The sequence below is a fragment of the Lontra canadensis genome, unplaced genomic scaffold, assembly GCF_010015895.1.
Source record: "Lontra canadensis isolate GAN:19392208 unplaced genomic scaffold, GSC_riverotter_1.0 scaffold1, whole genome shotgun sequence".
In the NCBI taxonomy this organism is placed as follows: Eukaryota; Metazoa; Chordata; class Mammalia; order Carnivora; family Mustelidae; genus Lontra; species Lontra canadensis.
This window is the reverse complement of record NW_022630995.1, coordinates 61734550-61805717: the sequence shown is the minus strand read 5'-3', so window position 1 is coordinate 61805717 and position 71168 is coordinate 61734550. Positions and strand designations below refer to the sequence as shown.

General features: G+C 50.6%; 1 protein-coding gene across 1 annotated transcript; it reads right to left on the bottom strand.

Moving 5' to 3' along the window:
* Positions 1 to 39965: 39965 nt before the first annotated feature.
* On the bottom strand, positions 39966 to 43923 carry MSX1 (msh homeobox 1). Its single transcript, XM_032855224.1, has 2 exons — positions 43237 to 43923; positions 39966 to 40932 (listed from the first exon to the last, which is right to left on the bottom strand). The coding sequence occupies exons 1-2, from the start codon at positions 43703 to 43705 to the stop codon at positions 40490 to 40492; spliced, it is 912 nt and encodes a 303-aa protein (XP_032711115.1). The 5' UTR covers positions 43706 to 43923; the 3' UTR covers positions 39966 to 40489.
* Positions 43924 to 71168: the final 27245 nt, after the last annotated feature.

The window sequence follows — 71168 nt, the reverse complement described above, 5'->3', positions numbered from 1 at the left end:
GCCAAACAGAAATGCAAGTCCAGTGGTACCAAATCTTCCTGTCTATTTTTCTTAGGGGAGGAGGAGGGACAGAGGAAGAGGGAGAGAATCTTAAGCAGGCTTCACACCCAGCCTGTGAGCCTGATGTGGCATCTGATCTCACAACCCTGAGATCATGACCTGAGCAGAAATCAAAATTCAGACACTCAAAAGACTGAGCCAACCAGGTGCCCCTTCCTGCTTTTTCAAAGGAAACCTAAGATTCAGATTTTTATGTGATAGCTCCAACTTTTAAATATTAGCAGCTTAAGTCTGTGGTTTTAGTGGTTTTTTTGTTTTGTTTTGTTTTGTTTTGTTGCAGAAAACACTATATGCTTCAAGCCAGACCTATCTTTGGGGGTTGACCCATAGGCTACAATCCTGCAGGGTCCTGTGAGTCCCGCCTCCCAGGCAGGGTCTTACAGTAGGGGTTTATGGCAGGTATTGGGGGAAAGAGGAAGGATGAGAGAAGCAGATTTGTTTTTCTGATGACCAGGTTGCAAACTCAAACACATCCAAGTGCCAAGCAAATTCCAACAGTGAATGGATTCTTGTTTTACTAGTTCTGGGAGTCCCCACATCCCTGACGCTCTCCCTCCCACCCTGCCCACCACTCTAGACTGGGCCCTTTGCAGGGGAATTTGCTCCCTGCATGACGTTCGTAATGTTGTATGCTGAAAACATTCTCAGGTGCCTGGATGAGAGAAGGATTAGTCTGGAGCTAAGTCCCAGCTCTTCCTCTTACTGGCTATGTCACACGATCCTTCTGTACCTCAGTCTCCTCATCTGTAACTTCAGAGAGCTGATGGACAGGATGACTCATGATAATGTCAAAGGTATCCATCCAAGGCGGCTCTGCAAACTGGCTACTCTGATCCTGAATTTCAATAACAGTAGGATCCATGAAACAATGGCATTTTCTGGAAAGGAATGGCAGGCAATCTTTAGATGGTGACTTGCTGATTTCTGAGCAATGCCTTGGCATGCTGCACCCCACCCCCCTGCTCAGCCTGCATTCTCCACCCCAGGCCCACCCTTCCATTTGGCAGGTGGACACAAGAGCCTGAGAGATGAGGACAGGTTTTCCTGGGACTGAGAGTGAGAGGTATGGAGAGAAGGAGTGTCAATGCAGCCACTCTGCCATCACAGGTAAGTTGCTCTCCATCCATCCCTGGGCAAATGTTTTCACACTACATGAGAGGGTCTGTCCTGAGGCCTCCATGGTTCCTACCAGCTTCTCCAGGCCAGGGGTCCACAGTGACCCCTACCTTTGTGGGCCAAAGGCAAGTTCTTCTGCACACTCTCTACAACACTTTATCTTAATTAAGCATAAAAATTAGGAAATTCCAAGCTAAGCTTTCCTGAATCGTGTGGGTAGAAGAAATGTTTAAATCTCCTTTTTTTGGCTGAGTCTTTGCAAGGCAAGCGTTTCCAAATGTTTGGCCCAGTCCCTCTGCCTGAACCTCCCCCTCACTGCCTGTCCTCAGGAGGAAGGCTCCAAAGATAAGGGGGGAGGACCAGACTTCAACCAACCAGGAAGCTGCCCAGATGACCACAGATGACCCATTGGCTGGGTCTCCCCAACACCTGGATGACTGACTGTTATTCTGGACTTCCTTTGTGCCAGATGTGTTTGGCAGCTGCCCACAGTCAATCAGGGGGTTTGGGTTTGGAAAACTGGAGATTAGCAAACAAAGGCAAAGAGTGAGAAGGGTGAGGCCTGGTTAGAAAATATTGAAATTCACCCTGGTTTCCTTCCAGCCCAAAGAACAGGCTGTTCCAGGGGTTCCAGGGACTATACAGGAGTGAAAGAGTAGGCCCTGATAGCTGGACGAAAACCGCTTGGCCAACATTTTGTAAGATGGAAGTTGCTTGGCCGCCATTTCATAAGATTAGTAAAAACCCATCAGCTCTCCTTTTCCCAGGCCTGTTCACCTGGAGAAGCAGAAGCTGAGGTGGACTGTGTAGGGGGAAAACCACAGCTTTGAGATCAGACCACTTGTTTTTGGAATCCAACTTTGTCACTTACTAGTTGGGTGATGTGAACAAGTCATTTAGTCCACCTGACTCCCACTGAAAATGGAGACAGTGACATTTGCCTCACAGGGTTGGTGTGAGGGTTAAAAAGATCAGCTTGGATGACTATATGAATGGACAGGTGAGCAATACCTCATTGACACATAAAACAGAGCTCTGAAGACTATCGCCCAAGAGTATCAGAATCTCAGTTGAAAGAAAAACAAAGCCTTGGTGGAGGAGCTCCTGGAGAAAATGCCTAACTATTCTCTCTAAATTTGATCCCACCCTGCCCCATCGTAAAATGTGCTACTGATTTTTCATGCTGGTGCCACACCATTTGTCTGCACCAGAGAGCCATAAGGAATAGCCCACTGTAGTTACTGTGAGGACATAGTTGAGGACATTGCTCACTGCTTCATACTTTGTCATCCTTCTGAGGCCCCATGGGAGATGTTTCTTTCCACTTCAGAACCAGAAATAGTTGTGTTACTCAGCCCTGTACCAGCTTCCGAGCTGCCCGTCTAGTTCTATCTCAGGGATACCAAGCCTTGTGTGCTCTGAACTGGCCGAGGGGTCAGAACTGAATCTTCAACCTGCTGCCAGGTCTGAACCTCACAGCCCACGTTCTGTGGACCAACTTCACCCTGGCTGCCTTTGATTTTTATTTACTCTTACTTCCTCTTTGAGGTGAAATTTTCTTTCCCAGCTTTCTATTAACCGAGTTGGATTTTGTGTGTTTCTAAGTCACTCTAGATATTCTGATGACAAAGTTGGAGTTGGGTTGTTATTTCATAAATCCACAGGGAGACTGAGAAATCAACATGGACCATGGCACGTGGTAGGTGGTACCTAACACGTGCTACAACAAGCTTTGCTCCCTGTCTCCTTCTCTTCTACAACAAAAGCCACACTGACTGGCAGATGAGCTCTAGAAATGGTTTTCCTTCCATAGATTGAGGATCTCATAGGACTTTAAGGATGTAGTGTTAACCTCCACTGACTCACATATCCCTGGTTTCACACGGTGAACTTCCCCAGATGTTGTGGTGGATGTAGTGTTAACTTAGGCATCGTCTTCTTCATGCATGGCTTCTCTAGATGACACTTTGTCCATCAGAAAGCATCTGCAAATAGCCATGTGGCTGGTCATCTGCATCTGGTTTTACTCTCTGCACAGAGTGGTGGCCAACAGGGTCCCCCACTGGAAGAAGAAGGTCTTCAGTCAGCTGAGGCAGGAACTGACATGAATCATGAAGCCCCACTTTCATGACATTCTGAGGAGATTGTGATGGGGTACCCTGTGAAATTCTGGGAAAGTCATCTACTGGCCCAGCCTGTCTCCTCGCCTGTCACACAGCCCACCTCCCAGTGAGGGGTTTGGGGGAATGGAAGGATCGGGGATACAACAGGTGCCCATCAGTAAATATTTATTGAACTCCTACTATGTGCTGGGGCACTAGGGATCCATCAGTGAACAAGATAGGTCCAGTTATTGCCCTATAAGTTCTCGCAGAACTTATCTCTAAAAGGGGGTGGAGAGAGTAGGACTTAGAAAAATACATAACCTAGAAAAATAATGGTCATGAGAACAATGCAGAGAATTAAGATGGGTTGTTCAGATAGTGACTGATTGGATGGATACTCAAAGTTTCAGAGTTGTAAGCGTCGACAAGAGATGGTTTGGGGAGATAGCTAGAAAGGAACTTCAAGACATGGCCCAGATTGTGAAGAGGTCACAAGAGTGGAAGGATTACGCAGCCAGGGTGGGAGGAAGGGCCGCTGGCCTGGATGCTGGAGTCTGTCGTTTTCTATCATCTGGAGAGGGGGAAAAACAGTTACGGCCCAGTTTCAAGGGTGGAAAATGTCAGTGACATACTGTAGTGATTTGCAGCTGCACATAATGCAATGACTGTGAGACAGTTTCTTGGACAACCCGCCTGCCCAGCTCCAACCTGAGAACCCAGAAAAACCTGCCTACTGTGTGCGAAGCCCATCATCGCCCCTGCTGCTGCCAAACAGCTGTCAGCTGGTAACAGAACCAAATGTTTCCCTAGTCAGAACATCCGGCCTTTGCCTCAAATGGAGGGAAAAGCAAATCTTGATTTCAGCCCAGAAAGGGATGGACACATTGGAGGCCAGAGATGCAGACGGTTGTTTGACTACCTGGCCATCGTCTGTTTACAGAGAGAGAAATCTACTTGGGATGTTAACTTTAAAAGTTGAATATATTCATACAGGTAACTCTAAAACATGAGCTTACAGTTCAAGAAAATCATACGGCCCACTTGCTTGTATTTTCCTCTGAGTGAAGGAAAACGCATGCCCTTAAGGTCAAGGGATAGCCCCAAAATGAACATACAGAAGTCAACAGAGTTAGGTCATCAGCCTCTCTCTCTCTCCGGCTCTGCTACTCACTAGCTTTGTGACGCTAGAATAGTCACTTCACTCCTCTGGGAACAATGAGGCCCCTCCTTCCCCCCACCCACTGCAAGGTTGCTTTGCGGATCATTCAAGTCAAACAGATTTGAGTATGTTTTGCAAACTGAAGTGTCAAGGAATAAAAGTGATTTTTAGTTAACAGCTAGAAACAAATTTCGAGTCAAAGCATTTTCACCGGCCAAGTTCAATCCATCTTGCAGCTTCTGTCCTGTTTTCCAGCCATCATTTCATTAGTTTCACTTCATTTTAGGATTTCTGGGACAAAAAAAAAATTGAAGGTGTTTATGAAGATGCTGGTTTGAAAAGATAAAAGAACCAAATAATACCTATTCAGAGATAAACCATAGTAGAGGCTATTGGTGTCTGGCCAGACCCCATGCACCAGGGCGGGTGTCTGTCCATCTCACTGCTATAATGGTGGTTGCTAATGACTCTCAGCCGCCCCTTCTCTGGACAACTGCCCTCTGAATTTTGGATTATTTTTGAGGAGTTACACCCTGTCCCCATGCTGGCCAGGGTCTGCCTGCAGCCAATTTCTGACTAATGTGTGTAAACAAAGTCTTATCCACCTTGTCTCAAAATGAGACACCCCAGAGCTCCCATGGGATCAAGTTAAGGATAGACTTTAGCTGAACCCACTTCCTTGCCAAGCGGCATCCCTGCCCTGTCTTCTCTCACACTTTCGGACTTCATCTGAAAGCATTCCCTCAATATATCAATTGTACAAGCATCCCCTTCTCGTGAACTGATCCTGGGGAACCCAGGCCAACACATTTGATACAGAATTTATCCTAGAAGACAGAGCCTCAGGACAGAATCTGGAGTTGGGTCCCTTGCCTGCCAGATGGTGATGAGAACCCCATCACAGGTAGTAGGGGCATTCTTTGGCATGTTGTAGCAGTGTAGCTCAGAATTTTATCTGTGTTCATTGGGACAATACACAGGTCAGAAGGCAATGCTTTAGTCTGGGCCATGTCTCTAACATTTAGGAGGTAAAGGAGAAACAGTAACTTTAACATCTGAGCAAGTGAATGACTATGGCTAAATACTGATGATGAGCTGTAGGGAGAAAATGACAGGCTCAAATTGATTAATCATCAATTAAAAGCCAAATGTGTGAGTCAGAGAATTCCCTTGGCAGTGTTTCAGAGACTTTCATCTCTGCAGTGGGAGGGCAGACTGCGTTGAACACTGCTCACAAGACTTAATTATCAGGTGGCAGAACATCAGGGAAGGTTGAATCCTTGGGCTGAGTGAGTCTCCTATGCCAATGTTAGGGCAAAGAAAATGCCGAGTCTTGACACTTGGACTGAAGACACCTGAATAGGTGCAACCAAGATCTTTGAAGTTCCCTTGAGTCCTCTGACCCTGCATGGCCCATCCCCCTCATTAGAAGGTCATGGGCATCCCTTGTTGGAGAACTATGTAGGAGCCCTCAGGAGGATTACTCCTCTGGAATCTTCCCCACTTCCTCTTCCAGCCATCAGATCAATAGTTAGGGTTAATCTCTGCAAGACCCAGCTGGGGAAGTGCTAAGTCTTCTAAGGGACAAGAGGGGCAATACATCCAAAAAAGTTTCAGGACTGGCTAACAACAGTAGCAGGAAGTTGAAGTCTCATTGGGAGTAGTCCTGAAGGTACTGGATCAGAGATGTGGAATATAAAGCTGGGTAAGGAGGATTTTGTTGACATGGGAGCACGCTTCTATTACACAGGATTTAATGTCTTGACAAGAGACCCAATAAATGATTCTAATGTGCTGTTCTTAAAAGCTTGACCTCATTGTATGAAGTAGAGATTAAAAGACTGTGATGGAAGATTCTGGAAGAAGAAATCAAAAGATTAACATAAATAAGCATACTATAATGGATCTATATATCAAACTAGAAAGCTCAGTGCCTGATTGTGCTCTTTGAAAAGGCTCAGAGGACGCTGAGATGACCAATGACTTGGTATGAGAGGCAGATGCATCACTGAGAAGTTCTACAGTTGTGGTCCTCTGTAATCTAGAGCTCATGGTAGGACATGCTTGTATAATTCAGTCTACTTAGTTTCAAGGGGGATGATAGAATCTCCAAATAGCAGGAGAAAGGTGGCAGCATTTAACTGTCAAAAACAAGGGGGGGATAATTACTTTAAACAGGCAACTGAAGGTTCCTAACACACAAATACCTGTGGATACATCTAATAAGACACGGCATTCCTAAGGCAAGATAGGAAGCCCCAAAAAGACATCAGTTAATAATTAATGTATTATCAAAAGAGATCAAGCAGAAAGATGAGCAGAAGGCTGACGTCAGCCACTATGACTTATAAAAATTCACAATCCCTGGCTCATTTTTAAGAATGGATTCTCAAGAATCCACTTCTTAAAAAAGAGCTTGAGTCCCCACAAGGAAAGACCATGTAATGCCATAGTAAGGATAAATAGAATTGACTTATACCAATCTTCTCCAAAAGGACCTGTAACCATTTCATGGCTAATCTTACCCAGGGGAAAAATAAATACCCATATCTTTCGATGATTGTTAGAGACATGGTCTCTGCAGAAACAATGCAAAGTGCTAAAGGACTGTTATGGCTCTCCTATAAGGGTAAAGGCATAAGGGAGTCAGGTCCAGCTTCTGGAAAAACTGGGTGAATCATGGTAGACCACAGCAGAGGACCACGAATTTAACCAAACAATTTCTCTAGTTGCAGCTGCTGCTCCAGACATTGCGTCTTTACTGGAGCAAATTTTATCCAGCTTCTGATATGTGGATTGTAGCAATTGATGTGCAGGTTTTTAATACTACTGGGAAAAGGGATCAGAAACAATATGCATTCACGTGGGATGGACAACAGTGTAAATTCACAGCTTTCCCCAGGTCTAGGTTAATTCTCCCACTTTTGGTCACAGTGTAAGTAGAGTAGACCTCAGAATCCCAGCATACCTCAGAATGTCATATTGATTTCACATACTGATGGCACCGTGCTCATTGGACTTAACTCCTTGTTAAAATACATGAGCTCCAAAGGTAAGGACCACCATACAGATGAAGTCTTCAGGGGTCCAGTAGTCTAGGGTGTGCTGGGATATCCCTTCAAAGTGAATGACAAACCATGGCACTTTTTACCTCCTACCACTAGCAAAGAAGCACAATGACTGGTAGATCACTTTGGGCTTGAAAGTCAGCATATTCTACTCTTGGAAATACTGCTTCTCCTACTTATCGGGTAACATAAGAGGCTGCTAACTCTAAGTGGGACCCAGAGCAAAGAACAACTCAGGAGCATTTCCAGGCTATGATACAAGCAGACTGTTGTGTGGGCTGTTTAGACCAGTGAATCTGTGGTTCTAGAGGTACGATAGTAGGAAAAGACACTATGTGGGGTGCCTGGCAAGCTATAATAGGAGACTTGCAGTGCAGACCCCAAGGACTCTGTAGCAAGGCCACACCACCTGCACAAGAGCACTTGAGACCATTTGGAAAGTCGGTCCTAAAATGCCAATGGGTCCTAGTAAGAGTGTCTGACCTCAGAGTATCAAGTGACTGTGCAGCAAAAGTGCCTGTCACACGCTGAGTGCTGTCAGATCCACTGAGCCATGGAGTCAGGGGTGCCCAACAGCAACCCTTCATAATATAGAAGTGGTACATCTGAGACGGGGTTAAGCAAGTCCAGAGGATACAAGTTTGCTGAACAAACAGGTGGCCCAGACAGCCATGGCACCCTTGGCTCATACTCCTTGTCTATGGCTGTTGCCTGAAATTGACAGAGGAGAAAACACCTGTGCATAGTCCACAGATAGGTCAGTTGGGTGTGGTGATGTAAGACAAAGCCCTCTCCAATAGCTTGACTCAAAGATGGCCCCAAAAGACAGATGCGAATCAGCTCATCTACTTGGTTTAAGAAGAGAGGTGGGTCGAGGGAAGGATATACATAGACTCATGCGCACCAGCAGAGGTTTGTCTGGTTGGTCAGTTTCCTGATGTGCACAATGGGAAAAACCATCCTATGACTGCTGTGGCTGTTTTTTGACACAGACCATGCCCTCAAGAAACTTGTCACCAAGTGAGCGAGTTGCACATGTGAACAGACAAAGGCAATGCAGTGTAAAATGTGCTGGTGCTGTAGGTGAAGCACGGTGTAGGCCCAAACAGGGAGTAGCAAGCCCTGCCTGGGGGGAATCAGGGAAGGCTCTCTGGGAGATGACACTGAGTCCTAAGTTTACCAGATGGTCAGGAAAGAGTATTCCAGACAAGTAGAACAGCACATGCCAATGGAAACTACATGAGACAGATGGACAGACCCCCAGATCATGAAAGACCTTTTAGGTCACACTCAGGATGGACCCTGCCCCTCTGGAGATGAAGACATTTTGAAGGGAAGTGTCCTGACCTTAATGGAAATACTTATAACCTGAATAAAACTGGTCTTCTTTGTTCTCACTTTATTTTTACATAATGGATAATAGGATTGTGCCCTGTCCACCTTCCTCACCCACCCTTGGGTCTGCCACCTACAGCTATGAGGGCTGAGAATCACCTCCCTCTGCCCTCAGTCAATGAAACTAGAGCCATAACATACCGTTGGATGTGTCACCTTTACGTAAATCACATAAGGGGACCATAAGGGCTCAGGAGGTCTAACATGGCCCATGTCCCCAAGCCCAACTGCTCAGAAGCCTTGTGGTTTGGTAAGGACTCACCACCACCCACCCCAGGTCTGAGGGTGGAGCTTGATCTGACAAAGCCAAATGAAGAATTCCTACCCCTTCCCAGCCATACTTACTGGCTTAGAGGTGTCAAGTGGCTTGAGTTAGTGCCATCACAACAAGGTATGGGATACCCATTTGGTGGGTCCACCTGCAAAGGAGAAAGTGTGTAGCTCCAAGAGCTTCCTGTGTCCCTTGGCTTTTCTGAAGGAAGTCTATCTGGGGACAAAGCCAACAAAAGACACCCAGAACAGGGCAGACAAGGAGAGTTACAGAGAAACTGAGCTTCAGTCTGATGATATATGAACTCTAGAGTGACAACCCCGAAGTCAGCTCTACCTCTAAGTTCCAATTACTGAGTTAATACACCCCATCCTTACTGGTAAGTCAGCTGGAAATGAGCTTTCTGATGTTTCCAGCATATGGCGAGTTCATTTTTACAGGACTTCCTCAACATCACAATCACCAAGAGAAGGACGAATCAAACTCCAATTCACTGAACAACAATGTCAATCCTTCCTAAACAATTCTGAAGAGTAGCAAAAGGGAGTTTCATTGTACAAATAGAATAAGACATGTTCTTTGCCCTTCTGTCCCCAAATCCAGTGAAAATTGCCATTCTCCTCTCCCCCTACCTCCTGTCCCCTAGTCCAGCTTTCCTGTACACCCCTCCCCTCACCCTGGGTGGCCATACAGGAGCCTGACAGGTGCCCAGGCAAGTCAGAGCCCTTAGAAAGCAGGGCAGACAGATGATGAGGAATACCTGTAATTTTATGTTTCATCTTGATTTTCTGCCACACTCTACAAAGGATCCTCATGAAGGCAAGAGCATCTTTTTTACTTTAAAGGAAAGTATAAAGAGGGAAAAATCATGGGTTTCTTCAGTCTTCCCCTGTTGCCAACATCAGCCAGAATTTCATCTTTCATCACAATGTCTCCCAAGTTCAAGGCAGAACTGGACAGTGATACGCACAAGATCAGAGGTTACATAGGGCCCTGGCTGGCCCAAGGACAGAGTCAAGTGGTCACCATGAGCCCTGAAGACAGGTCAGGTGCAAGGGCTCTGGAGGTGAGCTGCATGGATTCAAACCTGGCTTTGTCATCTTTAGCTGTGTGACCTTGGACAAGTTAGATGACCTATCTGGACCTTTGTTTCCTTGCCTATAAAGTGGGAACAATGGTGATAGCTACCTGGTTGATGTGAGAATTAACAAGTTAATGCATATAAATGGCTTAGAGCAGTCCCTGGCACACAGTGAGTTATCAGTCAATGTTAACTATAATTTGTGAAAATTCTGGTTTGTGGCTCTTGGGCATTGACTCAGGGATGCAGCTACTAGGTGAGGAACAAGTTGGCCCCATCAGCTAGTACTAAGATGAGATCTAAATTTGACAGGTAGTCTACCACTGTCTCAGTTTGGGTGCCCTCAAAAGCATATCCTGATACAGGGCTTGTGTGCAAGTAGTTCATTTAGGGGGTGTCAGGAAACAGACAGGGGAGCAGTGGAACAGGGAAGATGGAGACTCCAACATAAGCATTATCAAGTGGGAGATGGGGATTCCATTCCTGAGAAGTATGTAGAAGTCCTCTGTACTGAAGTGAATAGTGTTCTCCAGAAATTCATGTCCACCCAGAACCTCAGAACATGACCTTATTTGGAAATAGGTCTTTATGGGGTGCCTGGGTGGCTCAGTGGGTTAAGCCACTGCCTTCAGCTCAGGTCATGATCCCAGGGTCCTGGGATGGAGCCCTGCATCGGGCTCTCTGCTCAGTGGGGAGCCTGCTTCCTCCTCTCTCTCTCTCTCTCTCTGCCTGCCTCTCTACCTACTTGTGATCTCTGTCAAATAAATAAATAAAATCTTTAAAAAAAAAAAAAGAAATAGGTCTTTGCAGATGTAATCACTTAAGATGAAGTCATACTGGATCAGGGTAGACCCTAAATGCAATGACTAGTGTCCTTTTAGAAAGGTCATGTAAAAGCACATGGAGAGAAGAAGGCCATGTGAAGATAGGGAGAAAGGTGGGAGTGATGCATCTAGAAGCCAAGAAACACCAAGGATGGCTGGAGCCATGAGCAGTGAGGAGGGAGGCTTGGGACAGTTCCTCCCTCAGAGCTTCCAGAAGGAATCAACTGTGCCCACACCTGGATCTCAAACTTCAGGCCTCCAGAACTGCAAGACAATACATTTCTATTGTTTAAGTCACCCAGTTTGTGGTAATTTGTTATGGCAACCTCAAGGAATTAATACAGCCTCCCATAACTGCCCACCCACAGGGCAGGAACCAGAGCATCTGGTTAAATAGGGTCGGTAATTTGCCTGCACTTCAGTGATACGCTTGCAAAAGGAACCCTGGAGAAGTCCCTGGCACAGATGCAGAAAGAGTCAGAGCTGACTTGAGCAGGAACACTTCAGAGGGGGTGAACTGGCTGAGAACTGGAGGCTGTGGTCAAAATCAGAGGGGTCCACGGGGATGTGATGGGAGTCCCAGAGAGGGCGGCTGCAGCCACCACCACGGCAGACCACGGCAGGTGTGGGGGAGCTGTCCCTCCATGTTTACTCACACTTTCTGCTGCGAGTTCTCCAGGATTGTCCAGGGTTACTTTCATTCATTCATTCATCCTGCACTCACTCCCCAACCTTCTGCTCTGTATTGGGCCTGGGAATATACTGATGGCGAGATCTGTCTCCTGAGCTCCATGAGCTCTCAGTCCAGTGAGGGAGACACTCAGGTCTTCATGACACAATGGGGTAAGCTCAGTGATGTCTGGAAGCAGAGGAGGTCATGCGAGCTCGGAAGGCAGACCAAACTTGGCCAGGCCTGGGGGCTGTAGGCAGGGAGATATGGGAGGGAGGGCAGTAAGGCTTCCTGAAGAAGACTGCAGGCAGGGAAAAACATGTGACAGCACAGAGGGTTTGGTGTGGGGAGTGCAGAGAGACAGCCAGCAGGTGGGTGGGTGTCCGGGGGTGTCTGCTTCCCCCCATCCCCATGAAGAGCAGCTTCACTGTCCTTATACAGTGTACTCCCCCTACTCCGGAGGTGGTTTTGGGGCTTGAATCCTGCCACCTCACCCCCTTGACAATGGGGCAGGGCCCAGGGATAGACATGTCACCCAGGCTGGGCCAATAGAGCCCTCATCTGAGACTCCATGCAGGTCCTCCAGAGTAAATCTCTGTCTCCCTTGTATCTTACTTGGCTGGCATTGGCAGTGGCCTGTAACCCTGCTTTTCCCTTCCCCATCCAGAGAAGCTCATGGACACAGGTAGAGGATGGGACCAAGGCAACAGAAAGACAGAGTAGAGAAAAGGATGTTGCCTGGTCATGTCTGAGGCCATTTGCCCTCCTGGCCTTCCCAGTCTCACATCTATTTCTCTTTTATGTAAATAAGTTGGTGTTGAGTTCCAGACCCTTAAAACAGAAAATGTCCAGAGGAATTTTTTCAGTGAGAGTTTTGTGGGTTAGATTGTGGCCCCAAAACCTATGGCCACCCAGGACCTCAGAGTGTGACCTTATTTGAATGTTTTTACATATATAGTTAAGATAAGGATCTTGAGATGAGATCAGTGGACCCTAAATCCAGTGGCAGTGATGCTCCACCCACACTGGGCTCCGGTGCCTGGCTTGCGCCCACATGTGTGCCAGCCAGAAGGACCAGGAATCAACACTGCATGAGTCAACTTTTGACCAACGGGGTCAAGAGCCCATGGAAAATAGCTCTGCCATCTCTTCCCTGGGAAATCACTGAGATGATTCTCACGGAATCGATGGAGGCAGTCGGTCTGGGAAACAGTCCCACATGATGGGGCCAGAGTGTCTTGCACCCAGCTACACTCACTGTCCCCCCCCAACAGCCCCCTGGGACACACGCCCTGACAGAGTGCTCACACAGAAGCCAGGGTCTCAGGCTCTGCTTCATGGGAATCCAGCACACATGTCTCTAAAGCAGAGACCATGGTTCGTCCATCTCTACATCCTGCTGCAAATGTTCTTCACGGTGAAAGCCAATGAATGACCACATCTGAAATAAATCCTGATGAAGCTGTTTTACCAAGTGACCCCCAAGTGCAGTGACTGTAAGTGGAGCCATTCATTCCTGGGACGCTAAGGTGGAGGGAACTGTATTCAGCAGAACTTCTCTCAAGGGTGATATAGCCCAAAGAATCCCAGGAGGAGCCACAAGGGCTAAAGGATAAGACCCACCGCCCCCAGCCGCCCGATGGCAGGTGTGATCAATGGAAGACTGTAAACTCTAACCTCAGAAGAGAGGGTCCAGTTAGCTGCAGGCATTTTGTTTTATTTACCCTACAAAACCCTGCAAGACCTCGACAGCCAAGGGGATATTGAGGCAAGACCTGGGCTTCTTCTCCACACCTCCCAATTCACCCTATAGACACAAAGTCACTATCTAGAGGATGCCAGTTTGAAGGGCCAGTTGTCAGCCTGCTCCGGGCTGCCACACATTTTTCCCCTCTTCACAGAGATGCTCCGCCCTTAATGGCCTATCGAACAGTTGAGTCATGGCTGAAAGTTCCTATCTGGAGCATTTCCTAGAGGCCAAAGGATTTCAAAAGGGAATAAATGTGGAGAGTAGCATAAAAGTCCAGTATCTCAGTGGGCTATGCCATCTCTCCTCCCCCACCCACCCTGGGCCCACCCTCCAAGGTCCAGCCTCCCTGCCAAGGACCCAGCACTCTCTCTCTCTCTCTCTCTCTCTCTCACACACACACACACACACACCAGAAAGAAGCAGAGCACAGAATGCACAGTCACTCCCTGCAGAAGCTCAAGGAAGTAAGTACCATTAGCTCTTTTTACAGAACAGGAAACAGGATCGAAAGATGAGGGCTTTGCCCAGTATATGCTGCAGTGGGCAGTGAAGCCGCAGTTGGGTTCAGCCTGTCCAGACTGCAGAAATCTCACTGCCTCCCTATCACAAGAGAAAAATAAGTACACACAACTTTTCTGGCCTCACTGCCCCACACCCTTCTCATGTCACCACTTAATATTCAAATGTGGAGAATTTCCACACTGGAGAATAAAAAAGTCAGAAGATTTTCCCTAGAAGGCCTCGGAGCTTGGTTTCTCACAGATGGCCCCAAGGATGGAAAAAGTCTCCCAAATTGAGACTGGCAGGAAAGCGGGGCCCACTTTGTCTGATATTTCTTCTCTCCTTTCTTGGCACCCGTAGGCTTAGCTCACGCCAATGGAAAATTCCCAAGTGCCAAACAGTTCTCAGATAATCTGCACACAAAAAGAGAGAGAGAGAGAGAAAAGAAAGAAAGAAAGAAGGAAGAAAGGAAAGAAAGAAGAAAGGAAGAAAGAAAATGATTTTCAACTAAGACAGCTCATGAGGGATTAAGACGGGGCTCCAGCCAAAACATATATTTTTTCAGATTCCTGACATCTTTTCCACATCAATCAGGAGGTTCACACCCACCCTCAGCCCTGTCACTGAGACCAACACTGGGATGCACCAGAACCTGGATTTGGGGCTCCAGAGGGTCTCAGGCCTGGGCTTGGAAATGCCCTGTGATAAAGTTGGAGACTGTCTATGAACATCAAGGAGGAAGGGTCCCTGCTTGCTCCTGTCCAGACTGTGTCCAGAAGAAGATATGGGCAACCAAGATCATCAGACTAAGATCATCATCAGAAGAAGGTGGTAACCATGGGCCAGAGTGGGAGCCTAGACCCAGGGGAGAGAGAGACAGAGACAGAGAGACAGACAATGATCAGCAAAAGGCTCCCAGCTCATACAGACAAAATCTAGTATATAATGCTCTATTCATATTGATTACATTCAGTAGGTATGAACTAACCTCTGTAATACTCCATTCATTTTTAATCCAACATCATGCAATGTCATATTAACAATCACATTAGTGGATTCACTCAGCCAATAATGACAGCACACTTGCACTTCAGGCATTCAGAAAGGAGACTTCCACAGTGAGGGGCATAGCCCAGGCCCCTGCCTGCAGGGGCTCCTATTCTGACAGTGGAGACGAGCATTAAAAGTAACAGTGATGTAACTGGGCTAGACAGAGGTGAGGACCTGCAAACATGCATGTTTGTTCAGTGTTTTTATAATGCATGTTCACCCATACTCATTTTTAACATTCTAAGCAAACTTGGATGGTCAGTATGACTGTCATAACCAGTAGCTGGTCCACATTAGAGAGGAGGAAACAAGCTCAGAGAAGTTAGGGAGCTGGACAGAAGCCAGACATGCTTTACCGCAGGTCTCAGAGTGCTCCCTTGGTTCAGTGTGTGTGTGTGGGGGGGGTTCCTCTGCTCACAGGTAACACTAGAAGGGATTCAGGCCTGTGGCAGCTGGGGTTGGCCAACTCCACATGTCGGAAGCTGCCTGCCTGGTGCCCCATTACTCAGGTTTCCTCTTGGGGAACTCAATGGATGAGCAAGATCTTCCAAACTGACCTTGAACATCCTTGCCAACCCCGGGCTTAAAGTTGTTGCAACCACTCCTACTCCAGCAGGAGAGCCCGATCAGTAAACATAACTCAGCTATATTACACCTTATGTCAAAGTCCTCCTGCTCAGAACAGGCTCCTATGGGGCAGACGCTTTTCAGAGTAGCGTGTCCTGCTTTCTTTCCACTCCCAGAACTTTATATTCCAAGGTTGGTGGCAGGTAGGATTTCTGGCAAAGTGAACTTCCTGGGATTGCACATCTTGGGGGCAGGCTGCACCTGCTTACTTTCCCTCTTGCCTATGGAACTGTGAGTTGGAGAGAGCTCAGTTCTAACCTAGCATCAACACTTTAAAGCTGTGTCACCTTTGTGTAGTTACTTTGCCCTCTGAGCCTTGGTTCTGAGAAATCACCTGTCTAATGGGGATACCTACAGCTAGTTGAGTGGTCTGTGCTTATGGGTCTGTTACTCAGCATGATGTCTGGTGCTTGTTAACTTCCTTCATTAACTTCTTAAAATCCTTCTTCCCTTCCCTAACATCCAAAATGGCAAGGACTGCATTTGCTCTTTCATCTCCAGCTCCTAGAATGGGACCAAGCATGGAGGAAGCAAAAAGATGATTTTTTTTATTAAAGTGGGTTTTAATATAGAGGGAATGTACCTCAATATAATAAAGACAATATATGACAAACCCACAGCTAACATCAAACTCAACACTGGGAAAAAAAAAAAAAAAAAACGGAAAGCTTTTCCTCTAAAATCAGGAACAAGATAAGGATGCCCAATCTTGCCACTTCTGTTCAACAGACTTTTGGAAGTTCTAGACAGAGCAATTGGTCAAGAAAAATGATTAAAAGACATCCAAACTGGAATGGAAAAAGTAAAACTACCTATTTGCTGATAACATGATATTATATATGGAAAACCCTAAAGATTCTATCAAAAAACTGTTAGAACTAATGAATTCAGTAAAGTGGTAGGATACAAAATCAATTTACAAAAATCTGTTGCTTCATAGATTATAAGAATTAACATTGCTAAATGTTAATTTAGCATTAAATGTTAATTAACATTGCTATAATGTCCATACCACCCGAAGCAATCTACAGATTCAATATAATCCCTACCAAAATTTCAATGGTATTTTTTGCAGAAATAGAACAACAATCCTATGGCCAAATAGCCAAAGCAATCTTGAAAAAGAATGGAGCTGGAGGTATCACACTCCCTGGTTTCAAAGTATATTACAAAGCTATCATACTTAGAACGATATAGTACTAGCATAAAACAGATGCATAGATTAATAAAACAGAACAGAGAACACAAAAATAAACCCATGAATATATGGCCAATTAATTAATGACAAAGGAATCAAGAACAAACAATGTGGAAAGGACGGTCTTTTCAATAAATGGTATTGGGAAAACTGGACAGCCATATGCAAAAGAATGAAACTGGACTGCTATCTTTTTTTTTTAAGATTTTATTTATTTATTTGACAGACAGAGATCACAAGTAGGCAGAGAGGCAGGCAGAGAGAGAGGAGAGAGGAGGAAGCAGGATCCCTGCTGAGCAGAGAGGCGGATGTGGAGCTTGATCCTAGGACCCTGAGATCATGACCTGAGCTGAAGGCAGAGGCTTTAATCCACTGAGCCACCCAGGCACCCCATGGACTGCTATCTTAAAACACACACACACACACACAAAACCTCAAAATGTATTAAAGACTTGAACAGAAGACCCAAACCATAAAACTCCTAAAAGAAAACAGGTGGTAAGCTGTTTGACATTGGTCTTAGTGATGATATTTTGACTCTGATGCCAAAAGTAAAGGGAACAAAAGAAAAAATAAGCAACTGGAACTATATCAAACTGAAATGCTTCTACACAGCAAAGGAAACTATCAACAAATAAAAAGGCAATCTACTGAATGGGAGAAAATATTCTCAAATTACATGTCTGATAGGAGATTAAAATCCAATATATATATTAAAAACTCATACAACTCAACATCAAGAATGCAAACAAAGCAGTTTAAAAATGGGCAGAGGATCGAACAGACATTTCCAGAGAAGACATACAGATGGCCAACAGACACATGAAAAGATGTCCAAGGTCACTCATCATCAGGGAGACATGAATCAAATCCACAATGAGACATCACCTCACACCTGTTAGAATGGCCATCTTCACAAAGATAAGAACAAGCATTGGTGAGGCTGTGGAGAAAGGGTACCCCTGCGCCCTATTGGTGGGAATGTAAACTGGTGCAGCCATGATTAAAAACGGTATGATGGTACTTCAAAAATGAAAAATAGAGCTATCATATGATCCAGCAATTCTGGGTACAGAATTTCCATTTCTGGGAATTTAACTGAAGAAAATAAAAATACTAACTAAAAAAGATATCTTCACCTCCATATGCATTGCAGAATTATTTGTAATTGTCAAGGAAACCTAAATGCCCATCAATGGATGAATGGATAAAAAAAATTCTGATATCTATATCTATATCTATATCTATCTATCAAGGAAAATATATACATAGATATATATAGAAATATAATTTTTCATGGCTGAATAATATTCCTATTTTCCTGTATAAGAATATTATTCAGCCATGAAAAAGAATGAAATCTTGCCATTTGTAACCACATGGATGGAACTAGAGGGTATTATGCTAAGTGAAATAAGTCAATCAGAGAAAGACAATTATCATATGATCTCACTGATAGGAGGAATTTGAGAAATAAGACAGAATATCATAGGAGAAATAAGGGAAATATGAAGCAAGATAAAACCAGAGAGGGAGACAAACCATAAGAGACTCTTAATCTCGGGAAACAAACTGAGGGCTGCGGAGGAAAGGGGGGTGGGAGGGATGGGGTGGCTGGGTGATGGACATTGGGGAGGGTATGTGCTATGGTGAGCATTGTGAATTGTGTAAGACTGATGAATCACAGACCTGTACCCCTGAAACAGATAATACATTATATGTTCATAATTTAAAAAAAAAAGAATGAAATCTTGCAATCTGTGACAACATGGTGGACCTTGAGGGTGTTACACTAAGTTAAATAAGTCAGACAGAAAAAGGCAAATATTATGTGATCTCTCTTGTATGTGGAATCTTAAAAAAAATGCTCAGAGATACAGAGAACAGATCAGTGGAGTTAGGGGTTGGGAGAAATAGGAGAGGGAGGTGAAAGAAAGAAAGAGAGAGAAAGAGAGAAAGAAAGGAAGGAAGGAAGAAAAGGAAAAGGGAAGGAAGGAAGGAGAAAGAAGGAAATAAGAGAAGGAGGAAGGAAAGAAAGAAGGGAAAGAGGGAGGGAGGAAGGGAGAGACAGAAAGAGAGAGGAAGGGAGGGAGGGAGGGAGGGAGGGGCACCTGGTGGCTCAGTTGGTTAAGTGTCTGCCTTTGGTTCGGATCACGATCTCAGGGTCCTGGGATTGAGCTCCAAGTCAGGGTCCCAGCTCCGTGGAGAGTCTGCTTCTCCCTTTCCCTCTTCTCCTCCCCCATGCTCTATCTCTCTCTTATCTTAGATAAATAAATAAAATATTTTTTTTAAAAAGGACAAAATAGTAATTTTTATTATTACTATAAACCACTGAATTCTCCCCCTTACTAATGTTTACATTGCAATTAGTCTTAATTTTAAAAGAAAGTATTAATTAATTTACTTTAAAATAAATTAATTAATTATTTTTAAAAATAATTAATTAAAATTAATTTATTTTAAAAATAAAAATAAAGTGGGTTTGTTTTCTTCTGCCTCGCTGTCTATCTTGTGGGCTGCCTGGGGTTAAAACTACATGAGATTTCACCACTTTGCCTTGGTTCATGAAAGGGTCTGTGATGGTATATTCCCATGTCTCTGAGATCCCTAACAAAAGAAAATGGAAGCAGGCTGGAGACTGTAGTCATCTTTCTAGTTTGGGTTCAAATTCCAGCTCCACAATTTGCTAGCCTCATGGATTTGGCAAGTCATTTTTCTTTTCCAGGCCTCAGTTTCTCAATAAAGGAGTTGGGGCTCCAAAAACCTTCCAACCCTGACATTTTCTGAGGTCAAAAACAGGCTGAGAGACTTCTCCAGGCCCTACCGCATGTCTCATATCATGGATATTAGGGGCCAAAAGCTGATTTTGGAGCCATGATTCTTCACCAGGACTGTGTTACCTGAATCACTCATAAAACATTGTCTAAATGCCTGTGACTGGGCTTCATCTCTAGAGAGGTAGCTCTGGGTTGAAGACACATACACTCAGTGAAAAATAGAGCCTATAAGAAATCAGGCAAATCTGAAGTGGAAAGGAACACGAGGCCAAGATTGTTGTGTGGGTCTCCAGAAACCATACCATATTTCACAAGGAAGCCAATTCTTCATGCCTTGGAAAATCCCAAGATACTCCAAGCTGATAATTTCATTTCCTTTAAATTTTTCCCAACAGCATATAGCAGTTTACTTTGGCTGCTGTAACAAATTACCCACAAATGCAGTGGCTTTAAGCAACAGAAATTTAGCCTCTTCTGGGGGCCTGAAGTTCAAAATCACAGTGCTGGAAGGACCACTCTTCTTCCAAAGGTTCTCTCTCTCTCTCTTTTTTAAAATAAACATATAATGTACTATTTGTTTCAGGGGTATGGGTCTGTGATTCATCAGCCTTAGGATCCTTCCTTGACTTTTGCAGCTTCTGGTGTCTGTGGGCATTCCTGGGCTTATAGCTGCATCACTCCAATCTCTGTTTTCTAGTAGTACACTTATCACTGGATCTAGGGCCCACACAGATCACCCAGGATGATCTCCTCATCTTGAGATCCATCACAGCTGTAAAAACTATCTTTCCAAATAAGGTCACATTCACAGGTTACAGGGATTAGGATGTGGACGTATCTTTTGGATTACCTAGTCAACCCTCTACACCGCATGTTTGAGTTTTCAACTGCCTTTGTATCTTACATAATGGAATTGTACTAGAATGTACCTTCTTGTGATGCCTCCATTTTTAAAATACGGGGAAACTGAGGCCCAAGGAGAATACTTGACTTACCCCAAATCACATGGCTAAAAAGTCTTGAGGTTTAGAGATAACATACATGTCCCTCCATGGGGGGTAGTTAAATACATTTTAGATGAGCCATGCATTTTGGTATGGGTTGTTGTGGAATATTATACTGTCATTAAAAAGAACACAGTTGATCTAGTGGGGCTAATGCAGGCTGATATTCAAAACTTACAGCTGAATTAGAAAGGGAAGCTACAGGGGCACCAGGGTGGCTCAGTGGGTTAAGCTTCTGCCTTCAGCTTGGGTCATGATCTCAGGGTCCTGGGATTGAGCCCCATGTCAGGCTCTCTGCTTAGCGAGGAGTCTGCTTCCCCCTCTCTCTCTGCCTGCCTCCCTGCCTACTTGTGATCTCTCTCTCTCTGTCAAATAAATAAATAAAATCTTTATTTTAAAAAAAGGGGGAAGCTACAGAATGACGCTTACAACCTGATTGTGTGATGTTCTATCCATCTGTGTGTTTCTGTGCACACAAGGCTAAGAGGCCACACAGGGTAGAGGTTAGAAACCAGGCTCCAGAAACAGACCTGGTCCTAACCCCCTCCTTTCCATTCATCAACACTGGTTTTGGGCAAATTACATAGCCTTGTAGAAATTCCCTTTCTTCATCTGTAGTATGGAGATGAAACAATGCTTAGCTCCTAAGCAGATATCAGACAGTGGCTACAAAGTACTTAATTAATGTAAGTGATGGGAAAATAGTTATTGTTATTATTATTAGCTTCATTATTATCAGTAGTTTTATTATTATATAAAATCTCAAAAAAACTCTATTTCCATTTAAACATTGCAGATTAAATGCATACATTTTCATTAAAATGACAGTAAAGGAATTTCAAGAAGCATAATATACCCCAGCAAAGAAAGCAAGAATCAAGAGATGTCAATAAAATCTTAGAATAATGTAAGCAGATGGACAAGTGGTACAGAACTTATCTGAACAGACTCAGGTGAAATCCAAGCTTTAGAGAAGAATATCTACAAGTGAGTCAGGCATGTCCAGAACCAGAGGGCAACAGCTCAGAATTGGAGGCCCAGGTGCCTCTAGAGACAGGGCAAGAGATAGAAGTGAGCACAGGAGGACTGGTGAAAGTACCTCCTCACATCCAGCAAGATACAGATTCCTCTCCTGTTCTAGTGCACCACTAGAGCTTTCTTCTCTGGACAGACAGATCCAAACAGGCTCTGGCCTCCAGACACCAAATAAATCTGAAGAAGGTGCCATGGCACCTGGCTGAAAATGGCATTAGGAGAAATTCTGCACTCACAATGGTAAAACTTCTGGGCACTTTTGTCTACTCGACTCCCAGAAAGCCAGTGGCTGGGTCCTGCCTTTAATGTCCTCCCCAGGAAAGAAACTGGAAGGATCCTCTCTGGGAAACCCACTGTCTTAAGGAGAAAGATGTGCAGAAACTGTGATTTGGACTGCCCCAGTGAAAAAGGTGGATCATGGCCTTGTTGCTCAAATAGGTAGCCCATCTGTCCACATACCCAGCTCATATCCACATAGTTTTTGGTCAACTTTTTGCACAAAGATTGCCAGCCATTTGGGGAACACCTCTTAACATGAAAGAGGAAGACTAAAGGCAAAAAGAACTTGAAGACAAGAAAAGACAATGCAACAGAAGAAAAAATGTCTTAATCTATAATTCAAAGCTTTAGAGAGAGAAAATTGCATTTGTTAAGTGAGAACACGATGCTATTCAGAGAACACAGAAGAGCTCTTAAGTACAACGAAATAAAAACATTGAATAAAAGAATTAAAGATAAAATAGAAATCTTCTACAATAGCACTGTAGAACATGGGAGGAAAAAAGATTGATAAAAACATTTTCTTAATTTTTAAAATTAAGTAAACTAACATCCAAATGCTAGGACACAGTAGGAATTCTAAAAAGATCAAATGAAATAACAATTCAGGGCACTTTCTTACAACTCAAAACCATGGGTTTCTTGATTGAATGGATTTACCTAGGGCCCAACACAAATATAAAAAAAGAACCACACCAAGGTACATGATGGTGAAATTCAAAAGCAACAAGGATAAGGAAAGGATCCCAAAGCCTAATGCAATGACACCATACTATCAATGGCTGGAAGCGAGAAGAATACAGAGACATGGTTCCAGGGTTGATGGCACTACAATTTTACATTAAAGGAAACTATCGCTGATATGTGAGAGCTAAATGAAGACAGTGGTAAAAGTACAAAATTTTGAAACTTTAATTCCTAAGCATCTTGCCTCAGGAAGCTACTGAAAGAAATGTTCCACCAAGACAGGAAACAAACCAAACAAAGAAAGCCATGGAACCCAGAAAATCAGGGATCCAAACTAAGAGAAGTGCAAAGGGAGCTTCCTGGACTATGGGCAAGAGATATTCAAGGCTGACAGCTGTGCAGTGACCTGGAGGGCAAGCAGTGGTAGGAGACCAGTGATCCTCAGGAAATGACTCCAAGTGGAGGAGGGGGCAGGAATGGATCTCAGAGATTACCTGGTATGTGCTGATTTTCCCAGAATAGTTTCCATTTCTGAGAGAGCTGAGGACATGAATTAACGACAAGCAGGTAAGAAACTAAATAAAACATAATGCAATTGTCAACTCCAGGAAAAAGAAAAAGTTATGTAAGACAGGAAATGCAATTAAAATTACTATACTATGTGGTATCACTATTGGTGTATTAGTGAACACTACATGGTCATAATAATAAACACCAAATATTGATTTAACAAAAAGATAAAACTATAACTAGAATGGTGAGAAGGTAACTGAGGAAACTAGTGTAGAATCATATTTTTATCTTTGTAATAGGAAGTCCACCGATGATGTTTAAGACAGAAAAATAAAAGATTATTAGTGTAGAGATGCTATTTAGAAAGAGGTAAGAAAATGCCAGGAGAAATAACTAAAAGCTGAAAATGGTTGCATCTTGGCAGAAGAATTGAAGAGGGCAAGGATAAGATGGAAGCTTTTCTTTTTCATTATAACAAGCCTTTCAGAATGATTTGACCTTTAAAACTATATAAACTTACTTCCTTAATAAAGAGTCAACATTAAATCTAAAAACAACCAAAAAACTGATAACCCCTAGGGATAAGAGTGAAATATGCTCTATACTCATGTATCTCCAGTTTATTTTACAGTGGGAATGTGTTTAAGTATGGCTTATATTAGAACTAGGGGCGCCTGGGTGGCTCAGACAGTTAAGCATCTACTTTCAGCACATGTCATTATCCCAGGGTCCTGGAATTGAGCTCCGCATCCAGCTCCCTGCTTTTCAGAGAACATGCTTCTCCCTCTCCCTCTGCCTGCCGTGCCCCTGCTTGTGCATTCTCTCTCTCTGTCAAATAAATAAATTAATTAAATATTTTTAAAAACATCAAAAACTAATGTTTTAGTGGTTAACAAAAAGGATCTCAAATTTGAACCCAGGACCTGACTTCGTTGCGACAGGGCCAGCTAGCATCTGAGACAAAAGGGGAAAGTTGGACGAGCAGGACGTGCAAGATTTGCAGCAACAGAGGGGACAGGGGGAGGGAATTCCCAGCTGGGAAAAGACATGGCATATTTGGCTCAAAACAAGAAACCCACACAGAGACTTTGGTTTGAAGCTTTGGAAAACATTTGTTTTCATTCCTTGTAAAAAATGGATGACGAACGGAATTATTTGAAATGAGATTTTAACAAGAAAAAAACTAATAACATTTCATTAGCATTCTCTTACCAGCTCATTATTCACAAATCCAAAGACTTATTTTAAGAGTTTCTATTTCTTTATAATCTCCAGTGAAAACCATCAACACCAGGAGAGGGTTTCGAGTTTGTTTTTTGTTTGCTTTTTCTAAAAACATTCCTCTTCTTATAAACATTTTACTTGATCTGTATTTTTGCCACCACTTCCAGAGTGCTTTCTGAGCTTATTAATGTGTTAAAGAGGCACTTAAAGCCAGTGTGGGTAGAGAGAAAGGACATGTGCTTTAGAGTCACACAAAACTTAATATGAATTCCAGATACTGGCTCATTAACTGTGTGATCTTGAGCAATTGACTTACCCGCCCTGGGCTCTAGTAGTCCCTGGACAACAAGGACGGGATGACCTATCATTAAATATCAAATTAAGGAACAGTAATGAGGAACCTAGTTGGTGCTCCAGAAACAAAATAACTTCCTTTTCCCCAATCACATATACAGAAAAGTACTCAAGTACTAATGATTTGAAAGACTTATAATTTCTTCTGAGTTGGATTTCCTACATTCACTTGCATTTTGATCACTTCTGGAAAATCCTTGTCAGTAATTATCACACAAGGGTCAGAGTCTGGTAGGGCCTGGTGAAAACTTCTGTGGCAGGCTTGTAGATTCATGGTTGGGCCCTGGCCTAGGATTAGAGATATCTTAAGGCTCCAGCTCATCCAAGTTGTTTAAAAAAAAAAAAAATCAGTAGTTGTGGTGCAGAAGGCAGATGCAAGGAGGAGCAGTTCAGTGTGCAAATGGAATGGGAAGATAGTGCAGGTCCAGGAATCCAGACTCTGAGGCTAACTGCAGACCAGTCCTTATTGTGCAACCTTGGGAAAAATTCTTCAACCCTTCTGGGCCTTGGCTTTCTCAGTTGGCAAAGACAATTCTAACTCCTGCTTTGCCAAGCTCAATGATTTGGGTTAGGGTCTTCAAGATGAGAGTGCTGGTGTCCATATGCCTCTTCTCCCAGGATTTCCCCTCTGTTTTTCCCACTGTGGCTGAGGTGGGATGAGGGTGGGAGGGCAGGAAACAACAGGAGCCTCAGGCTTTCTAGCTTCTGAGTCCCAGGGGTCTGATAGGAGTGACGGATGGCTTATGGGGGCCTATGTTCCTATCACTATTCCAACCATGTTACCTCCATCAAGTCATAGAATCCTCTAATGGTTCTAGGAGGCACGGATTGTTATAACACCATTACACAGATGGGAAGACTGATAAGACCTAGAGAGGCAACAAATGTGCCCAAGGTCACACAGCCAGTGAGTGAAGGGTCAGCATTTGAACCTCAGCTTTCTGGCTCCAGAGAATGGCATCCCCACTCACCACCTGCTCAGGAAACCCTGTCACCTTGAGCCTGTCCCTTCTTTGATCTTGGGGTATCTTACCTCTGCTTGGGAGGGGTAAGTAGCAAGATATGAGTGGGAGCTGGCAGACCCACATGGAAATGATGGTCTTTTCCTCCTTTACCATTTTCCCCCTGTCTGGGTTCCCAGACCTGCCAGGGCCAGCCATCAGATCAGAGGTTACTGGTTGTCCATGCCCATCTTCCTGTTTCCAGGACACCCAGATCCCCTGGGGCCTCCTCTGAGAAAAGGACAGCAATAAGGACAGGAACCAAGAGCTCAGCATTCAAGGGTGCCCAGTTTGCTGTCCAGCTGCTCCACTGGGACCTGTGGGGCCTGGAGCCAGCCACAGAATTCAGAGCCTTGGGCTTCTACTGTGTATGAGGTGGGGCAATTCTTCATTTAACTGATAAATATTGAAGCCCTACTGTGTGCTGAGCACTTTCTGGGTGCTGGGGATCCAGTGGGGAACTACAGTTACTGCCCTCCTGACGTTAGGCATCAAGTGAGGAAGAAACAGAATATATAAACATATAAGCACGTCTTCTGTCATCAGATAGTGATTTCTATGAAGAGAAAGAACACCAGGTTAAGAGTGAGCCAAAAGTGCTATCTCTGACAAGAGGAATGGGAACAGCTTCTCTGAGAGACCAGAGCAGAAACATGAGAGAGAGAGAAAGAGAGAGAGAGGCATGTAAATACCCAGGGGAAAAATCATTCTAGGCAAGGGCAAGTGCAAAGGCCCTGAGGCACAGGTGAGTGTGCTGTGCTTGTGACATAGCCAGAAGGTTGGAGGAGATACCATGGCATGAGTGGTCAGGAAAGTCACAGGGCGCAGGGGAGTCAAGTCATGTAGGGCCTTATGGGCTGGAATAAGGGCTCTGCATTTTATTGTGAATGAGATTGGAAGCCATTGAGGGGTTCACACCTGGGGAGTTAAGTGTTTCAACTTAAGTGTCCAATAGATCCCTCCAAGCAGCAAGCAAGAGGGTCTTAAAAACCATAGGGGGAACCAAGAAAACACTTGGCTGGGGGCAAGCATATGGAGCCCGGTCTCCAGAGTCAGACAGACTTGGGAAAGCGTCCCAGCCACTACATTTAAAACTCATGTGACCGCAAAGTAATTCCTTCACTTTCTCGGGCCTCTGTTTTCCCATCTATAAAACGGGTCATCGAGAAGATTCAATGAAATAGCACAGCAAAGCACAGTGTACAACACACAGCACATTGTCCCAGACAACACTGCTAGGGAGGTCACTTTGCACACAGGACCTCAAGGGGCCCTCGCAAAAGCCTGGTGAGATGGACACCCAGAGACGAAATGGCACATACTCGTTCAAGGAAATGAGTACTCGGAGAGAAAAGTTGGCTGCCCAAGGCCACCTGGTCCGGAAGTGGCAGAAGTGAGACAGGAATCCAGGCCCTTGGCACTGCTGCTTCCTGACCATGTGAAGCTGGTGAGGAGAGCGTCCTTGTGGAGCCTCAGATGATGCATTCCAGCACACGTGAAACGGAGTTTGTGGTGGTATGCAGCATGAAGGAGCCGATGCGTCCAAGGGAACAGCCAGGGACTGGAATATGGAGAAGCTGCTTATCTTCACTGAGCTCAGCCCCAGTACCTCCAAAGGACAGAAAGGAACTTGGGACAATGCAACAAGAAGACTCAGCCCAATGAGAAGAAGGCGTCACCTGGAACATGGTAGAAAGAGTCCTGGACTTGAACCCTGGGCCTGAGATTGCACCCTCTGCGGCAGCTCCACTCCCGCTGTGTCTGCCTTCAATCCCCTCCTCTCAGAGCTGGGCCTCCCCTTCCAGCCAAAGACGGATCATAACATCTCCACATGCAGCAGTGATCTTATGTTAAGGGGGATTATTAACTAGCATAATGTATGTTACCTATTAAAATGATTATTTCTCATGTATTTGTGTCATATTCAATTAGTGTCTGTCTCCCCCTAGAATCTAGGCTCCACTAGGACACAGGTTCAGTCTTTTTCCCTCCTCACAAGTACATTCCCAGTGCTGGCCCAGTTCCTGGTATATACTGGGTGCTCAATAAACACTTGTAAAATGAGTTAAGAGTTCCTGGTGCATTATGGGTATGATAAATGCTAAATAAGTGAGTGGACAGAGAGGTGAGTGGATTCACTGTTTCACAAGGTAGTGAACATCCCATTCCTGGAAATGTACAAGGAAGCAGAGAAGCAGAGATTGGCTACATTCATTCATTCATTCATTCAACAATCATCATTGTTCATCCACAATGTGTCAGCACCCATGGTATGCACTGGAGTCAGTGTTGAACATCCCAGTGAGGCAACCAGACAAGAAAAGAACGGATAATGTCTGGGGGTGACAGGTACTAGGAGAGAAAAGAATATAAAGCAGAGAGTTACAGAGGCACACAGCCATCTCTTAAGAGGTATGAAAAAGAGGGGCGCCTGGGTGGCTCAGTTGTTAAGCATCTGCCTTCAGCTCAGGTCATGATCTCAGGGTCCTGGGATCGAGCCCCACATCGGGCTCCTTGCTTAGCGGGAAGCCTGCTTCTCCCTCTCCCTGCTGCTCCCCCTGCTTGTACTCTCCTCTATCAAATAAATAAAATCTTAAAAAAAAAAAGAAGTATGAAAAAGAGATGTTCAGATGATTCTCTTCAAGGAGCAGAGAAGAGGCTTAGGCTGGAGGATTCCAGAATCCCTTCCAGGAATACGCCTTGTTCCCTCCATGGCTTCAGAAGGAAAACTGGTGAGGGAGTCCCTTCACGGTGGATTCCTAAAGCAAGAGGTCTTGGACTGAGTTGGACCAAGTGACCTGAGTAGCCTGACCTCACTCTGTTTCACCTCCCTGTGTGACACCAAGACTGCCACCGACTCTCTCTGGTCCTCAGTTTCCTCCTCCTCCTCTCAAGATGTGCACCTACGACTGGGGGTCCGTGTGCCTGACTAGCTCTCTGATTCTGAGCATGGAACTCCCAGAGTTCCAGAGAGTTCCCTGGGGAGGGGTGGGGGAGGGCGGGGAACGACACATCATCCCTGGACCGGGCAGCAGTGCCTGTTGGCACGCTGCCAAGAGTCCCTCCTCGTAAAGCTGAGGTTCATGGGGAAAGAGGCGTCCGGTTTTATGAAGACTTGTTTATTAGCTGAGAGGTTACTCTTACCTGTGCCCAGACCCCTGGAGTTTCAGCTCTGCTGACCGGGTCAGCGGCACACGAGCCTCCAGAAAGAACTACCCAGAAGCCATCTAGTAGTTGGGGGCAGGACCAGCGACATCATTTATAAGGCCTGGTGCCGAATGAAAACACATAGCTCCCAGTTCAAAAAGCAAGGTGTTGTTGGGGGAAGCGCTGTTAAAGGTACTCATGTATAAAATTTTTCCTTCCCTTGTACCCTTACTCTTGATCCTACCTGGACTTTCCTATTGCTACTTAATGTCGCTCCCCCTTGTGCCCTCACAGGCATCCTGGCAAGTGAAGGGAGACACTCACAGGCACCTGAGGGCCCCAAACTGTGACCTGGCATTCAAGCACACAGTCCATCCAGCGGCCGGGACCCTCCTTGGCCAGTCACCAGATCTCAACAGTGGTGGAAAGTTCAAGTTAGGAACCTCCTCTTCCTTTGGACCCACTGCCCCAACCCATCTCAGATAGTGATCCCTGGGGGTACTGAAACCTCTGTACTGGGATTTACTAGGCACCTGGATGATGGGTGGGCAGGAGGCTAACCACCCACAATTTGCTCACCCAACATTTGCTTTACCTCTAAATGCCATAGGGGTGTGCACACAGCACTGACTCATTAGGGAGCCAGGAAGCGTGTAGCCAAGAACTGTCCCATGGAGGCAGCTGGTGACAGGTCCAAGCCCCCAGAGCACTAGACGTTATTCATAAAACAGAAATTCAAAGCCAAACTTCCTAAGAGCTTCAAGGTGGCACCTGCAGCATTAGACCCCAAGCTTAGGCCCTTCTGAGAGTGGGTCCCTGTGTGACTGTCCTGGTCACTGGCCCATGAAGCCAACCCAAGGAAACTGAAATGGGCCCTGCAGCTCACCAGGTGCGGTGGGGGGAAGGGCTTCATCTAGTAAACTCTTTCAAAGATGCTCTCAATCCCAGTGAACCTAGCCAGTGCTGTGCTGGACCAGCAGCTGGGCACCCTCCCAGAGGGAACCCAGAACTCCAGCAACCTTTGAACCTACCCAGGAGGATCAGATTTTACACAGGAAAATGAAGAACCCCCAAGATCAGTGAGTACCTCCAAATTCTGGATCTTCAGAACCCAATAATCCCCGACCATTTCCAGAGCTTCTAAGAAAGTGATGTTCCTCCATCTGCTCCATGCTCTGCTACTTCCAGCAGGCACTGGAATCTTCCTTGTGACCCATCCCTAAAGACATGTGCCTGCGGGATGCCCGCACAGATCTAAGTATTCTCCCGAAGCCAGTTCATCTGAAATCACATGGGGTGTCTTAGATTTGCCAGGATCTGCCTTCTCACTCCAGGTGGACTCCCTCACCCACTGGGTGATCAGGTCACCCCACGGGGCCACAGTTCCCTCATCTGAAAAATGGGCAGCGAGCATGGCCCTTACAGCTACTCGATGATGAAGATCAGAGATGACTAGAGTCGTGAATCAGTTTAAAAGAGGAGATGTTTTTGATCAAGATAAATCACTTTCTACCAGATCAAGATAAACAACTTTTCTACCAGAAAGCCAGTCACTTTCTGCCACTGAAGGATGGTCACAGCCTCACAGTTCTGCCCAGGTCAATGACTGGGGACCTTTGCACCTGCTGGTCCCTTGGCCTGGAGGTCCTGTATTCAATCTGTCCTCTCTGTCCCTCCCCAGGAAGCACCCCCCACACACCCTCTCATCATGTACCACCTGGTCTGGGAGCCTCCTCTTCCCTTCCAGTCCCAGGCCAGAGGCGTCCAGTCTCATCCTGAGCTGCTCAGGGACAGTCACTTTGTCCTGTCACAGGATCGTGCCCAGGACCTCTCACTCAGCCAGCCGGGCGCAGTAATAATTGGTTAAATGAGCGAGTGTCCCAGGACCTCTACTGGCCACTTTACAACTTTTTAACATAAGAAAGTAAATTAATCAGGGAAGCCTGGGTGACTCAATCAGTTAAGTGTCTGCCTCTGCCTCCCGCTCAGCTTAGGATCCCAGGGTCACGGAATCTGATGAGTCCCGCACAGGCTCCTCGCTGGGAGGGGAGCCTGCTTCTCCCTCTGTCTGCCACGCCCCCTGCTTGTGCGCGCTCCTCTCGCTCGCTCTCTCTCTCTGACAAATAAAATTTTAAAAAAAGGAAGTATATGAATCATATTGGATATAACATAAAAGAGAGGAAAAGGGAAGTCAGTTGGAGGGGCAAAGAAGAGCGAGAAGAAAAAAGCGACCCCTTTGCGGGGTCCTCACGTCCTATCTGCACCTCCCGTCTCCCCCGCCCTGCTGTCGGGGGACCTCCGGAAGTCAGACGCAGGGTCCACCTCCTAGAGGTCACGGCGCAGGGGCAACTCGGTACAGCGGGGGAGCACCCGGGCGCACCTGCCCCAAACCGTCGCCCGCAAACCTGGTAGTATTTACTGGGCCGGGAATTTCCTGACCCAGTCGCGCAGATTCGCTGCGCCCAACACCCGCCCAGGGCTACGGCTTTACCACCGGGAGGAGCATTAGATCTGTGCGCCTGAAGGCCCAGCCTCTCCAGGGAGTTTCGGGAGGAGCGGAAGCGCTCAGGAAGGCTCCCGGGGCGCCTCCTTGCGTCCCACCGGAGTCACCGCGCGGTGACGGTTCTAGCTCAACCCCCATCTCTTGAATCTCTTCCCCGAGACCCCTGAGCAGGTGGGAAAACTGGCGAACCCGGTCAGGAATCCAGGGTCCTGAGGGTTCACCCAGAAGCTGCTGGGTGACGGTGAGTGTGTTGCTTGACATCTCTGGACCACAACTGACTCGTCTGTGAGAGGGAGTAAAGAGAATAGTTTCCTTTTAAGGCCATGCAGTGAATCAAGTGAGAGTACGAGTGTGGGATGCCTGGCACAGAAGCTCAGACTAAACGGTCACTCAGGAGATGAGGACCTCGCTTCCCCTCCCAAACCCTACTAGGCCCTTGCATAAAAAACAAAAAACCTGTGGAACCAGAGCCTGCCTTCAGAGAGCTCTCAGGAGGAGAGGACATGGACAGATGAACTCACTGCAAAAATGAAAGCCCATCCAAACTCTGCCCCACAGTGGAGGCCCTGGGTCTCTGCAGAGTTGAGAGCCAAGCCGCAGAGTCTAGAATCTAAAAGACAAGAAACATCGTTGGGGTCCGGAGCTGCTTCTCAGCTTACCCTCACACCTTCTGTGGTGTGGGAGGGAGGTCTGTCACAGAAGAGAAGAGGCCAAGGAAAAAGCTTCTCTCTGGCCCCGGCAGGCCACCATCACTGTTCCTGTAACTGGGGGCATGTCTCCTACTCAGCCCCCACTGTCTTCCTTAAAGCCCCACAGAGTTGCTGAAAACCAAAGCCGACCCTGTAGGGCTCCTGTTCTAAACCCATCAAAGGCCAGTTCCAGGCCCACTGGCTGTTCCCACCTCAGAGCCTTTGCACTTGCTGGTCCCTCTACAGGTAGAGTCTTCTTTTGGCTCTTTGGAACTCTCAGCTCCTCCTCCCCCATTGGATCCCTGCCCCCACTGCTCCTCTGAAGAGGGGTCCACTCTGACTACCTCCGCTGTGCTCCTGGTCCTCATCCTGTTATTTTCTCCCTTGCAATCACTCGCTCCACCTGAAGTTCATACTTACTTGTTAGTGTGTGGGTCTTGTTCAATTGTCAATGAATGAAGTAATGAAGGAACACTGGACTAAAATCAGGGATGCAGACTCTGCACAGACTTTCTGCATGACCTTGGCCAAATCCCGCTATCCCTTCAAGCCTCAGTTTTCTCATCTGTAAATGAGTACATGAGCCCACTGGTGACAATGGCATATCTGTAAAATGGCATCCAGCCTGGTTTCTTCACTCCCTCCTGGGTTTAGGGATTCGAGAAACACCAGAACAAGGTCAACTGTTAGATCTTGACCATGGTGGGAGGGGATTCTGCCAAGTGCTGCTGCCTACAGTAAATGCTTCCAGGTCCCCTCCTGGGCATGTGGATGAATTTCTGCATTCACCCCTCTGGAGACAGCAGCCAAGATCAGTGGACACAGATCTGGTCTTAGACTCCTGTGTGATCTTTGGCAAGTCACTCACTCACTCTGTGCCTTGATTTCCTCACTGGTCACGTGAGTTAATGAGAGTACCTGAGTCACAGAGAGAGGATTAAAGGAAGAATCTCTTTTAATTTTGAGTCCTCAGTGGCCCAGTCTTCCTTTCTTCTTTGGACTAGAACACACCTCCGCTTCAGCCCCACCCATCCCTCCAGCTTCAGACCCAGCCCCCAACGGCCACACCGCCCCTCCCCACTCCCGCCCCCTCCCTCTCAGGATCAACCTCCTGACTTCCAAATGGCTGGGGCTGCCTGGGGAGCCACCGGGAAAGAGCACGCTCATGGCCATCCTGCCCCTATGCCCTGTGCTCTGGAGGTCTCAGGGCACGGTCCTGGTGGGATCAGCTCCAACTTGCCTTCACCAGCCTGGGAGTGACTCCATTCCTCGGACCAGGAAACCAGAGCTCAGAAAGGCTAAGTGGCAGGGCTCAGCAAAGTCTGGGTCGGAAGCTCTTCTCCAGCTCTCATTCTCTGTGCAATCTTGCTTGAGTCGCTCATCTCCCTGTGCCTCTGTTTCCTCGCCTGTGAAGTGGGGATACAATGGTGCATGCATGCCTATAGTGGGGATGTGTTGGAATAATCCCCATGGACCACTTGGAGAGGTTCAGGAGCAGGCAAGGGCCCAGCACATGTCAGCTGCCGTCACATTATAGCAGCAACAAGTCTACAGTACTGGGAAACTGACTGGCATAACAGACCGCTTGCCTTAAACATTAGCTTCCAGTTGGTGCGGCCCTGACAGTAGCTGTTTCTCTGGTAGAGGAGCCCCAGCTGCCACAGGGGAATTGAAAGGCGTCATCAGAGAGAAAATGGGGTATCTTTTAACAATAACATCCCCAAGCCCGAGTCCAGCCTATCCTCCGGGAAGTTCATCTGAGTGGAGACAAAGAGCAGGACTCTGCGAGGATGGCCAGAAGGTCCCTGGAGGGGGAGACAGAGAATTGGCCCGGTGCAGGGGAGACTCTGAGGTTGCCGGGACCGCACGCTGGCCACCGCACCAGACAGCAACACCGCAAGCGCGGCTCCCGGTGCCCACCTGCGAGTGTGTCCAGAGCCAGGAGTGCGGCTCGCGGAGATTCACAGACACACCACAGCCCTGCATGTCTGTCAAAACCGCTTTCCGCGGGTGGGTTAGGGGCCAGTGACCATGGTCCCCAAGCTGCCGGCTGCAATCCAGCTTCCCTGCGGCGCAGCCTGGAGCCAGTCTCCTGGCCTGTAAAATGGGCAGCAAAAGCCGCCACGTGGGACTGCTGCTCCCCCCACCACAGAGTCTCAGGTCCCGGGGCATCCCCTCCGTTGGCCCCCAGGAAGGCCTGAAGTAAGAACAGGCTTTGAATTCACATTAACCACCTCTAAAAATCTGTCTTTATTGCATCCCGTCGCGGTGCTCTAGGCCCTTATGAGCCAGGCATTAGGGACATATTCCAAAGCCTTGGAGAGGCGCAGCGACTTGCTAGAGACCCCACTCAGACAGGCAGAATCTGATTCCAGCCCTCATGTTTGAGGCGTGGGCTGATTGTCTTTTGGAGTCCCCAGAAAGGTACACACACACACGCGCGCGCGCGCGCCTTTGAAATTCGTCTCTTTTAAGTACTCATGATCCATGTTTAATTCTATAAATGCCAAGCATCTCACAGAGCATTTCATGTTATACCCATAATAATAGGAAGAGATTGTTACCATGATTCTACACTTTATATATGGGGAAAGTGAGACTCAGGGAGGTTAAGTAACTTGCTCAAGGTCACACAGCTAATAAATGCCCAAACCAGGATTCTTAAGACCAGATGGTCTGGCTGCAGGCTGGCGATCCATCACTGTCTTAACCCTGGTGTAGCTAGCTGCTTCTCAAAGCACCGCCTTCTCAGTGGGGGAGCGGGGTGCAGTGGAGGGGGGAGTGCTGGGTGACTGGATGGACATTTCCAGATCTTGAGCCTGAGTTCAGCCCAGCCAGAGCAGGCGTGGGATCTGATTCCCTGGAAGGCATTCTAAGACTCTGCAGAAGCAGGAGAAGGCGGGGTGCAGAAGGGGGTGGGAGTGGAGGGAACATTTTCCCAGAGGAGGAGCCCCAGAGGAGAAAGGAAAGCTGGTCACCACAGGGCTCAGGCAAGGGAACTCCCAGCATTCCCTCAGGCGGTTCTAACAGCCTTCCAAGTAAAAGCTCTGATCTAAAGATTGACTCCATGCACCCAGCGGAGACTCCTCCCTGGGTCCTCCACATGGTGTACCTCCAGCCAGGCACCCACTGTGCTCTGAGCTGTGCTTTTTGCTCCTGTGTCAAGCTCATCACCCAGTCTGAGTAGCTTCAAAGGGCTTTGGTAGGCCTTTCTTTGGTAGTCCCTTCTTGTGGCTGGATGTCCAGAATTTCTGGAGGTTGATCCCACCTCCCCTTCAGTGTCTGTCTCTGGGTCTCCCCCACCAAGATTATGTGTGTCTCCCAGTGTCACTAGGCTCTGGGTGGCAGAACTTCAGTAGGGACATTGAAGCGTGCGGGCTTAACAATGTATGTTTGCCTCTGTAAGCTGGAGCTGTGTGTTTATCAGGATGTGTGTGTTCATTGTGGGTTTTGGGTGTGTGCTGGCTTGCGCGTGTTAGCTTTGTGTTCAGAGTGTGCAGCATATGTTGATTTTGTGTGGTTGGGTGTCTGTTGGTTGTACGCGTATGTGTCACATTGCATTTGTTTGAGAGGTGTTGTCTGGGTGTGAATTTATTTGTTGGCTACGTGTGTATGTGCTGGGTGTGTGTGTGCGCGCTCGCTGGTTGTAGGTGTGTTGGGTGCGTCTTGGTTGAACATGGGTTGCATTGTTGTGTTAGATGTGTGTGTGTCGCCGTGTATGTTGGTGTGTTGTTATGCGTTATGCGACGATGATGACGATGACGACGAGGACGATGAGGACGCGCTAACGTAACAGCTCTGTGTCGGAGGGAGCCTGCTCCCGCGTCCTGCTCCTGGGCGGCGAAGAGCAGGGGCTGTAGGCCCGCGGGGCCGCGGGAGGGCGCTGTGCAGGAAGCAGGCCTGTGCGATGAGAGGGTCCTCCCAGGCTTGGAGCAGGGGTGCTTCGCGAGGCCGGAGTGGAAGCTGTCGAGTGGAGAGAAAGGAAATCCGAGAGTCTGGAGTGGGGACTGCGGGGGCTCGGGAGAATGGACACTTGGTGGTCGTGGGTAGGGGGGCAGTGAAGGTGTTTCCCAGAAGCGGCCGGAGTCGGGGCTGGGGGAGTGTCCCGGCGGTGCCGCGGTGCGAGCGGCTAGGAGGGCGGGGACGGAGCCGGGGAGGCCGCACGGCCCCGGGGGCCCGGCCAGGCCGGCGCCAGCCGCCAAGTTGAAAGGCGGCCGCAGCCTCTCCTCGCTGTTTCCCACTGCACCCCCGAGGGCTCCAGGCGGGGCGCAGGCCGGGCTCACCTCCGGGCCGCGGGTCACTAGGGGGGGCATCGTTCGGTACGGGACCCCTCCAGCCTCACGGCCCGTAGGATTCTCACTTGAGGTCCCCCGCCTCCGGAGTAATTGTCTCCACTGGGCCTCCCGCGCGACCTGGGCCCTCAACCCCGGGGTCAACCGGCGGAGAAACGAGCCCTGACACAAGGCGCTCTGGGCGGGAGCTCTCCAGCCCCACCCAGGCCTCGCAGATCGGCGACCGCCCGGGACCCCTCGGATCTGCGCGGAACGAGAGCGCCCCAGGGCCCCTGCCGCGAAGTACTCTCTCCTACCCGGGCTTCCAATCCTTGGACCTTGGGGCTTTTCGGTCCAGCCTGCGTGGTCAGAAACCTGAGTTTGCAGGTTAAGCCTTTGCTTCCTCCCCAACAAAACGAAAATGCCGTCACAGACAGCTTGTAGGGCAGATGAGATGTCCGTTTTCCCGAAGAGACGGGCCTTGCGCATGGTCAGAGCACGAAGGAGTTAAATTCGTGGAGCTAGGGCTGGGCTCCCCGAGGCCGGTTTTCCAGCGATAGGCCCGCTTCGTGGATCTTTTCTAAAACCTAAGAGTAGTTCAGGCACTAGGTGACCCTCAACAAGAGAGGACTGGGCAGTGGGGGAAAGCCTAGAAAGCGGCGTGGAATCTATGTTCGAATCCCGCTTTCCCCCTCATGGGCTGTGTGACTCTGGGAAATCACGTAACCTCTCTGGACCAATATACTCTCTTGTTTAAAAAAAAAAAAAAAATCCCACAAGGTTCTTGGGAGGCGCGGGGGAGGCGGCTTGCGCAGGAATTCCTCTGGGCGCCATAGGTGGTGACTCGTAGTGAATGATCCGGGGTTTTCTGCCGAAGGAGGAAGCTGATCTGTAAAGGACCAGGCCTGGGAACCCTCTTCCCACTCTGCCCTCGCTTGATAAACAAGCAACTGAGTTCGAAGGACTGGGCTGAGGGAGAAGCGGTGCCGACCCCCGCCGCCATTTCCCGCCAGACCTGGCTGAATCTGGCCCAGGGTCTTCAGCCCACACCAGTGCGCCGCTCCGATCTAACCAACATTTATTGGGCACCTTCTGTGTACACGCTGTATTGAAAAAGGGAATTCGAAAACAAAAGCGGGGGAAATTAAGAGCTAGGCAAAAAGAAACAAAAATCGGGAAAGTAGGGGACACGGGAGTGGAAGGAAACCCGGACCCAAGCCGGCAACGCGGGCGGAGGCGAGCGAGGAGGCCCGTGCGAGCGGGGGTCCCCGGCGGGCGACCTCCTCCACCCAGCAGAGGTGCTTCGTGGGGGAAGGGGGCGCGCCCGCCTCGCCTGCAGCTACCGCCTCTCTGGAGCCGCGGCGCGTCTGCAGAGCGCGAGCCTTGCTCATTACTGCAATTATGTTGCTCTAAGTTTGCCTCAAACCTAAATTGCCAAACTTCGAGGAGCCAGGAGGCCGGGGAGTCCGAGCCAGAGGAGACACCTGATCCTGCCCCCACCATTCCCCTACCCGCACTAGAGTAAAAGACTCCAGGGCTGCGGACGCACCGTGAACTGGGAAAAATCAGATCCACCACTATTCTCTGGGCGCCCTCTCCCGCGGGGATTCGTTGACACTTCCCCAAAATCCCGGGAGCAGGGAAGCCGTCCCAGGCCCATTTCGCGGATGAGAAAACTGAGGAACAGAGAAATAGAATATCTTCCCTACCCAAAGTCACGCAGTCAGTAACCAGCAGAGCTGGGATGAACCACGTCGGTTTGTCTGACTTCAATACCATCCCCAGAACAGAAGATTCACCAGGGGTGTTCCAGAGAAGAACCCGAAAAATCTGTAGGAGTCAGTGTCCTGCGCTCTGTCACTCTTGGGTTGCTTAGTTTGTAGAGAGGACACAACTCCTTTCTGTTGTGAAAGCAGCGATGTACCTCAGCCTTCAAAAGTCTTTAAAGGACTACGTGAGTGTGAGACCTTTTTAGGTCTAACTCCTCTCTCCTGGGGAGGAAGAGGCCCAGAATCGGGTTCTGGCCGCGCTTATGGGAACCCAGGAGTCTGTATGGAGCGGCGAACTGCACTCTACCGCAAGCTTGCTTTCTTTTCTTAAGGAGAAGGAGTTGTGCAATTTTGGGACTTCAGCCCCAGACTCCGGGACGGAGCGTTTGCCAGAGCTATCGAAATTGGAGGATGGGAGACCCAGGGTACCCTGGAACTTGCCCCGTACCAGCTCAGAGTCCGCTCGGAGCGTCTGCACGCAGTTCTGTGCTCTCTTGGAATTCCTAGGCAGAGCTCCGGCCCCTGGGGCTAGAAACCGCTCTATGTGCCCCAGACTCGGTTTCCACCCTGCACCGCGGCCTCTAGCTGTGGAGACGTCCACCCTTCCCAAGTCCAACGCCGGGTATTTGGAGTTCTAACAACCCTTGGCCTGCTGGCTTCCAGGGTTAACGGCTCGCTGCAAAAGCTACCTGTCCTGCGTGGAGTTTTGAGGCACCGGGGAATGCGGGACTGAAGCAGGGCCAGGGGAGGGAAGGGCATGCAGATCTGGTGAGAATTAAGCAAAGGTCCCTAACTCAAAAGGGAACAGAGCGGTGCCTGGAACATAGTAGGCTCTGTTTACTAGGAGGTCATTTTCTGCCATCAACATCCTTGCAGAATTCCCCCCAGAAGGCTAAACTTGGCGGCCATTCAAATATATTCTCCTGGAAGCCTGAATTTAACCTACTGTATAAAAGAAAAGCTGAGTTTGTGAGCATTTGGAGGCAGGGGCTCACATAAAGGACACGCCAAGGTGGGAAGTGTACTGTCTCCTTGGGTTTTCAGTAAAGTGTTTTGGTTTGGGGGGTCGTAATAGGGAGTGTGAAGGCGTTCACATTCTGGCAGCTCAAAATTAGATCCACAAACCAGGTCTACACCAGCCCAGTGAGTTAGAGAAGCAAAGCAATGGCCTCCACCCCCCACCTGGCCTCCTGTGGGAAAAACAGGTTTGCAGGGGTGGGAATTGTCTGGATTAGCTGTCTACAGTCATCAAACCATTTGGGTGATTCTCTTTGTTTTCATAGACAGGTTAAAAGGGAAGAAAAAAGAAAGAGTCGGTTATGGGTCGCCTGAGCAAGTGTCGATTTCAGCTTAAAGTGAATTGGAAAATTGAGCCTAATTATCCTAGGTAATTGCTTCAATTCTCCACTTGACTTTGCTAACGCAGATCTGTCCTGCGTGTTCAGAAAGACACCCCCCACCCATCCCTGAATATCCTGTTGTCACCTTTGAAAGGTGCTAGTGTAAAACTACCATCGAGCTGAAAAGCAATTGTATATGTGAACAGAAGGCAAGAAGTAAAATTCAAATAAAAGCCTAAATGAATGAGGAGATTGTTTCTTGTAGCTTAAAATTAATTTATTTAACAAATATAGCTATAATATAAATGATAATAAAATTTCAAATATACAGTATATTACACACAATCCCTTCCAAAGGGATTCTTGAGAGTCACACAAATGTACTGTTAAATAGAACAGGAGTTTTAAATTTTATTTTACAGTTTTTTCTGGTACTGGTGAGAGAGGTCCCTTCAACCTACCTTGGCAACGCATCTGTGTCACCCGCCCTCCCCCCCACCCCCACCGAAGCAGACGTTTTGCAGTTGAAGTTCTCTGAAGTTTTCCGATGGAAGGACCGGGTTTCCATCTCCCCTAACATGCTCTTCTCTTTTTCTCCAACTGTTCTTATTTTCTAAAATCTTCACACGAGAGTTTCTCTGTGCCTCTCCTGCCTGGTGTCAGGATAGGACGCAGCCACCCAGTGCCAATCCAAACACTAACTCTGCTGGGGACCGCTGGGAAGTCTACACCTCTCTAACCCCAGTTTCTCCATCTGTAACACAAAGGGTAGATCTAGATTCTAGAAGAGTGTTAAGGGCCTCTTCCAGCCTCTTTGGGGAAGGGGAGCAGACATTGGAGAGTGAACGCGCGAGGAGCAGCCGAGAATAAACCGATAAACCGGAGCAGCGTGAGGGGTTCAAGGGGAAGGAGCCGGGCGGTGCCGAACAAGGGAGCTCCTTGGGGGATGGCTCCTGCCGCTCGAAGGAGCCCGGGGCTGAAGGAATCAGCTGGGACCGCAGAGAGGCGACCCTGGGACCCTCTATGTAAGGTGGTACATGCTGTAACCCACGTGGGCTGTGTAGAGTCCCACGGGGGCCACCGGCAGCGCGGCGCGCTGGAAGGGGCCCGAGGCACCGTAGAGTGAGGCGCCCGCCGCGGCCGCTACCGCCGCGGGGCCGCCGAGCGGGAAGGAGAGGCCAAAGGCAGCCGGTGGCAGCATGGGCTTGGCGGCCATCTTCAGCTTTTCCAGCTCTGCCTCCTGCAGTCTCTTGGCTTTGGCGCGGCGGTTCTGGAACCAGATCTTCACCTGCGTCTCGGTGAGGCTGAGCGAGCTGGAGAACTCCGCGCGCTCGGCGATGGACAGGTACTGCTTCTGGCGGAACTTGCGCTCAAGCGCCAGCAGCTGCGCGGTGGTGAAGGGAGTCCTCGGCTTGCGGTTGGTCTTGTGCTTGCGCAGGGTGCAGGCCGGGGGGCTCAGCCGCCCTAGGGGGCCGAGAAAAAGGCAGGGCGTTAAGAGAACGGCGCGGGAGTGTAATCCGCCCACCGAGTAGCAACAGTAGTCAATAATACCAGCTACTCATTTTCGTGGAGCACCTCGGGGCGAGGCACTGGGAGAGACACTTGGAAAAGGTTTTCTTCAGTTGCCGCACCCCGCGGGGTAGACGTTCCTGTCTACTTCTCGAGAATGAGGAAATAATGATTCCAGGTGAAACAGCCGCAGTTTCAAGGCCCAAACTTAACTGGGAAGAGGTGGAACGTCTTAATGCTAGGCGGCTTCCCCAGAAGGCCTTCCTCAGCGGGCTTCCTCCCACCCACGCCTGTGTTGGCACGGTAGATGTTAATATGGCCGATGGAACTTTAGGCCCTGCGCCCACCCCGAGATCACATCTCGTTTCATGAATTGGCTAAACATGTATCTGTGCCCACCAAGTGTTCTGCGCTAGGCTAGGCGGTGGTGCGGCATCCAACCCAGAACTCGGAACTCCACTCTCTCCCTTGGAACCGCATGTTCCTACAAAGTTCTAAGGGCCGTCCCTGGGTACCCGGAGGGGGAGCAAAGCCTGCTGTCAGACGGTCAGGGAGGTGGCACCGGGGCCATTTCTCAAATATGGTGCCAGTGGGGGTGGGAGGGGACTTCTAATTGTCTCCATTGTCTCCTGAGTCTCTCCCACCCCCAGCGCCTTGGCCCTCTCCACACACACAATTGGGAGTGGGTGGGCGAGGGGACTGTAATCACTTGTCCGGACCCGTGTCTCCCATCGCAGAGATCAAAGGTGCCAGGCTTTTTCTTATGGCTCCCAAATGTACCTCAAGGATGGGCGGTGAGCGAGCACCCCGACAGAGGGCTCCCGCAGGTCTGAGACTGAGTCCTCTGGGCCAATCAACCCCTGCCACACTGCGCAGCAGAGGCCAGATAAAACGGAGAACAAATTATTTCCAGGACAACAGGGATTGCAACGACTTTGGGGTCTGGGCAGGGGCCCTAACCGAATTCCCAAGTCCTGGAGAGGCAGCTTTCCCTATCCAGCACCCTCCCTTGGGAAAAATGAATTGAAGTCGAGAATGTTTCACCATGCGGGTTTTGCCTAAGCATGCATTTTGTTGTTGTTGTTGTTGTTGTTGTTGTTTTAAATAATGATCCTTTGGACTCACAGACCACCAGGATATGAGTCAAATGAAACCTCGTGCTAACATTCCCCCTTCTTCCCTGCTCCAGGCCATGAGAGTCCGGGAAGCAGTTGGCCCCCGACTCGCTTTCCGCCGGGCCACCGGAGGGGCGGGCGCCGAGGATAACGTCACTCCCTTCGGTAGGGACAGCACAGCCCGGGGCCACCTTCTCCAGCCATTAGGCCCAGGGAGGGGCTGGCCTTTCAAAGACGTTTAATCCCCTGATAAAAATCATTCCTCAGCATCACGCCATTGAATTCGGGTTGCTATTATGCTGCGCAAAATAATCGGAGGAAACGAGGAAAACTTGGGAATTTCCCGTGCTCCTGAAATATCTCCGAGCGTGTTTGCTCGGACAGAGAAGCCGGGGGGCCATGAGGCCTTGGAACGACCCCGAACGCGCCTTTGACGGTTGGAGTCCGCTACAGTGGCCCAGTCCGCGAGGTTTGGGAGCTTCCCACCGCAATGGAGGGGGCACCTCCCACTAATTGACTTGGTGCCCCGCCCCCTCCACTGGAACCTGAGCGCCCCCTCCCACTAAATGATCCATCCACCAGGAGCACTAAGTATCTTCCTGAAACTTGAAGGGGGAAGGGGAAATTTGCAAGAGGTTAAGAACCTCAGGGCAAAGAGATACTTTATTGCGGGGCGCGAGGGCAGTCTTCTACTGCGAGAAAGTGAAACTCTGAGCGTCGGGAAGATGTCCGTACTACTTGGACCCACCCGTAGGGATAACGGCAAAGTAACAGGGTTTGGGGGCAGTTAGGGAATTGGGGACTCCTGGGGTCCTTTGATGGGGGCAGGAGGAGAGGGTGCCCAGAAACCTTGTCCTACAAGTTAATTCCCATCCGCAGCGTCCCCTGGCCAAGGCGGAGAGCCCTCGAAAGTGGACCGAGAGCTGGGTTTCAGCCAGGTATCCAGCCTTTTAGCTGATGGAGTGGGGAGAGGAGTAAACCCTTTCTCCCAGCCAACCGATCTGCAGCACCAGCTCCAGGTACCCAGCTGCAGGTACGCAGCCGCTGGAGACAAGCAGGCGCCAGCGCGCGGCCTAGCGCCCGCGGTTCCCGCACCGCCCGCCCTCGGCCCTCTCCCCCGCCGCCTGGGCTCCCCGCTACTTACTGGCTGGGGGCGGGGAGAAGCGGGGGTTCTGCATCCACGGGGTCCTCTCGGGCTTCTCGGGGCTCTCGGCTTTGACCAGCGCATCTTCTGGCAGCTTGAGAAGTCCTCCCACCGAGAAGTGGCCCAGTGGCCGCGGCGAAGACGGCGCGTCCGGGGCTCCCAGCGACCCGGGCCGGGCGCCCAGGGGCTGCGCAGAGCCGCCCACAGCCTGTGCGCCCTCGGAGGCCGCCAGGGCGCTCTCCTTGGCCCCGGGCTTCCTGTGGTCGGCCATGAGCGCCTCCACGCTGAAGGGCAGGAGTGAAGGGGATACTTTGGGCTTGGCCCCCTCCTCGTCTGCGCCCATGGCGGACGCCGTGGCCGCCGTGGCGCTGGGGACCTGGCCCCCGCCTCCCCCCGCCGGCTTGCCGAAGGCGGAGTCCTCCACTTTGACACCGAGTGGCAAAGAAGTCATGTCAGCAGCCGGGGCCATGCAGAGCCGGGCCCCCCTTCCAGCCGCAGCACGGCCCAGCCGCCGGGCATGGGCTTCGGGCGGGCTGGGAGCGCGGCCGGCCTTTGGGAGCGCCCGGGGCCCTGGCCGGGCGGGCCCTCGCGCGCGCGCCTCCCGCCCCTCCCCAGAAGGCCAGCTCCGGCGCTCGGGGCCTGGTTCCTCGCAGGCGCCGCGGCGCAGGCCGAGCTCCCGGGCGCACTCGCCGGCTCCGGGTCGGGCCGCAGCTCCCCAGAGAACTTGTTAATAAGGCGAGGCTAGCGCGGCGGCGGCCAATCAGCACTCGAGGGGGCGGGCCCGGCGCGAGCCATTGGACAACGCTTCTGCGGACTGGCCCCGAGGCGCACTGGGCCGCGGGGCGCGCGGGACAGGGCCTGGCCCCCGGAGGGCAAAGCAGGGGAGGGGGCGCGGGAGAAACTTTCTTCCGCGCTGCAGCCTGGGCCGCCTGTCTCTTTCCGGGTCCCCGTCGTTCCCTATTTTTCTGTGTTCCTGGGGATTTTTCTGCCCACCCCTCTCTCCCACACCTCCCCTTTTTCTCTACTCCTTCCCTGTTTCTCTCCACCAAGGCTTCTTCAACCTTCCTCTTCAGTTAGCCGCTGGGTGTGTTTCTCTGTGCCCATCCGCTACCTGCTTCCCCTCTTCTCTACCACGATCATTTGAGATGAGTCATTTCATGAGTACTTCTTTTATAGTTGAAAAAATCCGCATGGTTATTTACTCTACTAGAAAGACGGCTTGTTCGTTTCTTTTTCTTAAACGCATTTATTTTCTTCCTGTTTCCATCTTTCAGATTTTACCTCTGAGTAGAAGTGGGCCTTTGTCTCTTTCTAAGCGCTGGACTGAAGTTTGCCTAAAGAAGCCACGCTCCCGTGGAGCTGTGGAAGCTAAGGATAAGAATACATAATATTATCCCGGGTCGGTAATCGATTTTCATTCATGTGTACTTTTCCCCGCTGTGAACTTCCCCGGGAGGATTACAACACCTATACCCGCGACCAGCTGGGGGAAGGAGCCGCCGGGTCCTTTTGATATAGAACTTATTGAAATAAAACAAGCAGAAACGTCAACAAAACACTGGTCTGGCCTTAACGTGACCTCAGCGCGTCCGCGGAAACAAAAACACATCCCTGTCTCTGGGTCCAGGATGGCACAAGGGTGGGGAGGCACATTTGTGGGAGGGGGCCGGGGTGGGGGCGGAACGAGGATGGTTCCTGGGAAGGATCCTTGGTAGCTAGGCTTGAGAACTTTTATTTTGCCAGTTTCGGAGGTAACGTGATTTTTTTTTTTCCCCTGCTGGGGAAAAAAAAAAAATGGAGGAAAAGGAGTTGGAAGTGTGGGAGACTTAAGATCTATGCAAAGTCGGGTCAGGGCTCAGCAGTTTTCTGCGCCTCCTCTTTATGGCCTCTTATCCCGGGGCCCAGGCCGGCGGCTCCCGGGGAGCCAGCGGCGGTGATTGGCGGCTCATCGGGACCGGCCATTGATGACTGCGGGGTTCTAATCTCCAGGAAACACAAGGGGCTGCCGCGGCCATTTAGGGGTAATTATCCGAGCGCGGAGGGACAGCGAATTCCCTCGCCTTTTAACTGGGCCCAATAAAAGCTGTAGATTAGGGGCGTCCAGATTAAGGAAAATGAATTGCTAGAGCGGGAACTTTATTACCCTGACGGCGTCTGGGGTCTGGCGGGAGGGGTCGGGCTGCGGACGCCAGGGTGATCGGCAGCCTCACATCTGTCCATAAGCTCCGGAGATATGTGCAGGCCTTGGGGCGGGTTCAGGAATACTCGCATCTGTGACATTTACGTTTCCAGATTTCTTACTCACCCGGGACTGCAACACAAGCATGGGGCAGGGTTTGGGGCTTCTAGCTGGCGCATCGGGCCCAGCTGGAGGTGCGGAGCATCCACGAGGCCTATCTTAAACTCACCGTACCCCGGGGAGGGGGGCGCGCCGGACGAATAGAGAGTCCTTCCACCGGGCAGTGAAACCGAAGACCTGGAGGGACGCCTGAGGGTGCAAGGATAGGGGATCGTAAGATCCATTTTAGGGTCGACCGAACGGAAGCTGAGCAAGACTGTAGGCCGAACCCGCTGCTAGCAGGCCAGCGGGGACAGCGAACTTCCACTGCCTGCATTTTTAATTTTTCTGTAGCTGAAACAACACCCTGCGGCCCAGCCGGAATCTCTGGACTGGGGCTCTAGCGGGAGAGGAAATCAAGGGCCCTTGGCTTTCTAGGTTATCGTGTCAAAAGCGAGCCGTGTGTCTTTCTGACCCGGGCTTGCTTTGTTCCACCGTCGTCTCCCATCTCAAAATGTTTGACTCTCAGATCACTGTGAGAACCCGATATAACTAAGAACTTCCTCCGTGGGAAAATACGCATCAGTAAAAACCACTTCAGGGGCTCTTACCCACTTGGAGTCCCCCAGCTAAGAACCCCTGCTTTGGGACAGAGCAGGGGCTCGAACCCCGAGAGTGCAGCGGCGCGGCGCAGAGGGGTCTCAGGGCTGTCTCCCGGAGTCGGCGGCGCAGCGAGACCCAGCGCAGGGCCGGGGGCCGGCCAGCCGGGCGGCGGGAGAAGGGCCGCATCGCTAATTGCGGGGATAAACAATCTGTCACGATCCCTCAGCGCGCCTAATAGGCAGACGAGGATGTTGTTTTTAGGCGCCAGCGGCGGCCGGATCAAAGGCAGCAGCCGGCGCAGGGGCCCTTGAAGTCGCGCCCCCGCCTTCTGGGAGCAGACCGCCTGCGCCCGCAGCCCCCCGGCGCTGCCGCCCGCCGGTAGGCATCCCAAGCCAGTCCTGAACCCCATGGTATCTTTTTAGGTTCGGTCTGGGTTCGCGTCTGCTTTCGCCGGGCGCGGCGGGTTGGCCGGCTGCATGCGTTGAAAGGCGAGAAGAGTGGGTCTGAAGAAGGAAAGGGGTTCAGAAGAGACTCCACGTGGAGTCAGCGCTCAGAAAAGCGCGTCGTTCTTCCGCCCAGCCGCCCTTGAGTTGCGGAGTAGGGACCCCGTCGGCCTCAGAGAAGGGAGTTCGAGAAAAGAAACAGAATGTCTAGGCGTCTCCTAGCTCGTGGTGCCGGGGGGAGGAGAGGCACGAGTTTTGGGGCGGCAAGAGGGAGCATTCTCTGCATTTATTTTTGTCTGGGCCTTTCCGGATTTCCCCGTTGGTGGGTTTCTCTAGCTGACAGGGCCGGGGGAGCTGCGCCCGTTATCTCGCCGCCAACACTAACCCCCAGGCGCTTCTGCCCCGGCATTTCTCCGCTCGGCCGCAGCAGCCGAGAAAGCCAGGCTGTAATTCATGCCTGGCAAGGGCAGGGCTGGCCCGTAGCAGATAAAGCTCGGGGACTGGTGCTCGCCTAGCATCCCCGCGCACTGCCCTCCCCTCCCCTCGCGCCTCGCTCCATCCTCCTCAGTTCGAGGAGTCTTAAAGCACTCTCCGTCCCCCCCCCTCCCCCAACAAAGCGCCTCGGCTGTTAGGATCCTAAAGACGGATTGCCTTGCGTCCACTCTCTGGGCAGCTAAACTGGTGATGGGTTTGATCTTTTTCCTCCAAATGCTTGGTTTAGGAGGGTGTGCGGGGGTGGAGGAAGGGTGATGTCTTTAAACTCCCCCGTCGTAGGCAAAGACTAGTTTTTTAGAGGGATCCTATCTTGAAGAGCGCTGTCACTATCAGGGTATCGCTGCAAGGATCGGAAGAGCCTGCAGGCTAGCCCCTCACTTGGGCATTCGTTCTCCCCTCCGGGGTTTTTTTTTCCCCCCCCCCCCCCCCCCGCTTTCCAGTGCATTTTGTGGCCTCGACTCAGGAATCCCGCGTGCATTTTTAAAAATGTGCAGCTCAGTGGGATCCCCCAGCAATTAGCGAGCCCCAAACAGTCCTCTTTAATAGAATGAATGTGCTATGAAAACCGATTACCCGGAACGATTTATTTTGGTGGGAATTCACCGATCTCCAGGAGGGCGGCGGAGGGGGAGAGAGAGGAGGTATTTGGTGCTGAGGTTAGGGGTGGTTGAGGGAGGGTGTTAACGGGTAGACAGAAAGCACCAACTCGGGATCCCCCTGACCTGCAGAGGGGGCCTCCCAACGCCTTGTCTTCCAGTCTTCTGGCCTCGTCGCCTGGAAGTAAAGGGCTGGGAGTCAGAGGTTTGGGAAACTGTCTGGGAGTCACTGATGGTATCCTTCGGGAGGATTTCACAGCTTCCCAGAGAAAAACTCTAAAGAGCTGGGAACTCCAGGGGGTCTTCAGCTACTGGCTGAATATGTACAGCACGGATCCAGATCAAAATGCTTTCTGCTTTCCCGGGACCTGGGCAGAACTTAAACCTTTTACGAGTTTAGGAGCCCTTCTTTAACGTAAAGTCAAAAAAAAAAAAAAAGAAAGAAAAAGAAGAAGAAAGAAAGAAAGAAAGAAAGAGAAAAGAGAAAAAAAAAGAAAGAAAGAGAAAGAAATAGAAAAAACTACTTGTAAAAAATGTTTTTCTCCTCCTTGCTAATTCCTCCCCTTAAGTCGGCCCAGCTTGTTGGATGGAACTGCCCAAGTGCGGTGGATTTCACCCAGCGCCAGGAAGAAATAGACAAGTCCGACTCCCCGCTTCTTCCCCCTTTCCCGCCCTTCCCCCACTGGCTTCTTTCCCCTTGCTCAGGCTGGGGCTTCCTTGTGTCTTTAAGTTCGGAAGCGGGTGAGGGGGCCTGGATCGGCGGGGGAGAGAGGGGCCCCCTTTCAAATGGCCCAAATTAATGTGATCGCGACATGAGGGTGCACTTGGGGAAGATGAAAGCGGAGGCCGGCCGGCTCCTCCTAGAGCTCTATAATTATAGATAATATATCCCATTTCAAAGCAATTAGACCAATCAGGCGTAACGAACCACTTTGCTGCCGACGAATAACAAAGGCGCACGGTTATTTAAGCCTGGAGATGTCAGGCAGACCCCGAGGCTCCCGGGGCCGACCAAACGTCTTCCATCCTGGCTCTGCCCTCCCTGCGCCGAGGAAGGCTTGCCCTTCTCCCCGCCAGGCGCTGCCCAGCCCCGCTGAGGGCCCCGTCTCGGTTCTGGCAAGGGTTAGGGGATTGGAGGGAATGGGGAGAAGAGAATTTGACTTTTATTGAGCTGGTGTCAGGCCTCTCTCGTTAGAGGTCTCGAAAACTTTATAAACTTTATCCGATTTAATCCTCTCAACCCTGGGAGATGCGCACTATTATAGTCCCCGCCCCCCATGAGAAAACAGAATCAGGGAGGTAAAGCGTCGTGTCTTCCCCCATCACACAGCTAGTTAGTGGTGCCGTCGGGATCTGGATGTAGGTGGGTCTGAATCCCCGAAATGCACTCCTTACACTGCAGGGAGCGATCTCTCTCACTGCGCTTTCAAGAGATGAAATGAATGCATTGAAATACGGAAGATGCCGGCAGCTTTTGGTAGCACCTCCTCCTAGCCCCGCCCCCAATCCACAAAACGTGTGTTGGGTTCAGCTCTTAGTGCACTTCTCTCCTGCTCCTCCCCCACTGCCTACCACCTGCTTGAGAATCTTGAACAGTTTTCAGTTTTTCTATGAATTTATCAAATGCCCAGGATCTCCGTTCTCTCAGAGAAGAGAATGGACACGGAGTGTGAGACGGACCAGCAGCCAATGGCTGAGGGTCAGTTTTTCTGAGCCTCAGTTTATTCACTTTAAAATTGGCATGCTCTTTTCCGGCTCAGATACAGTGAGCTGGGCCCTTGGCACTCCCTCAGCTGCTCACCAGGCCAAGCTGCTGACTCCTGCTCTGTGGCAGATTCCCGGCCCTGCTGTGAGCATTTGGCATGGGGGGTGGGGGTGCTGGGGCCTTCCTCTGGACTGGGGGATTCCACCCCTGCAGGAAAATCCAGGGAGACCCAAGGTACTTGTGTTGCTGGGGAACCTGGGATTTCACCCCCCAGTTCTGCAATCCTGGGAAAGAGACAGAGGGAGAGACCCAGACAGGTTGGGCAGGGAGGGAGGGGCAGGCCCAGTGAACGAGAGAGGCTGGAAGGCAGAGAAGCCCAGGCAAAGAGAGACAGCCCACAGCCACGGATACAGCCGTGCTGACAGCCAGGGCCTCCAGCCATCCAGGCACTTCTGAGACATGATGTATTAAGTGAAATGGAAGGCCAGTTTGGGGTACCAAGGAAATCCAGAGCTGACACTAGAAAAGAGAGCCCTGGAGGGGAGCCTAGGGAGTGGCCCTCAGAAACATGGCCCTGGCCTGCCATCAAGGCAGCCCACAGAACTTTGTGGGATGCATCCCTTTTGGGAGGAGGGGTGGAGAATGAGGTTGGAGGAGCCCACCCACGGCTCCTCTCCCACCCCAACTCCCACCCCATTTCTCTTTCTCTGGTCTCTCTCCCCTGGGTCCCTGGCTTCTGACATTCCTTCCCTACATCCTCACTCTCTCCCCCTCCAGAAGGGACTCTCTTGATCTTTTAGGATGGATCTCACAGCCTCTATCTCTTCCTCTCTGTGATCTCTGTCTGTGATTCTGTCTCTCTCCAGTGCCATGTTTCTTTTCTTCACTGCCTGTCTGTCCCTTTCTCAGATGGAATCTCTCTCACCACCACCCCACCCCGTCATGCACCCATGATTTAGTTAGAATTACTGCCCTCAAGTCACTCAGAAGCTAATGCAACTCCAGCCAGTTCTTTCTGCATATAGTATCCAATCTCTGGAGCAGCCATTCGCACCTTTGAGAGCAGTGGGGAAGCATCCCTCCCGGCTCTGGCTCCCACCTCTCCTACCAATGGGCTGGAGCTAGTAATTTCTCCTCTGAGTCTCAGTTTCCACATCTGGACTGCGAGCTGCACAATATAACTTCCTCCTATGGCCAGTGGGAGTGTAGGAAAGGAGGGTGGCAAAGGTGCTGCTCCGTGGAAGGCCATTGGCCCTGCTCTGCTCTGCACCCAGGGAAGGACAGCAGACCCCACCTCACTTGGCCCTTCCCTCCTAACCTGGCCTGCTATCTCCAAGAGGATGACCCCCCCCCCAGAGTCTCAACCCTTTTGCACTTTCTTTGTACCAAACCTCAGCCATCCGGAAAAGACAGCAACTAGCCTCTGCCCTATGCACCCCTCCCTCCCTTGGGCCTCCGAGATCCTGAGATCCTGGAGCCTCCCTTTCCTTGCCTGTCAGCTGGGACCAGGATGTTCATCCCCTGAAGTGAGCTGAGGTGATCCCAGAGCCGCAGCAGCCGCCTTTCTGAGTAGAGTGAAGGACTAGGGGAGGCAGTGGCTGGGACCCTTCCAGCATGCTGTAAGTGCTCAATCAGTGCTCAATGGAACACAGGTGTTGCGTAGATAGATAGGGACACTGAGGCCCAGATAGACTGGGACTAACAGAACTGGCAGAACTGGCACTAAAATGCGGGTACCCCAACCCTAACCCAGTGTTCATCCTTCCCCACTCCCCTGGGGGGGGCGGTGGGTGCTGGTGGGAACCCACCCTCACTGAGCACCCGCATGTGCCAGATGCTTCAAATGCCTTGAGACAGTTACTCTCACAACAGTCCCCGACGTGGGCATCTCTCTTTCCAGATGAGAAAACCGAGATTTGGAGAGTTGAAGCTGCGTGCTGCAGGCCGTGCTGCTGGGCATCCCAGGCACCAGGAGAGGTTTCAGCATAGACGGCTTCCGCTGCGCCACGCCTGTAGGAAGAGTGGGAATGTCTGGTGGCGCCCTTCCAGCCTCTGGCACGGGGCAGGTGAGCCGCGGAGGTTGTAAATGCCGGCGGCTTTGTTCCAGTTCTGTTTTCCTTCACCTCTAGCGGGTTTGGCGCTGCGTTGTCCAGGGCGGGGTCCCCAGACCCGCAGGTTCCTGGTGCGCGCTGAGCGGCGGAGTCAGACTCCAGCAGAGCCACGCCCCTTGGGATCGGGGATTCCGGGGCCCCGCCTGCCGGTGACAGCAGCCAGTGGACAGCGCCCGCCCAGACCCCAGTTCTTGCACCCCTGTATTGGACCCTGCTTTGCGGTGCTCCTGAAACTGTATGAGGAGATCTGAGTCCAAGGAAACTGGAAAACTGAAGACCGGAAGGCGAGGATGGGGAAATATTCTTGTTAATAGCAGTTAACACGTAGTGACAATTACTATTGCCAAGCACTGTTCTGAGTTCGTAATCTTGACGCTTTTATCCAAGCAGCAAGTCTGCTTTTATCCCTCGTTTACAATATGGAGAAATTGGAGTTAAATAGTTTATAGGAGCAAAACAACAACAACAACAACAACAAAAAGACATGAAATGTTCTAAGATTTCTCCTGGCACCACAGGGTATTTTCAGTGCACCCCACAGCATACACCATTTTCAGATGTACCCCACTTTAGAGACCCCTACCCTCGACTCCCTGACGGGACAAAGGCGGAGAAGAACGAAAAGCCTTGCTCCTCCCCAGGGCGTGGTGTTTCCGGCTGTCCCCGCTCTGATCCCCATGAGTGGGCATCGGTCTCGCTTCCCCTAGCAAGCTTGTGTGGGCCCCCGGGGCTAGCACCAGGCCTGCCTTAAAGAAGGGACACTTCAGAGGAGACGTGAATGGATGACTAGCGGGTGACAGAAAACCTTCAGCACCAGCCAGACTCCTAGCTCGGAGCACCCCTCCCCACTGGGCCAGCTGCACATAGGGCCAGAGAGCTGAACCTTAGGGTTAACGGTAAAGACAGACCGTTTTAGTGCAGATCGAATAGTTCTTGAATGATGCTTTTAAAAGGACAATGAAGTCACTCGCTCGATTGCTGGTTCGGCCGCCTTTAAATCTTTGAACCTGAAGGGGAGTTCTAGCTGCCTCTTCCTCTGAAGATAGGCATCTGGAGCCCAAACGGATTACACAACATGCTTGGTGTCCCTCCCAAAGTCCTGGCCGAGCAGGCCACCTCCGCTCCGCAGCGCCTCCCCTGGCCGCATGGGGAATGCCAACTGTGGGGCCTGAGGAGGCTGGGAGGTCGCGGCCCTGGGGCGTTCATCCTCAGGCCCTACTCTCCTCGGAATGTTGAATTTCCCTCCCCGGGCTTTTCTAGGGGTGCAGAAGTATTCCCCAGCTTCTCAGGGAGGAACGAGCAAACTCTCACAGGGCACCTCCCCGGCCGGTGCTGCTCCCAAGTCCCTTGGGCTTCTCCTTTCCCAGCCAGGGGTGCGCGACAGCCCCACCTGAAGGGGACCCTTTCCAGCCCTGGGGAGACCTCCTATCTGATGGAAAGGTAGGCCCCTGGCCTCAGCCCAATTAAGTGAAAAGAGATCCGGCCTTATCAGGTTCAGGGGTAGTCCCCGGTGGTGGTCCCGCGGCGGCCCCGGAGGGTCGCTGTCTGTTTGATTTTCCGGCTCAGACACACTTGTTTAAACAGACCCCTCAGGGCCTCCAGTAACCTGAGCCAGCAGGGAGCGTGATTGCCAGGTAAGGGGAGGCCGCTGGGGATTGGGGGAGGGAGGGGGGCGTCCGGTGGGAGAGAAGCGGAGGAGGCCACCTTTAGAACCCCAAGAAGTCTCTGTGGAGTTACTGACCTTCTCCAGCCTCCCTTTCTTGTTCTAGGTGATGATTAATTGAATAAGAACATCTCCTAGGGGCGCCTGGGTGCCTCAGTGGGTTAAAGCCTCTGCCTTCGGCTCAGGTCATGATCCCAGGGTCCTGGGAGGGAGCCCCCGCATCGGGCTCTCTGCTCAGCGGGAAGCCTGCTTCCTCCTCTCTCTCTCTCTCTGCCTGCTTCTCTGCCTACTTGTGATTTCTGTCTGTCAGATGAATAAATAAAATCTTAAAAAAAAAAAAAAAGAACACCTCCTAAGTGTTTGGAGCTGTTCCTGACACAACCCCAGGGACTCAGGGCAGTGCTTGGATCGCCTGCTCCTGCCTACACCGGCCTTCTCCCAACCCACCCACCCAGCCCCAGGCGGTTACTGCTGTGCCCTTTCAAATAGATGAGGAAGTGGGCGTCCGGGAGAGGTTCAGTGACTTAGATGGGCCAGTGTCTAGAGACAGCATCCCAAACCAGCCCTCTGACCCCTAAGCGGTGTCCTTTCATCCCTACCACACCCTGAGCCTGGCTCCCAGCTCCCGCTCAGAGCCCTGCACCTGCGCCTCTAGGGAGGGGCACAGACCCCTGGAGGATTTGGGGTCCCGGAGTCAGTAGACCCCTCAGCAGGGCTCATGAGGCTCCTGGGGATCTGGGATCCATGCCCTCCTTCTCCCCTCATATCTCTACCCTCCCCCCCTCCTTCTCTCCCTTCCTCTGAAACCTGGCTCAATCCTACAGCCAACCATCCTGGCTTATCAAGTTGTCCAAGCACCCCAGCCTGGGGGTGGGGGCGGGGAGAGTCGCTAGGTGTTCCCTCTTCTCTCAGACACCTTCAGAGCTCCATCCCTCTCTTCCTCCAAGATCTCTGCTGCAGTGTGGCTTTCTCAGAGAAGGCTCCCTGGACCACCTTCTCTAAAGGCTCCAGAACTCTCCCCCGGACAAAGGGTCCGTCTATCCTGTTGATTCTTCTCCATAACACGTGCTGCCATTGGACATTTTATGACCCCTCTTTCCTTGTTTGTTATTTCACACTCAGGCCCATCAGGGTGAATTCACCAAGCACGGGGCTCAGCACATAGCAGACACTCAGGAAGTATTTTCGAATGACTGAAAAAAAATCTCCCACATACTTGCTGTGGCTTTAGCAAAGTTGCTGATCTCTTCCTGTCTTGGTTTTCTCATCTGGAAAATGGGCCTAATGCCATCTGCCCACCTTATGTTGTGAGGAATACACAAGAGAAAGCATGTGAAGTTCTTGGCACGGTGCCTGGAACTGAGGAAGCCTGAGGTAAAACTTGTTTTCTGACTATAAGAGGTCAGTGGGCTTTCCAGAAGATTCCTGTCACACCATGGCCTGTCATGCAATGGCATGATGTGACAGGAGCAGCCGCCGTGACGGAGGTTTATAGCATATCCCAGAAGATACACCCACTTTCCCATCTCACATGCTATCCGAGCCTTGCAATGACTATCCGGGCTGACGGGGAGATGTTTGAAACTTTTTCTAAGGAGAAGGTTGAGGTCCAGAGAAGTCAAGACACTTGTCCAGATGCAGCACAGCTGGGGAACTCTTATGGCCCTGCTCCAAATCCCCATCTGGAGAATGGCAGCTTGTAAGCTGATACCCTCAGACATGACCTGGGTGCTGTCCTTGGAAGGACTGGCGTGTGTGTTCACATCGTGGGGTTCCCTCTCAGGTGCCAAGCAGTTCCCTGGAGGATGACGACCCTGGGGCCCAGGCAGCCTGTGAAGTGGGGGCTGGGAGGACCGGACACAGTCTGGATGTGCCAAGCGGGAGAGAATAAGCCAGTTCAGAAAAGAACAGCAGGGAAGTGGGAAGGGGCAGGGTGTGCAGGGTGTGAGGTGGGGAAGCAACCCCAAAGCTTCACATCTACCCTCCCTGCCTACTGACATTCCCAGACACTCTGGACTTTTGGTCGGAGGGCAGCATGGGACAGCGTGGGGCTCCCCTGGACTCCATTCCCCCAGCAATAATAGTCATTACAGCTGCCTTCTCAAGCCTTCATTATCCTGTTTACAACCCTTCCAGAAAAACAAAACCAGCCCAGCACACCCCTCCCCACTTCTCAGGCAAGGGTGTTCCTTCTACTTTCTGAGTACAGACAGAAAACCTCTCCCTGAGACTCTCGACGGAGCTGGGCAGTGATTCCTGCGTGGAGCCTCTGGTTGCCTGCGGGGGTATATTGATGCCTTTCTATCCTGTGGGGCAAACTTGGAAGAATTCTTTGGACTGACACTTAGACTTCACCCTCACAGTGTGAAGAAGGCAGTGGAGAGAGAAGGTGATGACGTTGGCTTTGTGTTAAGCCCTTTCATCATCTTGGTGACTGTGTCCTCCAGCCCCTAAACCCAGGCACCATTAACCCACTTAACAGATGAGAAAATAGGGGCATCAAGAGGCTGCGGCTGAAGGCAAAGGGCTCAGTGGACTGGGTTTGCTTCCGACCTCAGGCACGAGGAGGATATTAATGGCGTAAGGATTGCCCACCACGAGACTCACGCCTTGAATCCTCCTGGCCACATGGGGCTCGCGCTGGGCTCTCCATTTCAGGGGAGGCAAAGATGGTAGATCAGCTACTGAGAGTGAGGGAGGATCTGAACCTTGCAAAGGAGGCTCAGGCCAACAAACCTAGAGGAAACAAACATTTTGTACTGTGGTTGTTCCCTCCCCACTTGTGCATGGATGTCCAAGGCGGGGACAGTAGTCCCCTCAGCTCAGCTGGTGCAGCTGGGGCAGAATTGGTCTCAAACACCAAGCCAGCTCTGGGTCTCAGCTAGGGAGGGAGCCAGATGCAAGGGAGGGGGAAGGTGGGGAGAACAGAGGAGGAAAGGGGGCAGCATCAAAGAGGCCCTGCCCCCTGCTCTGATACGTTTGGTCTGTGGTCCGTGTGTAAGGCCCAGGGTGGGATGGGGGGCGGGGGTGGCTTCCAAGAGGAGCCTTCGAGGAGCTTGACGGTCCTCTACAGGATGCCAGGGCACTCCTAAGCAGAGACTCAGGGCTTCCCATGAGAATTTAAAAAAAAATAGAAATCATGCTACAGAATGCCAGCAAGTAAAGCATCCCACCCCCTCTGCCTCTGCTGACACTTCTCAGACTTGATGCCATTTACTCTTCACCTCTGCCCCAGAAGGGGGAATTGCGGTCCTGATTTCTGGAAGATGGGTTCAGCAGCTTGCTGGAAGCCATCCAGCATCCTCACTGTATAGGGTCCATGTGATTCTGAGATACTTGGCCCACCCCCTGCTACTTGGAATTGAGGTTGTCGCCTTAGGACATGTGTTCATTTCCAAGGGCAGCTAGGGAGTACCACAGAATGGAGGGCCTAAAACAGAAATATGGTTTCTCACAGTTCAAGAGGTGAGCGTTCCATGATCAAGGGGTCTGCAGAGCCCCATACTCTCTGGGTGGAGGCTCTCCTGGTCTCTTCCTGCCTCAGTGGTGGCCAAGGATCTTCCGTGGTTCTTGGCTTGTGTCTGCACCTTTGCAGGATCCGCCTCATATGGTCCGTCTGTGTTCACACCATCCTCCCTCCATGTGTCTAAGTTTCTCTCTTAAGGTCCCACCCACCTTCTTGGGTATGACCTTGTCCTCACTTGATTTTTTCCGCTGAGATGTCATCTCCCAAATAAGGTCCTACTGGCTGGTATGGGGACATGGGAGACAGGATTTCAACATATTTTGGGGGACAACACAGTGCAACCCGCAAAAGAAAGTGTGCGTGCACCCCTTTTCTCTCAGAGAGCTCTGTGGGGCTGCTGGAGACCCAGACTCTGAGGATACCCAGCTCAGAGCAGAATCATGACAATAACAACTCCTTAAGATGACACAGTGCCTTCACCACCTTTGACAGAGCCTTGCATGACTTCCTGCAACCACTGGACAGGAATCTTTATGCCCATTTTAAAGACGAGGAGATGGAAGTTCAGGAGGGTTAGCAGCATCGTCTGGGCCTGCAGCACTATCTGCCTGACTCCACCACCCGGGTTGGGGTGGGCAGGCAAGGGTTAAGGCGGATACAGGGCAGGTGGGCCCTGTCCAGCCCTGCTGACTCACTGGGCTTGCTTGCTGTGGGCACTGTTAGTTGCCTGGGAGCTGATTAAGATGTCACAGAGGATTATGATGTCAGGTGCAAGAATCACGCTCCAGGAGGGGTGACTGCTGGGCTGGGAGGGGGGTTACCCTAGCAACGGAGATGGGACATCCATGCAGAGCAGTGGCACAGTGTGGGGGGACGGGCCTGGGATTTGGGGTCACTCTGTCCAGGGTGCGAATTCAGGACCCTCGGCCCCACCGGCTGGTGACCTTGCGTGAAACGGCTCACCTTCCTGAGTTTCTCGTTCCTCATCTACAAGATGGAGAATACTCTATCCTGGGGAGTGGGGGGCATTGTCACATGGAACCAAAGAAAATGCCCTGGCCTCTACAAGCGTTTGCCAAATGGTGGTCTCCGGGGAGCCCAGGCAGTCATTAGCTCCAGAGTCAGGGCTCAGGCATGGGCAGGCTTGCCAGAGGTAGCAAAGGATGGTGCCAAGCCACCTCACTGCCAAGAGCTGGGGCCGCTTAGAAGGCTGCACCACCTGGCATGGAAGAGCCCTTGAGCGGCCCTCTTTGTGGCGACCAGGGGGAGGTCAATGGCTCTTCCTGGTCCCCTCAGCTCTGCTCAAATAGTGCTGACTGCGACCCATACCTCCCGCTCCCTTGTCGCTTTCCCTCTTCTGCCACGCAGCCCATTCCTTTAGATCCCTAGAAACCAGCACAGCACCCGGGAAATGTTTGAATACATGAAGGGAAAAAGTGTAAGTTTTCTCAACTTCCTCCTTCATGTCTCAGAACAAGTTTCTTTATCTTTGAGGGAGAAATACTCCACCTCTTCTGCAAAGCTGCCCGTCCTCAGCACCTGTAATTCTAATCCACTTATTTTTCCGAGCCCTGACTTTCATTTATTTACCCACCCACTCGGCCATCTACCCACCCAGCTTTTCAGCCACCTGTCCTTCCACCCATCCATCCCTTATCCATCCATCCACCCATCCACTCATTCATCCATCCATCCACCCACCCACCCAACCATCCATCATCCATTCATGTATGTATCCATCCATCCACCCCTCATCCATCCATCCACGCATCCATTCATACCATCCATCCACTCAACCATCCGTCCAACCATCTAACCATCCATTCATCCATCATCCATTCATGTATGTATCCATCCATCCATCCATCATCCATCCATCCATCCATCCATCCATTCACACCATCCATCCACTCATCAGTCCATCCATCCATCCATCCATCCATCCATGACTTTTATTCACTCACCCACCCATTCATCTACCCATCCATCTATCCACCTCTGAACCAATCTAGCCCCCACACATTCATGTCTCCATCTCTCCACCTACCTATTTATTCACCTACCCATTTGCCCCCCACCCATCCCCCATCAGGGCTATAGACATGTGAACACCTGTCCCTTAGCCACCATGTCCTGCGCTAGCTCTGAGAGGCCCACAGTGTCAAGTCAGACTGGGATCATGGCCTAAGGAATTCTCAGTCTTGTAGGGGTGAGAAAACACGAATGCCAATAGCTGGATGTGTAGGGGCGAGTGAAGAGAATGGATGACCAGGCACTGGGGCTTACAGAAGAAAGAGAAGCAATTTACTTGGGAACCAGGAAAGGCTCCCAGGAAAAGCAAAAACTAAAAGGGGAATTTGGGCAGGAGAGGTGAGCAACGGGGCAGCCGGGAAGCAGTTCACTTTTCCATGGCCTTCACCATGTGCTGATGTCTCCTCCCCTTCGTGGAGTTCTCACACAGGCCCAGAGAGATTAAGTAACTCTCCAAATCACCCAGCCTCTGAGTGGAAGAGCAGATTTGAGAAGCTCAGAGTGCAGGTCCTCAGAGAGGTCTTGGTATATAGCTTGAGCTGCCCATTTTCTATCATGCTTCCTTCTACCTGTGTCTGTTGTCTCTCTCCCCCACTGCAAGGTCAGCTCCATGAGGGCAGGGAGCTTGCCTTGCTCCCTGCTCAGTCCCCAGAGCCTGGAGCACCAAGTGTGCCCAGAGATATTGTTCCTGAGACACTACAGATACACTGATCTCCTTTTAGCCCTCCCCCCACCACCTTCCCCCAATGCCACAGTGCTTAGCTGCTTTCCAGGTGTGGCCAGCTGGGTCTGGGAGGTGCCTTGGGCCCCTGAGCCCAACACTGACCCTTCGGGCTTCAGTGCTTCCTGGCTATGGTGGGCATCCCTACTGCACATTTCTGATCATCTTAGGAGACATGCACTGGGCAAGCAGATAATTGAAAAGATTACTCCGGGATGGTAATTGTGAAGTATTGATTTACAGCATGCCATCCCTATGTCGGGGGTTTTATTACAAATTGAAGAATGGCTTCCCAACTTGGGCCTTGTGGCTGCATTTAACCTCCACCAGTCACACAGACCTGCGTTGGCTCCCAGGGTGTCTGCAAAGTCCCTGTGCCTTGGAGCCCTAGATGGGACCCCCTCCCTCCTCCTCCTCCTCCTCCTCCTCCTCTCCCCCTCCCTCTGTTGCATCTCCTCCTCCTCCTCCTCCTCCTTTCTGTGCTGGGGGAGCTGAGTGCAGCTGGTGGGGCGGGAGGGGGCTTCAATGAGGAAGTGGAGGATCTGTAAGCATGAGGAAGTTGACTCCCCCTTGGAAGCTCAGCTGGTCCTTCAGGACCCAGCTCAAAAGTCCGTTCTGTGAGGCCTGCCTTCATTCCCATCTGGAAGCCGTCCCTTTCCCCAGGTGTTTCCAGAGTTCCTGGCTGGCCCTCGGGCTCATAGGACTCTGCCTTTCCCACCTGGTGCTGGAGTTGCCGTGCTCACGGTCAACGTCTTCCCTCTCCATGAACGCAGAGCTCTGCAGGGGTGGGTCTGATGCTGGGGAGTGGGAGGAGGATGGCAGGCACTGAGGTGGGGCAGCGAACATGGAGGCTGAAGACCAGTTGAGGACTGGTGTCATAAGCCATGGAAGCACAGCCCATGGAGCTGTGTGGCTTTGGGTGAATCGCTGTAGCTCTCTGAATCTATCATTCCTTATTCATACTATGGTGGTAATGACACCCACCTTACTCATCTCAGAACACTGTTCTCAACTGGACCAGCAGCAGCATCATCACCTGGGAACTTGTGAGAAATGCTGACAGCTGGGCCCCACCCTTGACCTGTTGCTGAATGAGAAGTGCTAGGGCCTAGCAGGCCCCAGGGGATTTGAGTCCAGTAGGGTACTGCCAAGAGTGATATGGGCGATAATGCAGGAGAAATGAATGGTTGTGCTAGTATCCCTTCCTCCAGGCTGAAATGAGGCTGTGGGTGTGGTTCTAGCAGGAAAGGCACTGGCCAGACAGAAGCCTGTGTCCTAGGACCAGCAGCAGCTGCCCACCGATCAGCACAGCACCGCCCCTTCTCCCTCCCTGGCCCCTCCCCCCCCCCCCCCCCCACCCCCCGCTTCCCCAGGGCAAATATTGAGGAAGGAAGGAGGAAGCGTGGGGGTCAGGTCTGGGGGATGCTGGAAGCCTGCAGAGAGAAGGAAATAGGTCTGAGTTCCAAGCAGCCCTTGAGGAAGCTGTCTGAAGGGAAGTTAGAACAGGGGCAGTGAGTGACCTGCCCTGTCCCCATTCTGTCCATTTCTGCTTCTAGACCTTCTGTAGGGAGAAATAGGGCATGTTTCCTGCCCTAGTGTGGGCCAGCAACAGGTGATGACAGGGGCTGATGGATCGGAATGGTGCTGCCACAGACAAGGAGACGAGGACTGCCCCCCCCCCCCGCCACCTGCCACCAAAGGCAGAAAGAGACACTGAACAGCATCTCCCCTGGAGCCTTCAGAGGGAATGTGGCCCTGCCACTAGCTTGATTCAGGGCTCTGGTCTCCAGGACTGTGAGAGGAGAAAGTTGTGTTGTTTAAAAGTCCCCTGCCATTAGTGGTTCCTATTGTCAACCCCTAGGAAGTGAGTGCAGATTTTGTGTTTGTCCCCCAAGAACAGATTATGTATTATTCCCTGTTACACAGATGAGGAGGCTGGGGGTCAGAAAGGTTGAGGGCTTTTCCCCGGGGTTACTTGGCACCCAGGGGTCACCAGGATCCCAGGCCAGATGTTGTATGGTGACTAGTGTCCCTGCCACAGCCTTGCTGGCATGAAGCACCCACCTGTGGGCAGCCGTGACCATGACTTCTTTATCTTTGCTCTGGTCTTGGGCTTCCCAGTGAAGCAGGTGCTGACAACAGTCTTCCTCTACTTAAACCAGAACACCTCTGCTCCCAGGACTCTCTTTTTCTTTGTTTTCTCCCCTCCCCGCTCCCCAGGATATCCCTCAGTCTTTTGGTTGAATAACTTGGGAAACTGAATCCTAAAAGGCTGCCATCCTCAGGAGGGCATGGTCCCTCACGGCTCCGAGTGTGTCCCCAGACCAGCAGCATCAGCCTTCGCTGGAACTGGTCAGCCATGGATGTTTACATTCTAAAAAATGTTTAGAATGCCAAAGCCAAATCTGCCTCCTTTTTTTTTTTCTTAAGATTTTTATTTATTTATTTGACAGACAGAGATCACAAGTAGGCAGAGAGGCAGGCAGGGGTGGGGGAAGCAGGCTCCCTGCTGAGCTAGCAAAGTTCCTGGGACTTCCAGGGAGGTGGACTCTAGTTCCCCCATCATCCTCCTTCCCTATGTCCAGCAAGGGGACCCCCTCCACCTCACAGGGTTCTGGGTATGGTCTGGGCTCCAGCGCTTAAGGCCAAGGGCTCCTTCCTTCCTGCCTGGGGTGGCCTCCCGTGGCCACCTCCTCACCCTGCCTCCTCATTCTGCCTCTGCGTCTGTCTTCAGATGGCTGTGCCTTTATGCCCCCTTTCCCATTTGCCTTTTTCTCGGTCTGGACCCAGGCCCTCTTTGCTCCTCCCTCCCATCCTTACTCCTCCTCTCCTGCTGCCCCTTCCCTTTCCCTCCCCTTGGTTCTGGGCGGAGTGCGGGGGGGGGGGGGGGGGGGGGGGGGGGGGGGGGTGCGGGGAAGAGATCCTGGGCAAAGCCCAGGGCAGAGACCTGAGCCCCCTGCTCCTGACACCTCTCACCCCGTCCCAGGGAGCAAACGCTAGGATGGTGCTCTTGCTGTATGAGCAGTCGGCGACCTGCACGGGGTGTGGGGGTGGGGGCGGACGCTCCGGCCTCTGCGTTCCAGCCCAGGCTCCTGGGCCCTTCCGTTTCCTCCCTCCTGCCTTCCAGTCCCAGTCTCTCAGTATCTGCCCCTTTTCTTGTCTCTCTCAAGAGCTGGTCTGTGTCGGTTTCTAAGTCTCTCCCTCCTTTCTCACCATGGAAACGGATTTTAATTCTGACCTCATTCAAACGATTACAAATAGGAGGAGAAAACCACAGGCCTGGAATCCGTGCGCGATGCCTTCCTGTGGGGCAGGGCTGTGCCTCTGCTGCCTCTCACAGGGCCCTGTCGCACGGCCCCCGCGCTGAGCCGGGGAGCAGGAGGGGAAGGACACACCGTTGGGCTTCAGGGTCAGAGGTGCACGTGATTCAGGCAGCTCTCCGGATGGATCTGGCCGCCCCACCTCGGCTGCGGGGCTGCACTTCATCTCCCTGCTCCCCTTTCATGCAGCAGGCGATGGCCGGGTTTTATGGGGACCAGACCGCGGCCAGTGGTGGGGGGTTGGTGGTGCGGGATGGGAGGGGAGCTTGGGGGCTGGAGACCCGCCTTGAGACAGCACAGAAGTCCAGGACGTCTCACCCATCAAAACCTGTTTGCCTGATTCCTGCTCCCCTGGGTTGGGAGGGGGGAGCTGCACATGGAGACACCGGGTGTGTGTCCAGGGGCAGGGCTGGGCGGGCGGGGGGTGGGGGTGGGGGTGGGTGGGGTGGGTGGGGTGGGTGGGGTGGGTGGGGTGGGTGGGGGGGTGGGGAGAACGGTGAGGGGATAATCAGGCCTCTTTCATCCAGTGGGACTTGTCTCTCTTCATCCCTCTCCCCAGAGACTGACCGCTATCACTTCAGTCCTTTGGAAAGATTGCATTCCTCATTGGGCTCTGGGGTTTTGCCAGTTAAGGATTAGGATTTGCAAGATAGGGGATAAGATTACGTTAAAAAGTTTGATTAAAGAAATGAAGGAAACGGGGTTTAGTGTTTCTTGCCTCTGCCCCAGGTCTTAAAAATGAATATTTTTATTCTAATTCTGAGGCAATCAGCTGTAATCTTGGTTTGCAACCTCCAATTGTAGCGTTGGGCATCATCCTTCCTAAAACACACACACACTCGCGGCTCGTTCATGTGCACGCATGCGTACATCACACACACGCACAGACTCACGTATACCACACATACACACATGGGCACTTACACACCACGTACGCTCACCTATACACACACAAACATACACACACATCGACTCACTGCACACACATGTTCCTATGATTGCACACATGTATACCACAACACACACACATACGTGAGTGTATATGCACACACAGTAGTAATACATTCACACACAAGAGCTAACACACACTCTTGATCACTCACTCCAAGGCAGTCTCACATTCATCATCCCACAAATACCGCATGAATACACACATAGCTGACTTGCACACTCGTGCACACTCACAGAGCCTGCTCTGGCTCCATTCTGGATATGGAGTTTGCTTAAGATTCTCTTTCTGCCTCTCCCTCTGCCCCTCCCTGTCCCACACACACACACACACACACTCTCTCTCTCTCTCTCTCTCTCCTTCTTTCTAAAAAAAAAAAATGCTGGACATTAATAACTAACAGGAACAGCAATGGCTCTTTACGCTCTTTCTGTGGTGGGGGCAGCCAATTTAGGTCCTGTCAGCAGGGCCATGGTGCCCATTTTACAGATGGGGAAACTGAATTCAGAAAGGACAGTGGCTTTTCCAGGGTTGATCCAGAGAATATCAACACACTCAGGAAAGGGCCAAGACTGGGCTTTCCAACAAATTGAACCTGATAAATCCACATTGTTCACCAGACAAAGAAAAGTTTATCAAGAGAGTGGCCTCCCTTAACCCAAAGCTGAGACTCCTTCAACATCTTCAGTGTCACTCCCCCAGACCGTCACATCTAAGGCACCCTTTGTGCACAGGGCCCTCTGCACCCCTGTCTATTTATCCCCAAACCCCAGTTTAACTCCTTGCTGGCCAGTGTTCTAATTGTAAATGAGCTTCCTCCCCTGCGAGCAATTTATTTCTTGCGTATTCTCCCTGCCCCCAGGCACATGGCAGGTCCTCACAGAGCCTGTCCTGGCCCCTCCTGGGATGATGGGCCCATGTGACTGGTATTAGCCAGTGATCTGTGAGTGGAACTGACTCATGTCACTCTGGGGAGAAAGACTTCTCTAGCTGTTGTGCAGTCCTCCAGAACATTCTCTTCCACAAACGTTGGTGACTGGCAGTGTTTGAGAAGTAACTGCGCCATCTTTCTGGCCCCTGAGTGAGGAACAGAGGGGCCCATGACCCATGGGGGATGGGCAGCATGAGTGAGAAATACTTTTGTTGTTTTGAGCCTGAGATTGAAGGGACAGTTGTTACAGCAGCAAAACCTACCCTCACCTGACTAGTACACCTTTCAAATGCCCGTTTCCCATGATTACAGTGTAGGGAGAAACCTCTTCTGTTTTGCTCACTGTTGGGTTCTAATGCCTACACCAAACCTGGTACTTAGTGAGCATTTAGATGTGAGCAGGTAGATGTGTTCCGTGGAGGTTAGTAGCGACACAGACCCAGACTGGGAGCTCAGCCCAGCAGCACACCTTTGAGTTGGTGGCAACTCATCTGAGCCTCACTGTCCTCTTCTGTTAAATGGGGGCAATTACGGTCCCACCTCCTGTGGAGACCATCCCCGCTGTGTCCTTAGCACTGGGTAAGGAGCTGGATAAATGCTCATGCACAGGAGCTGGTGAGAGTCTCATTAACATGATTAATGTGCTGGGGAGGTAGTTGTCTGAATCTCTCCAGGGCATGTGGCCATGCCCACTCCCAGGGTCCAATCCTGGAGAGTCTCATTCCATACCCCTGGCTCCCAGCCAGAAATCCGCATTTTAATCAAGCCTCCTGGGTGACGGGGTGCAATCCGCTTTAAGAACGCTGGTCCAGGTTTTCACTGAGGAGACTGATTGATGGTGAGTTCCGAGAAGGTGGAAGGCTTGGTCTGCCTGAATATAATTTGGCATCTCACAAGAGCGTGTATGATTTTCCCACGGCAATCATGCCAAAAATACACAGTGTGAAGCATGTCCCTCACACCAAACTCTTGTGGCTCACAGTCTCCATTCACAGTGACCTCAAGGAGTGTGTCACCATCCCTCCTTTACTGATGAGGAAACTGACTCATAAGAAGATGGGAATCACCCAGTTGTATAAACCCAGGGAGCAACAGAGCCCCTGAGGAGCTTGGTCCTGCATATGGGGACATGATGAATGACCCAACCAGTAAGCATCACTGATGTGGATGAAGAGGGTACTGTGTAAATCTTGCAAGAATCTCCAAAAACAAGGGAATTACCCAGATGAAATATGATGTAGTCAATCAGTTCCATCTAAACACTGATATTTACCTTAAAACACTTTTATCAAAGCATAATTGTATATGATAAAATATATATGTTTTAGGTGTACAATTAGGCTTTACAAATGCAAACAGCCATAAAGCCTTCCCCACAACTAAGACCATGCACATGAAATCCATCTTATATCAGGATGCTGTAACAGAACACCATGGACCAGGGACTGACGCAACAGAACTTTACTCTCTCACCGTTCTGGAAGCTGGAAGTCTGAGCTCACGGTTTCAGCCTCGTGGGCTTCTGGTGAGGGCCTCTTCCTGGCTTGCCCAGGGCCACCTTCTCGCTGTATGCTAATGTGTATGCTCTTGCTGTGTGGTCACGCGTGCTTTCCTCCATGTGTGTGCATGGAGATGGAGATTTCGCTCTTCCTCTTCTCTCCAGGCCCCTGCTCTATGATCTCATTTAATATGAATGGCCTCCTGGAAGCCCTATCTCCAAACATAGTCACTTGGGTGGTTAGAGCTATGGGAGATGGACAGTCCCTGTCTTAGAATGGTTCAGCTTTCGATTTTTCGACTGTGCCATGGTGAATGTGAAAGTGCTGTGTGTTCAGTAGCAACTGTTCTTCAAATTTTGAATTTTGATCTTTTTCCTGGGCTGGTGACAGGTGGTACCACCTCTCCCGTGATGTTCTGCAGGGCTGGTGAGCACGGTCCCCAAGCAATGCCACAGCCATGAGGGTGAACAACTGATACACTTACAACCATCCTCTTTGACACTTTAAGCACAGTATTCAATAAATTATATGAGCTATTCAACACTTTTTTTTTTTATAACATGGTCTTGTGCGAGATGATTTTGCCCAACTCTAGGCTAATGTCAGCAAGAGTGTTCTGAGCACGTTTAAAGTTGGCTAGCTAAGCTAGGACGTTTAGCAGGTCAGGCATATTCAATGCACTTTTCACTTAATATTTTCAACTTACGTTGTGTTGATCGGGACGTAACCCCATCATAGGTCGAGGAAGAGCTGTAGGAATTTGGGGAGGGGCACAATTCAGTCTATTGCAATGGTTAACTTTTCAAACTGAATTGCTTACCCAAGCATGGATAAAAAATTATGCTCATAAAAGTTTATTGTAGAACCATTACAATAGTGAAAAACCAAAGCTGCCAAATGCCTAACCACAGGAGAAGACTATATAATTATGGTGCATCTTCACAGTAAATTGTGAATGTTGACCCATACCTACCACAGGACCCCACACTTAGAATGTGCCTAATATGAAGGTTAACAGCTCTGCTTACGAAGAGTTTCTAATGACATCAAGATGTGCTTACAATGTATTATCACATGAAAAAAAACAGGATTTAAAATGGTATAGAAATCTATGCTAACCACTTAGGCAACAAACACAGAGAAAAGGCTAGAAAACATAACAATTTTTAAAAATTTATTTATTTGAGAGAGAAAGAGAGAGAGAGCATGTGCGCATGAGCCAGGAGGGGCAGAGGGAGAAGGAGAAGCAGACTCCCCGCTGAGGAGGGAGCCCGACTGAACCCTGGGACTCTTGGATCATGACCTGAGCTGAAGGCAGATGCTTAACTGACTGAGCCACCCAGGCAGCCCTAGAAAACATAACAATTTTTATAGAGGTTTTTCTGGGGTGATAAGATTCATGGAAATTATGTTTGTTGCATTAAATACTTTAATGGTATCTGGAGTACCTTGGTGGCTCACTTGGTTAAGAGACTGACTCAGTTTCTGCTCCGGTCGTGATCTCAGGATCCTGGGATCAGACCCCTCCATGGGTTGTGCCCTCAGTGAGAATGACCATAAGTCATTCAAACACTAAGCCAGATGTAGCCACAGGTTCACACCTGTGTGTAGTCTTGGGGTGATTCCATAGGACTCCTCTGGCCTCAGGTTCCACATCTATAAAATGGGTACTTCAGTGCATGCCTTGGGAGCACACTCCAAGATGAGTGTGTGTCACATGTGTCCTTTCCTGCCTCCAACCTCCCTGCTTCCTCTCTTTCATCTGTTGTCTGTTCCTTATGCTCTGATGAGTTCTCTCCTTTATCTAGTTAACATTTATTGACATAGTCTGTTCCAGACTCAGACTAGCTTCTAGGGAAACAAAGATAAATCAGATATTTTCTCTTCACCCTTGAGGAAAAACTGTCCACAGTGTGCCAGGGACAGGCCAGACTCTCAGGGCCAGCTGCTTCACATTGTCACGACAATGTGGGCGCCCCCCACACCTATCGGGAAGAAACTGCCCCAGCTAGTGGGAGCAGGTTTTCCTGATGAGCTGGGGGCTGGCCCACAGGAGACCTCCAGTAGCAAGATCTAAGCCCCGCCATCCCACTGCCACAAAGGGAGCTGAGAATGCCGCTGGTGGGTAAGGAACTCTGAAGTCATATAGACTCAAGAGAGAAGCAGACATCTGATCCAGGCCTGGAAGCCTGAGCAGGAGAGAAACCCTGGGGAAGAAAGAATAGCATTTCCAAAGGCCTGGAGTTTGACCTTTGTTGTGTGCCCTGTGACTCATTCTGGTTGGAGAGCTATACAGACCAGGAAGGCAGCCCTGGGAGGTGGCCAAGGAAGTACACGGCCATAGCTCAAAGGGTTTTGTAGGTGGGACTGAGCAAGAACAGCTTTAACTCAGAGGGAAAGGGGAGCCGCAGAAGGGCTTTGGGCAGGTGGAGGCACTGGGAGGACTTCCATAGGCAGAGACCCCTGTGGCTCAGTGAAGAGCATGGTTCTGGAGCAGAAGGAAGCCAGAACAGGTTTGGAGCTGCTTCCTAATATAGGGAGGGCTGTGGGGACTGGGGATGGCAGAGTCCAAAAGATAGAAAAATGTGGGTGGCAAGGGAGTAGAGCATGTCTAGAATGCCTGCCAAGCTCCTGGGGGCAGTGACCATGGATGATAGTGGCCCCTTCTAGGAGGGATGGAGGAGGAGAGAGAAGAGGAGGAGAAAGGAGGCAGGGGAGAGAGGAGAGGAGGAGGGGACAGAGGAGAGGAGGAGGGGACAGGAGGAAAACGAGGGAGAGGAGGAGAAGGAGGGGAAGGCAGAGGAGGGAGAAAGAGGAGGGATGGAGGAAAGGGGAGGAGGAGGAGCTGGTCTCCTCACTTGGGGTTGGGGGGTGAGAGAACTCTGACCAGGGAATTCAGGAGCCTCTTGTCCATGCCCTTGGGCGACCTTCCCTGCCCTTCAGAGGTCCTGCCAGGTTTAATAAGGGTCTGTGATGTGCAGAGACTATCAATTACAGAGATGAGTTTATTTTGAAGTCCAAGATAGGAATGGCTGTGTCTCCACCAGGCATGTGTTTACACCTCCAGGTCAGCAATGCCAGAAATAAACACTTTGTCACAACCTCAGAGCTGAGCCCAGACCCTGGAGAGGCAGGGGGCTGAAGTCTGTTCTGCAGATGCTGGGTTACAGGGGAAGGGGTCACACTCATCAATGGGACCCCTCCCATAGGCCAGGCAGTGCTGAGAGCCAAGGGCACTCGTGATGTTGGGGCGGCAGGCAGGCCCAGGCAGTGACAACGGAAGCCGTCAGCTCTGGGGAAGAGTGGCACTCGGGCAGGAGCTCACAGAGGCCTTCCTAAGGACTGGAATCAAGCATTCTGGGGGACTATGCATGTGACAGGGTGGCTGCAAGCTGCTGCTGGACTGTGCCTCAGTTTCCTGGAGATGCTGAGATCACCACAAATGGGGGAGGAGGGGGTTGCTTCAAATAACAGAAATTGTTTCTCACTGTTCTCAGGGCCGGAAGTCCAAAATCAAGACTGGAAGTCCTCAAAATCATGCTCTCTGAAGAATCTAGAACAGTCCCTCCTCAACTCTTCAGCTCCAGGGTGGTTCCCAGCACCCCTTGGCTGGTAGACATGGCTCTGGTGTCTGCCTATCTTCACGGGGCCGTCTCTGGGGGCCTCTGTGTCTCTCCCATTGTCACGCGGACAACCGCCATGTTGGACTCAGACGGGGCCCATCCAGCATGGCCTCATCCGAATCACACCCGCAAAAACCCAGCTCCCAAAGAAGACCACATGTGCAGGTTCCAGGTGAACATGAATTTGAGGGGGACACCATTTGAGGCAGTAAGAATTGTGAACGGTTCAGCATGATTGATACTGTTGTCTGAGATGAGGAAGCTGCTGGCCAACGTGGATGGGAAGGCTCAGAGCTGGAGGCCTGACCTGGAGGCCCTGAGAGGCCATGCAGAGAGCCTTGGACCCAAACTGCCAAATCAATAAACGCACCTCCCCCCTCCTACAGAGCACAGGCAGACGTGCCCCTGAGTAGGAATCCCTTGCAGAACCCTGCAGAGAGGGGCCTTAGAGTTTGCTCTCTGCAGGACTATGAATCCAAGGGGCTCTGGCCCCATCCTCCCGGCCATGTCAGCAGCTCTCAACCGCCCTACAGATTCACCCCCATGCAGCAGGTGAGGAAGGAAAATGTGACCAGACCAGAGGCAGCTCTCTTTCCTGGTGTCTGGGACTGCTTTTCTTCTTCCTCCAGAGGCTCCATCTCTGGAAGGTACTGAGCCGCTGCCCTCTCTCCAGAGAAGACCCCTTGCCTCTGTCAGCCTGGGCCTGGTTCTTGCCATCCATGCCTTCTTGGGCTCCCAAAGGAAGCACAGGTGCTTGGGGTCACGCACGAGGCCTGGCTTCTGGCTCCTGAGCTCGGAGTGCCCTGGAAGGAGGAGGGAGGAGGAGGGAGGATCGGATTCCTGTTTCTTACTTCTGGTGGGCCACACATTGTGCTCAGAACTTCATGTTCATTTTGATTTGATTTGAGGCCTTGCAGTCAATGCCTGCTATGAATTTGGTTGTCCCCATTTGGCCGAGGGGGGAGGTGCTGTGGGCCAGAGCCTCTCAGCTGCTGTTCAGCAAGCTACATGGTGGATAATGTTATGTATCCCCTTGGCTTGGGTCCGGAGCCCACTTGTTTGATTGAACACCAGTCTAGAGGTGGCCACGAAGGAGATATTTCTTTTTATTTTTCTTTTTTTTTTTTTTTAGGTGTGATGAACGTTTAAATCCGTGGACTTTGAGTAAAGCAGAACAAGCCTCCATACTATGGGTGGGCCACACCTAATCATCTGAAGGCCTTAAGAGCAAAGATAGAAGTTTCTCGAAGAAGAAGGAATTCCCCTCAAGACTGCATCATGGAAACCCTGCCTGAATTTCCAAGCTGCAGAGTTTGGCCTCAAGATTGTGACATCCTGCTTGCTGTCCTGCTTTACAGATTTCTGACTTGCCAGCCCTTACAATTGCATTAACCAATTCCTTAACTTCTCTCCCCACTCTCTCTCTCCTTTATGGCCTCTCTCTCTCTCCCCTCCCCTGGAAAACCCTGAGGACCACGAGGAACCAAGCAGTGGTTCA

Coding starts and splice junctions, on each gene's coding strand:
- MSX1 (XM_032855224.1), bottom strand. CDS start 43,705: ATGGCCCCGGCTGCTGACATGACTTCTTTGCCACTCGGTGTCAAAGTG. Junction 40,933..43,236: donor CTTCTCCCCGCCCCCAGCCA/GTAAGTAGCGGG, acceptor TCGGCCCCCTAG/GGCGGCTGAGCCCCCCGGCC.